Source organism: Elgaria multicarinata, chromosome 2 (assembly GCF_023053635.1).
Source record: "Elgaria multicarinata webbii isolate HBS135686 ecotype San Diego chromosome 2, rElgMul1.1.pri, whole genome shotgun sequence".
Lineage (NCBI taxonomy): Eukaryota > Metazoa > Chordata > Lepidosauria > Squamata > Anguidae > Elgaria > Elgaria multicarinata.
The window spans coordinates 154,968,650-155,040,738 of record NC_086172.1 but is presented as its reverse complement, the minus strand read 5'-3'; the positions used below and the strand labels follow the sequence as shown (position 1 = coordinate 155,040,738).

Here is a 72,089-nt window from a genome sequence, read left to right as displayed (position 1 = left end):
AAGTATTTTCGGTGGCATTTGAATGGCCAATTAAGTCCCATTCGCTTTACATAAGATGAAGCTGAAAATTGTTAGAAATGGTTTGTCGATATGGATTAACAAACCAGCTCCTGTATTTTTGGACTCTCCTTGCGGGGTGGGGGTGTCTATGGGAACTGTCATGGTGAGCGGCTGCACTTCAAAATTGACCACTACTCCACTAGATTTAGTTCTACCTTTCTGTCACAACAATCTAGTACCAGCTATACATTTGCCTCTCTGTGAACAGAGAACATTTTAATTCATAAAATAAAATTGTCTTTTGGAATAATTTTATATCCTGTTTTCAACCATGATTGACTCCCAAAGCAGTTTACAACAATGACACTCCATTGCAAAGATGTAATGTAAAACATTAAGGATCACTGATGTTTGCATGGTGTTCTCTTATGGCTATTGGCAGATGATGAGATGTAGTCCAAGTTCCAGGCTCTTCCCTCCTGAGAGAGAGGGAAGAAAAAGCTTCAGGTGGACTCAGTGGCTTAAAGATGTGTCAACCTACAGAAGCAGCCCCTCTGTTTTGGACCCAATCCTACATAAACGAGGAGAATGAGACCTCTCTGCTTTCATCAAGTTTTGCTTTGACCATGTGTTGCATTAAGGCCTATAGGAACGTTTCTGTTTCCGGAATCTTTCTGTCCTGTGAACTATTGGTCCCAGCAGCATTTTGTGACTGCCGTGCATCTGTTTGGCTCACAGAGGAGCCACACTTGAGCATGTTCCATATGTCTGTTCTTCCAGTTTCACTCACAAAGCAATAAAGAATTGGGTCAGCTATACAATTTAAGCTTGTCAATGCCGTTGCAATTCTATAGGGGATAAACATAGTGATGGCAAAACAGCAGTTACCCGGCTCAAAGATACTGCGGATAAGAAGAACACCATGATAGGGAGTGAAGCATAAAACGAAAGTGACAATGATGCTTAGCAATAGGTGATTGATTTTCTTCTTGTCACTGTTTTGGGTCGCTTGATTATGCTTCACAGCTTGGTATATTTTCTGGTAGCAGAACACCATGACAGCCAAAGGGATTGCATACCCCACCACAATCCGGTAAAAATTGAACTTAGCTTGCCATTTTTCTAGAGGGTATGTATCGTAACACAAAGTATGGCTGTCATTGATGGTGCCATTATGTGGAAATATTTCACACTCTTTTAGAATCTGATAGTTGGACATGATTTCGAAGGCCCAAACTAAGACAGAGATAAGCACGGCAAATCTTCTTGTTCGCAAATAATGAAACCTCAGTGGGTAGGCTACAGCTAAATATCTGTCAAGGGAAATGCAGGTGAGAAATCCTGAGCTGGTGTAATAATTCAGGTACTTGAGGAATGCAGAAATCTTGCAAAGTTTTTTGGGAAGTGTCCAGTTATCTCCATTCTGAGCATAATAAATCCAGAAAGGCAAGGTCAATGTGTAGAGCAGATCAGCTAAAGTTAAACTGAGGAGATAAATGCCCAGCTCGTTTTTTTTCTTCACTTGGGAGCAAGATATGTAAAGTGCTGCACAGTTTGCAGGAATGCTGATAATAATCAAAATGCTGTAGAGAACAGGAAACAAATGCCTATCTAGTTCATGATAAACCTCACATGTAGTATTAGGTTCAGAACAGTTCATTGTTTCTTTTGGAACTGGCTGATTCCAGCTGGACAGGTATGGATGTTTTTGGGTTCTTATAATATCGTTCTCACTCCAGTTGGGGTACAGTAGAGTATATCATAAGTCTTTCATCAAAAAGCAAGGCTCCATTAATTGGTTTCTTCCCCATTCCGCTGCTAGGGGGAAAAATAGAATTAGATGGTTTATTTTGCTGCTTTGATAAAGAGAAACTCAAAGCAAAAGTTCAAGTAAAGTGATGTAAATAATGAAGAATTGCATCTGCCATTTCTGATGACTTCACTTCAATCTTGCTTTCCTTGTTTTAAATGTCTTAAAGGAAGGAGGCCTAGAGCATGACGAATTAGTTGCTGGGTTTCAAAAGAATTAGGAATAGGAGAAGTCCCTAGCCAAGAAAAATCTCAAGACCAGGAGAAGAATAGTATTACGTTCCATTTAGTCTCCAACCTAGGATTCTAGGAGTCCTAGCGGCTGTCTTGACAACAGTGCATTAGCACTGCAAGCCCCCAAACCCAAAAGTTTTGTTCCTGTGGGTTTGCACCATGTGCAAATGTACAGGGGTTTATATGGCCACTGCCTGTCCCTCCCTGGCTTTTTAGTATAGCTAGAGTATAGTATAGCTAGAGTGACCAGATACAAAAGAGGGCAGTGCTCCTGCAGCTTTAACTGTTGCCATGCAGAGCGACTTACACCAAGGGCTACATGCATACAAATGACACCTGCTGAAATTCCCTTTTCAATACAACTGTTAAAGGTACAGGAGCCCTGTCCTCCTTTCCATATGGTCACCCTATCACAATAGTAGCTGAAAAGGGAGAAATCTAGCTTGAAAACAAGCTAAATACGTCCCTTTTCAGCCTCTGTAACAGTTTGCTGCTGAATTATGGTGGCAGTTTCAGAGATATAATATCTAAAGCAGGCCCGGAGGCCAAGTCTGGCCTTCCAGGGACCCCCCGCCCCCCAGAAGGCTATGCCCCCTTCCTCTGGCCTCACCGCCTTTACTCATCTACCAATCATTTGGTGGTTTCCTGGCTTTTGTGCAGTCCCCCCCACCTTCTGAAAGGTTGAAATGCCTCTCCTAAAGCTTAGTTACTAGCAGTAAGAGCTTTAAGCTAAAATATGCTGGTATTTTGGCCCTACCCATTTGGCTTTGAGCCCATTTTGGACCTTTTCTTCCCCAGACTATGGAATGGCATGCCGGAGGAGATTCGTCAGCTTAATGATCTCTCTGAGTTTAAGACAGCTGTAAAGACTAGTCTCTTCCGGCAGGCCTACCCAGATGAATTTTAAACCTAAGAATTTTAAGATGCTGTGATTGTTATTTTAATATTGTATTGGTTTTATAAGCTCTTTTAACTAATTTTATGTATTATATTTTATTTAGTGTTGTTCTTCGCCTTGATCCAGAGGGAGAGGCAGGTAATAAATAAATAAAGTTGTTGTTGTTGTTGTTGTTATTATTATTATTATTATTATCCACTGGAATGAGGCCCCCGAGAACTTCTCCAAAATGGATTTTGACCCTAGGGCTAAAAGAGGTTCTGCACCCCTGATTGAAAGAATAGAATGAGCACTGAAGCCTGAAGTGCTCTCTTCCACATGTGTGTGTGCACACTAACGACATTTAGAAAAGGCATGCTCTGAAAGGGAAAATAAAGGCAGTGCTTTTACCAGGAATAGTTGCAGTAAATAGGAACTCACAAAGCTTTACCCAGCTGATTGGAAGTTAAGGGCCCACCATTACGGTGACCAACTGCCAGGATTTCCCCAGATTTGTCAGGGGTTTTGTTCTATCCTGGGTGTCGGGGGATTATCTGTAATTTTCTATAACATCCGGGAATAACATGCTTTCCCCTTTAAGGCCGCCATTAGCGTGGTGGTGGTGGTGGTGGTGGTAAATAACACACTTTCTGGAGGCCCTGGAAAGCATGCTTTCCCGCTGCCTCTGCACCGCTCCAATTGATTCCTTAAAGCTCCTGATTGGGGCAGTGGAGCAGGGTTGGGAATTACACAATTTCTGTAGGCCCTGGAAAGCTCACTTTCCTGGATTCCAAAAGCATTTACTTAGGCTGACCATATGACCGGATTTGCCCGGATTTGTCTGGTTTTGATAGCAAATCCGGGAGGGGGAGGAGAAATTTTTTAAGATAAAAACATGAAACTTGGCACAATGGTAGCTCTTAGGAAGGGCTTTAATCATACCAAATTTGAAACAGATCCGTTCATCCATTGATTTTTTAGGAATTTTTTTAAAATTGAGGTTTTAAAAGTATTATTTTTTAAATCATCATTTTTAAAGATAAAGAGATGAAACTTTGCAACATGAAAGGATTTAGGTAGAGCTTTAGCCACACCAAATTTGAAACAGATCTGTTCATCCATTGATTTTTTAGGAATTTTTTAAAAATTGAGGTTTTAAAGTTATTATTTTTAAAATCATCATTTTTAAAGTTAAAGAGATGAAACTGTGTACCATGATAGGATTTAGATAGAGCTTTAGCCACACCAAATTTGAAACAGATCCGTTCATCCATTGATTTTTTAGGAATTTTTAAAAATTGAGGTTTTAAAATTATTTTTTAAACTGTCATTTTTAAAGATAAAGAGCTGAAAGTTGGCACCATGATAGCTTTTAGGTAGAGCTTTAGCCATACCAAATTTGAAACAGCTCTGGGGGCAGTAGCAAACCCTGTTAACAGCAGCAGCTTGCAATGAGTGAAGATACAGTCAGAAAAGATATTTGAGGGGAAGGGGAGAATGTAACACAGAGAGTATAGCAAAAGCTTCAAAGTACAGCAATACCTACAAAAGTAGGAGTGAGTGAAGTTAATTTCAGATACATTGAATCTCTCACTTGTTCTTTATTTCAGTGATTTTAACATTAAGATGTTATGTAGAACAGATTTGTCTTAAATGTGTGCTGTAAAATCAGACATGTGACCAAGGCTATGTTCAGGTGGGCACGCCCCCTTGGTGCTGGACACGCCCCCTTGTGGGCAACCATGTTGTCCTCCTTTTTGGTTTCCAAAATATGGTCACCCTAATTTACTAGGGGAGGCATTAATGGCTGTTCATCTGCCCAGAAGAAGAAGGCCAGCTTGTTCCTTCTCTCACACTCTCTGACTTTCACTGCTGATAGGTGGCCAGTGAATTAATTGAATTAACTCACTCAATTATTCATTTACTTATTTATTACATTTCTGTACTGCCCAATAGTTGAAGCTCTCTGGGAACTCAAGGCTCCAATGATGGGTCCTAGTCCAGGGATAGGCAGAAAGTTTATCTCCAGTTATGTTGGGGCTTCAGCTCCCAGCATTCCTGATCACTAGCTATGCTGGCAGAGACTTCTGGGAGTTAAAAGTCCAAAACATCTGAAGACCTAGGTCATAGCTAGACCTAAGGTTTATCTCAGGATCATCCCAGGTTCGTCCCTGCCTGAGCGCTGGATGCCCTGTGGGGTACTTAGATGAACAGGTTTGACCCCAGGACAATCCTTGGATAAACCTTAGGTCTAGCTATGACCCTACTCTCTGTCTACCCCATTCTACATCATTGATCTGCTTGTTTATTTATTGTTTTTAAAAGTCACCATTCCATCCCAAGCAATCCATGAAAATTTTTTAAAAATCCAATTTGTAATAGTCTGTGTCATTATCTGCCAAGAGGGAACCTTTTGGCTCTTCTTTTTGTATGGTGGTATTAAACACACTTCTGTAAACACACACTTTATGCAGTATGATCTTCTCATTAAAAAGCCCTCAGGAGGGTTCAGTTCAACAGTACCAACCAATGCTGGAGTTGTCTCTCTCAGTATCTTATAAGCACTGGAACTTACCTTTCATGCCTTGCGGTCCTGCTCTGTTGCTTCTCCTGAGAAGACAATGTGCTCTGATTAGAAACAGTTCTCAGACAGAAACAGGAAGTCATTGACTAAGTTTGTACTGAGAAATAACAAGGAGGAAATAACTTCACAGATATTGGTGGTGATGGGAGGAGATCATTGGTTGGTTTCCATCCAGGCTATTTTGGTCTTAAAACTTTTCTTGTTAATTCTGATTTCATAGAGAAAAGGGTTGTGTGATTCAGGGAGACTTTGCCCATCGAAGATGTCCCTAAAAATATTTCAGGGTGCAGTTAATCAGGGGAAAATAATGCACAGATTAGACTCTGCAACCTCAGTGGTGCAGTGGTAAACTATTATCATAGCCCTGATAGGCATGTTCCCAAGGAGAGTCCAAAAATACAGGGAGCCTATGTTTATCCCATGTATTTCAATAACCCTGTGGCAGATTACATCATTGCTCCGATGCTGAAAAGTAGTCTGCCCCTCCCTGAGTTCACACCCACCCACCCCAGCACCACCGAACCCCCCTCCCCCATATATTGTCATCGATCAGGCTTGGTTTGGCAACAAGGCCTGGCTCCGAGCTAAAGTAAGTACCTGACTTTTTTAGCGCAGTGCTTTGGGGCTTTGCCCCTGGATCCCTTCAGAGTGGCAGCTGTGTCATGTAGATCACCAGCCGCCACTCTGAAGCTACCCTGGGACAAAGCGCCTGTGTAGACGAGCCCAAGTTCAGTCTCAAAACTTTTTACCCCAAGAGGTGGTTGCCCAGGCAGGCTGACAAATGAAGACATCCTCTTTTTGACCACAATCCAACAACAGAAAGAGGCATGTTAAACCCCAATTGGAACGAATGGGCTTAAAACTGAATCTAATTCTATGCTAGATTGTGGGCTTTCTCTTTGCGAATTAGAGTACTGCATCTTTTAAATACCACCACAGCCCCAATAATTTGTGGCCTTGGGTGGGAGTAATTCAGTTCTGCTTTGCAGAAGTAACACAATTTCAGCTGGCATTTCACACAGTATGAAAGCAGAAGCTCTTCTCTGCTGTCTGTTTAATCATTTCCAGGCATCTGGTTTTGTAACCGAAACATAAAACCCAAGACTTGCTAAAATGCAGACTGGTTTATCAGAGTGTTCTATCAATTGCTGTTAATCGTGATAAATGAGATCTGCAACAAAATGCTGCAGCGTGGAATGCTCCTATTCAGAACATTCCATTTCATGCCTCAACCTTCTAAGTTTTTCATCCCCCCATCAAATCACTGAGTTTTCCTTGGCCACTGAGCACACAGGGTGCTCCTTGGACTCAATTTGGAATTTATTCTTAGATCCCCTCCCCCACTCCCCATTTATTTTCCATGCTTCTGCACACTTTAGGGTAGCAGTGGGCAACCCATGTTCTCTAGATCTTTTGGCCTACAATGGTGCAATGGTGGGAGTTGATGGGAGTTGTAGACACACGCACACGCACACACACACACACAGACACACACACACACACACACAACATTTGAGAACTACAAGTTCAATCGCAGCTTTTAAAGCTCAGCTAAAAACTTTTCTTTTTCCTAAAGCTTTTAAAACTTGAATTGTTCTATTATACCGCCTGTTTGGTGCACTCTCTTACCCTCCTTATTGCTTTATTATGATTTTATTAGAATGTAAGCCTATGCGGCAGGGTCTTGCTATTTATTGTTTTACTCTGTACAGCACCATGTACATTAATGGTGCTATATAAATAAATAAATAAATAAATAATAATAATAATAATAATAATAATAATAATAATTCTATATATATCTGGTGGGCCACAAGTTCCCCATGCTTACTCCTGCAATATATGGAGGTAGCTGCAGCGTAAGACTATTTGGGGGCAGGATGAGAACCAGTTGCTCAGTATCTGTTGTAAATGAGTTGAAGGAAGTAGAGCTATATTTTGATTTTGGGGAGAAAATCAATTGGTTTGTCAAGCACAATTATGAGCTCCACTAAGAAGGGGGAAAGAGGTTCTTCTATCCTATGCCTACTATTATGGTAGTTCCAATTTTTGTGTGGAAGGAACTGTTCCAGGCATCAGTAACCAGAGGTCCTATAGCTAAATCCATCCTCCTGAGGAGTATCACTGAATCCTTAATTACCAACCCAGCAGCAATGTTTTCTGGGAGTCCACTCTGAGGATTTTACTAGGAGGGTCTGACACCAGACTTTTCATCCCTTCCTTATGGGATAAAACCAGTTGCCATGATCTCACCAATACTCCATTTTGCAAACTGGTCCAGCCCAGGTTTTGTACCTAGGACTACTTTTGCTATTTCTGAATTGTAACCTGAGACATTAAGATCTGCTGTCTGTTAGCTGTCTAAAGCACAAGGGTCCTCATTTAGAGTTTTGAAAGTGTGTTGTGGGTAGGGATGTTAGACAAATCTGTCCAGGAGTGAAGCTTGACAAGCTTGGCCCCAATAGATAGGGTGACCATATGAAAAGGAGGACAGGGCTCCTGTACAGTTGCATAGAAAAGTGAATTTCAGCAGGTGTCATTTGTATATATGGAGAACCTGGGGAAATTCCCTCTTCATCACAACAGTTAAAGCTGTAGGGGCTATTTTAAAGTGACCAGATTTAAAAGAGGGCAGGGCATCTGCAGCTTTAACTGTTGTGATGAAGAAGGAATTTCACCAGGTTCTCCATATATAGAAACGACACCTGCAAAAATTCCCTTCTCATATGGTCAGCCCTGTCCTCCTTTTCATATGATAGCCTACAATAGATTATTGTTTTACAAGGTAAGGGTTGATCTTATACAAGACTTAAGTAGTAGGAGTAATTAAACACAGGAAACAAAGTCACCATTTCGTCATTTAGGTTTGCCTGGCTCATTGCTGATCATTGTCAAGATACAAAACAAACAATTGTTAGTACTAACAATGGTTGGTACTAGATTAGAAGCAATTATCTATCACGTGTTGACACAAAATCAATGTATGACTTCAGGCAATCTCATTGACCCATTTGCCTTGGTTAAAACGGAATACCCAATTTGTACATTAATTAACACCTTTCCGTTGTCTAATTATACCTACATTATGAAAATGTCTAGTGAGCACAAGGAACAACCCTACTTTAGAATAAGGACAACCTGTATCTGCACAAAACATATGATACTAGAGCCTAAATAGGATTGACAACTTTAGAAAGATAAAATGCTGGTGGGTTGGTTTGAATGTAGGAGAGGATGAAAGGGCAGAATCGAGCATGTCAAGGGAAAGTCCACGCATGGCAGGGGACGGCAGCTCGTGTGTCCCATAGCCACAGAAAACATCTAGTGGGTGGGTGTGTTCCCAACACAGTCCTACAAAGTCCCCAAATTTCCCTTCACCAACCACCAATCATTAGGTGGTTCCCAGCTTTTGTGCCCAACCATCCCACCCCACCCCGCATTTCTAAAAGGTTGAAATGCCTCTTCTAAGGCTTAGTTACTGGCAGTAAGAACATTAAGCTACAGTATGCTTTTATATCTCTATCTCTATCTCTATCTCTATATCTATCTTCATCCCACGTACCTGCTTCCCTCAGATTATCCCCATAGCGCTAAGCTTTCGTGGTGGTGGTTGTTTTTGCTACCAGGCGACAGCGATCCTTTGCATACCAGGAAGTGACTTTAATGTAAAAAAATCATAAAAATCAATGGATGGCCCAATTCAATTCAAATTTGGTATGCTTAAAGCTTTTGGTGCCAATTTTGGTGTTTTTATCTTTAAAGCTTATGCAGATGTAAGCATTTCTTTAAAATCTTGCTCCTGCGCCCCAGCGGCAGCTTGGAAGGTACGCTCAAAATGTAGGGGCTAAATACGGCGAGTCTTTTTGCTTTATTGCACAATTAAGGCAGGATGCATGGGAGTACTTCACAATCAAAGCAGATTATAAGGTGGAAAACGTCTGAGTCCTTTGCATGCAATTCTCAGTGATTGCACAGTATAACGCTGGTGTGATAAAGCCTTATATATAGGCCCCATCCCTTTTGATTTTGGTCCCACCCACCACTGGAATGTGGTCCTCAGGAGCGTCTCCAAAATAGACTCTGGCGTTTGGGCTGAAAGAGGTTCTGCCAACGCACCCGCAACCCTGATCTAGTGTGTATAGCTATTGCACCTACTTACAAGGCCCCTGTCCCTAAGCAAAGCTATCCACATGTAGGCTACCAGAGATCATCCTAACACTATCCAGACCACTGACATACTTAGAAAGGAAATGCACTTAGAAATTCTAGAATATATGGAGCCATTTTATAGGTGGGGTATACTGAGGCTGAGCCCACACCCAAGGACAATAAATGAATGTTTAGCAATGTAGATAAGAGCAGATCACTCATGAGAGTAATTCAGAGTAGGTCAAATCAGACATGTGCACATGGTCGAGGAATTAAGTGTGTAGGCCTTCGTCTATACAATGGCAGTATTGCTGCGCCCGGAGCGAGCCAGGGCACAGCCGCATTGACGCTCCTTCCCAGCGTCTGTATGGGAAGCAGCGCAGTTGCGGGTTTACAGCCACTGCTGCCGTGCCCGCCCACCTGAGGCACCTCGGAGCATCTGCTTACCTCTCTGGTAAGTGGGTGTTTTTTTGTAATGGAAACTTTTTTTATTTGTTTAGCTGTAAATGCGAAGGATTGCATTTACAGCTAAAGGGGGGGGAGGAGGGGAGATGTGATCCTTCGTATCTAAAGATTAAAAAGAAAAAAAGAAAACGGGGACAGGGAGAGGAATGGGGCAGCCAGAGCGAGCTCAGAGGTAGGAGAGCCAGCTGCCCTGTTCCTCTCCCCTCCCTTGTGCTCCTGGCAGCGGTGGCAGCTGACTCCATGCTGCCCCGTTCCTCTCTCCCCAGCTGGGGCAAGTCCCCGACTTTTTTAGTGCAGAGCTTTGGGGCCTTGCCCCTGGATCCCTTTGGAGTGGCAGCTGCGTCATGTAATTCACCTGCCGCCACTCCAAAGCTACCCCGGTAAAGCACCCATGTAGACATCCCCTAGGAGAGACCTGGCCTGCAGGAAGATGCTGGCTGGGTAAGTAGCATTATTAGCTCAAAAGGAAACAAAGTAAAGCATGCCAGGCAGCACAGCTCTTCTACCCCATTTCTTTCTTGGGTGACTGACTGCTGCAGCCACCATCTTTGCCACTGAGTGAGTGGGATAGCCAGCCTGGCTGCTTCTTGCTGCCTTTGGAGGCCCAGAACTTAAGCCATAGGTGGGTACAGTAACTGGTCCTCTCCTATTTAGCATACATGTAGGAGTGGTGCACACATATATAATACCCATCTGTGCTTCCCCTTCCTCTTCCCGATATACAATATGATCACTGTGTATGCGTGCACGATACACCGTGCAACATAATCAGTCCCAAAATAAATGTCATGAATTACATTTCTGAGATACTATCAGGTTGCATCACAGTTATTTTAATGTAGCCTTCCCCAACCTGGTGCCCTCCAGATGTTTTGAACTACATTCTCATCAGCCCTAGTCAGTATGGCCAACGGTCAGGAATGCTGAGAATTTTAGTCCAAAACATCTGGAGTGCATCAGGTTGGGGAGAGCTGAATATGACAGCAATACAGAGTATTACATTTTCTCTCTCTCAAAATACTAGAACCCGGGGTCATCCCATGAAGCTGATTGGTGGGAGATTCAGGACAAATAAAAGGAAGTACTTCTTCACACAGTGCAAAGTTAAATTATGGAACTCACTACCACAAGATGTAGTGATGGCCACCAATTTGGATGGCTTTAAAAGGGGGTTGGATAAATTCCTGGAGGCAAAGGCTATCAATGGCTACTAGCCCTGATGGTTGTGTGCTATCTCCAGTATTCGAGGCAGTAAGCCTGTGTACACCAGTTGCTGTGAAACATGGGTGGGAGGGTGCTGTTGCACCATGTCTTGTTTTGTGGGTCCTTGACCGATGGCTGGTTGGCCACGATGTGAACAGAGTGCTGTACTAGATGGTCCCTTGGTCTGATCTAGCAGGGCTCTTCTTATGTTCATCTGAGATGGAATTTCTTACAGTTATTATTCTGGAGGTGCAGGCAATACTTGTATCATTGCTGTTATTTATTTATTTGTTTATTTATTTATCATATTTCTATACCCCCATAGCTGAAGCTGTCTGGGTGATTTACAAAACATTAAAACAGAAATACAAAATTTTAAATCATAAAACACACAACAGAGTTTACACAAAGACAACGCACATCTAAAAACAACTTTGAGTAACTGCTTTAGGTCACTAACCAACTGCTAAGGAAAATGTGCAAAACTCACAAAGGAGTGCTAATGGGTTTATCAACCTGTGACATTTGAAGCACAGCAGACAGAAATCTGACTTTCCCAAGAGATTGTAACATGCATGTCAGTTGTTGGCCAATGTGTATGTTATGAGACCTTTATAGTTACTGCATGACTCATGATGATGTGCAGTTCTAAGTATTTACCTATTTATTAGCAGCTGAATGAGACTCAGCTGACTGTACATGCCTGCAATTTAAAATCATGAAGCTGTGGGTGGAGAATCAGTCTAAGGTTTTCCTGAAATTACCCCATGTCATCACTTCTCAAAATTACTCTGGCAGCATAAATAACCCTTCAGGTTCCAATATGCAACAGATGGAATGTAGTTCAATGAACAGAAGCATTCCATTAAGGCTGCACGGTGTTAAACATTTCCCATGCAAAAATAGGACACTGTAATGTATTTATATCTCTTCTGTCCACATTCCAAAGATTATTACTCATCGCTGGAGGCTCTTTTCCACACGCTGTATGCTGTAATTTTCAATAGCGTATCCTGTACAGGCTTCTGAAACAGGCCTTCTTAGTAAACTGTATGTTGTGGCACCTTAAAGACTAACAAATGGATTCTGGCATAAGCTTTAGGCACAATCATATTCATGTTTTGATCTGTTTTTTCCTGTCTTAAACATGCACAGCATTATGCCCTTAGTGGAATATATAGCCCACTTTATCAGATTTATGGAATATTGCATCTAATCAATTATTATCTATTCGTTATTTATTATGTTTCTATGCTGCCCGATAGCTGAAGCTATATTGTTAGTCTTTAAGACTCTTGCTTGTTTTTGCTGCAACAGACTAACCTTTGGAAAGAGGACTGGAGAAACTTGAGTTTAGCTTGGGGGAAAAGGGAGATATGATAGAGGTGTACAAAATGATGCATGGTGTGGAGAATGTGGATAGGGAGACATTTTTCTCCCTCTCTCATAATACTAGAGCCTGAGGTCATCCCCTGAAGCTGATTGGTGGGAGGTTCAGGATAGATAAACAGAAGTACTTCTTCACACAGCACATAATTAAATTATGGAATTCGCTACCACAAGATATGGTAATAGACACCAATTTGGATAGCTTTAAGAAGGGATGAGACAAATACTACCTGGGAAAATTTTGGAGCAGATTATAAAGAAGTCAGTTTGTAAGCAACCTTGAAAATAATCTGATCTCATTTTTTGAGATTACCAAAGGTTACCTTTGGTACCAAAGGTAACCTTCCTTGTGAACTGTGGGAATGCTGTGGACGTAATATATCTTGACTTCAGCAAAGCTTTTGACAAAGTACTCCATGATATTCTGATTAACAAACTAGCTAAAAGTGGGCTAGATGGAACAACTATTAGGTGGATACATAGTTGGCTTCAGAATCAGACTCAAAGAGTGTTTATCAACGGTACCTTTTCAAACTGGGGGGAAGTAACGAGTGGGGTACCACAGGGCTCAGTCCTGGGCCCAGTGCTCTTCAACATTTTTATTAATAATTTGGACGAGGAGGTGCAGGGAACGCTTATGAAATTTGCAGATGACACAAAATTGGGTGGGATAGCTAATACCCTGGAAGACAGAAACAAACTTCAAATTGATCTTGATAGGCTGGAGTGCTGGGCTGAAAACAACAGAATGAAATTTAATAGGGATACATGCCAAGTTCTACATTTAGGAAATAGAAACCAAATGCACAGTTACAAGATGGGGGATATGGCTCAGCAATACTACGAACGAGAAGGATCTTGGAATTGTTGTAGATCACAAGCTGAATATGAGCCAATGGTGTGATGTGGCTTTAAAAAAAGCTAATGCTATTTTGGGCTGCATTAATAGCAGTATAGCTTCCAAATCACGTGAGGTACTGGTTCCCCTTTATTTGGCCCTGGTTAGGCCTCATCTTGAGTATTGTGTCCAGCTCTGAGCACCACACTTCAAGGATGCAGACAAGCTGGAGTGTGTTCAGAGGAGGGCAACGAGGATGGGGTCTGGAAACAAAGCCCTATGAGGTGAGATAAGAGAAGATTGAGAGGAGACATAATAGCACTCTTCAAATACTTAAAAAGTTGTCATACAAATGAGGGCCAGGATCTCTTCCCGATCATCCCAGAGTGCAGGACATGGAATAATGGGCTCAAGTTACAGGAAACCAGATTCCAGATGGACATCAGGAAAAACTTCCTGACTGTTAGAGCAGTATGACAATGGAACCAATGACCTAGGAGGTTGTGGGCTCTCCCACACTAGAGGCCTTCAAGAGGCAGCTGGACAACCATCTGTCAGGTATGCTTTAAGGTGGATTCCTGCATTGACTCGATGGCCTTGTAGGCCCCTTCCAGCTATTCTATGATTCTACATTCCTGGAGGTTATCAATGGTTACATGTTACCATCAATGGTTCATGCAGTAAGCCTATATACACCAGTTGCTGGGGAGCATGGGTAGGAGGGTGCTATTGCACCTGTGTCCAGCTTGTGGGTTCCTGGTCAGCTCCTTGGCCACTGTGTGAACAGAAATGCTGGACTCCATGGACCCTTGGTCTGATCCAGCAGGGCTCTTCTTATGTTCAAATCACATCAGCCCTGAAGCTCACGGGAAAACCAGCCATTCTCTTTCAGCTTAACCAACCTTACAGAATTGTTCTGAAAACAACATTTAAAACGCACGGGGAAATATGCATGTTGCCCTAAATCAGCCTTCCCCAACGTGGTGCCCTCCTGAGTTGTGGGACCGCAACTCCCATCATTGCCCAGCCAGCTCTGTTGGTTAGAGGATTATGGGCCTTCTGGAGGGAACCACTTTGGGGAAGACTCCACTAAGCTCTTCGGAGGAAGGGCGAAGCACACAGGAAATGAGGAAAAAATAACGCTTCTTCAGCATTCTCGGCCTGCAGCGAGAACTGCGAGCCGCCAGACGCGCGGCCGCCGTCGAGGTTCCCCGTCACGTGACATCGAGGGTGATGACGCGGCAGTGAGAAGAAAAAAACACCCAGAGGCTCGACTGTCTTCGCGGTTCCCAAAGCCGCTCGCCGTTGTTGGTTTTTTCCCCTTTCCTGCAGCTTGTTCCTCGGCTTGTCAGGTGACCGTTAGTCACATGATCATGCTGGTTGATGGACAAGTGCAACCGCCGCAGCCTTTCCTTGAACTTTTTGCTATAGCAACGAGGATGAGCGCTGCGTCAGTGGCGGCTGCTCCCATTTAACCGGTTGCCTGAGGCGGCTGCGGCTGCAGCTCTTGCTTCTCCCTCTTCTTCTGGAGGCGCAGCCAGCCAGCCCCCCCCCCCCTCTGCTATTGACCCGCACGCTGCCGCCTCACCAACCCGCAAGGATGTGGCGGCTGTTGCTCTTGATGGTGTCGCTGGGCTGGAACGTGGCTTCGTCCGCCGGCGGAGCCCAGAGGAGCGGGACTTACTGGCTGGATGATGCCGTCGGGCTGGCCCGGGAGTTCGACGGCATCGGCGCTGTCAGCGGCGGCGGGGTAGGTGATCCGCGGCAACCACTTCTGGCAGGCTCCCCCAACCTGATGCCTTCTAGGTGGTTTGGACTACAACTCCCATCGGGCTCAGTCAGGATGGCGAATGGTCAGGGCGGATGAGAGTTGTAGCCCCAAGCACCGGGGGGGGGGGGCAACCAGGTTGGGAATGGCAGCCTTGCGCAATTGGTGGGTCTCTAGCCCAGGAGTTATCAGAGGTAGGCGACCTTGTGTCCTCTGGCAGTTTTGGACTGCAACTCCCATCAGCCCCAGCTGGCCAACATGGGATTGGGGAGGCTATATGCTATCTTCAGTAATAGAGGCAGTAAGGCTATGTGCACCAGTTGCTGGGGAACATGGGCAGGAGGGTACTGTTGCACTCATGTCCTGCTTATGGGTTTTCTGGTTCGACACTGTGTGAACAGAATGCTGGACTAGATAGACCCTTGGGGTTAGAGTACCTGAGAGGGAAAGCTATAAGACTTGTAAGCCTATGCGGCAGGGTTTTGCTATTTTGTTTTACTCTGTACAGCACCATGTACACTGATGGTGCTATATAAATAAATAATAATAATAATAATGAGACGTTCATATTATTCATTAATTCATTCTCTCTATATACGTAAGTGTATGAATATATTATTTATAAATAGCCTCAAGCGCTAGTCACCAGGTCGAAAGTGCTACCTTCAGTATCCGAGGCAGTAAGCCTGTGTGCACCAGTTGCTGGGGAACATGGGTGGGAGGGTGCTGGTGCACCATGTCCTGCTTTGTTTGTCCCTGGTCAACAACTGGTCGGCCACTGTGTGAACAGAGTGCTGGACTACATGGACTCTCGGTCTGATCCAGCATGGCGCTTCTTGTGTTCTTAATTGCATTTATACTTTGTTTTTCTTTGAGGCGAGGTTGTGGCAGCATGCATAACATTCCCGGAAGCAACGATATTATAGCACCTAAAGTACAAACCAAGTTATTTTGGCAGACTCTTCCATGAATTGGAGTCTGCCAGATGCAAGGAGTGGCTAGTAGGTAATTCACCTCCCAGGTAAATTCACCTTCCAGGCACTGGTCAGCTCTGGATCTCCTTTAGCTTTTGCAAATTCATTGCACCCCGTATAGTGGGGTGGTAGTACAGAAAAAGACCCGCTTTTTTCTGGTAGAACTTTTGTATTTGTAAGGAGTTTTGCCAGTCAGAAGTTCCATAGCCCTGTGAGGAGAGACTGAAAGAACGGAGCATGTTTAGCCATGAGAAGAGAAGATTGAGGGAAGACATGATAGCACTCTTCAAATACTTGAAAGGTTGTCACACAGAGGAGGGCCAGGATCTCTTCTTGAACCTCCCAGAGTGCAGGACACGGAATAATGGACTCAAGTTACAGGAATCCAGATTCCGGCTGGACATCAGAAAAAAACGTCCTGACTGTTAGAGCAGTACGGCAATGGAACCAGTTACCTAGGGAGGTCATGAGCTCTCCCACACTAGAGGCCTTCAAGAGGCAGCTGGACAGCCATCTGTCAGGGATGCTTTAAGGTGGATTCCTGCATTGAGCAGGGGGTTGGACTTAATGGCCTTATAGGCCCCTTCCAACTCTACTATTCTATGATTCTAGGTGAAACTCCTCCTCCCCTTTGCCATTCAATTTCTAGTTGTTTGACGACTGGTGAAGGCACAGGAGCCTTGCCAGGTGGGTGGTGGGAAGGAGAAGAAATAGGAACTGAGAGGTCTAGTCACTGGTGAGATGGCTGCAGGTGGGGCTGTGTACAGGTGGCTGTGAAGCACAGCAGTATTTATTTATTTATTTATTTATTAAACTTATATACCACTCCCATAGCCAGGGCTCTCTGGGCGGTTTACAGAAATTCTAAAATTGAGGTAAAAACAAGTATACAAAATTTAAAACTCTAAAACACAGAACATACACACATAAAGCATTAAAAACCGATTAAAAACTAAACATGTGGGTAATTAGGATGTGCTGCCATATGTAAACAAGCAGGGATACATAGGAGGGTTCCTGTGAGGACCTGGGCTGAAGGGTTTAGTAAGGGGAGGCTGTAGAGAAGACAAGTGGTGTAAAATGAAGCATGTGCTAGTAGGCAGGTGTGAGAAAATGGTGTATTTACAGGGGAAAACATGACGTCAATTGAGACTGGTAGAAAGGATTTTGTGAGAAAACCAGGGATGAGATAACGAAAGGTTGTTGGAGTCTTGGGAAGTCAGAGGAAGTGTAAATGTATGTGCCATAGAGATACTTCTGATTAACTGTTTGAAAACAGTATTTGTTCAGCATTTAACAGTATAAGTATGTATGAATGATCATGTGAAACCTTTCCACCCCCCAGGCTACCTCCCGGCTTTTGGTGAATTACCCAGAACCTTATCGCTCTCAGATTTTAGATTATCTTTTTAAGGTAAATATTACTTTGCTGTTCCTAAAAGATTTTTTTAAAAAACAACAACAACAACAACTAGGGAAATGCGCTAGAATTGGCCTCTACTTGCTTCTTAATGTGCTTGCAGTGAATTCTTTTACAGCCTTATATTTTTACAAAACATGTATGCTGTGCTTCAAATGTGACTACTTATCTGGTTGAAATGTTCTTTACCATTGCACATGGTGAATGTTTACATTGTTTAACTGGCAAATGAGATCTTAGAGTTCGAGCAGCTTCTTAGCCCCCACCCCAACCCCACCTTGTTAACTTGCAGGTTGGCACTGGGAAGATAACTTAAGTGATTTAGTGAACACCGAAGCAGCTTAAATGTGATCAGGTTCCATAATACATATTTCTCTTTGTGTTTTTAAGCATTACAAAAATGAACTTAACCAGAGCTTGTAAGTCTTGTTCTGCAAAACTGAGAGCCAAAGCAGATGACATGTTTATCAGTCATCATGTAATTTGCCCTTACCTAACAAACTATACTGTTTCAAAGATAAATAGGTGGTATGGGAGAGTGAGCTGGATTACAATCGTGGGGGTGGCCCCTGCTATTATGCTTGTTGAAATTGCCTCTCCCCATTTCCAGTGGCCCTATTCAGAACACACCTTAAACCACGGCTTTACCTATAGTGATTAAGTCAGAAATCCGAGCTGTGTTCAGAAGACACCTTAAACCACGGCTTTAACCACGTTGAATAAAGCTAACAGCCTTATTCACTGTGGTTAAAGCCGTGGTTTAAGGTGTCTTCTGAACACAGCCCGGATTTCTGGCTTAACCACCGTAGGTAAAGCCGTGGTTTAAGGCATCTTCTGAAAGGGGCCATTGTGTTGCTTTCCTCCAATTGCATACAGAAGAAGAGGGTAGCAGTGTACAATTCTGACTGAGGGCAAACTGTTAATCCTTCGCAAGCCATAGTCCTAATTCGGCTCACTCCGATGAGCATATATATATATATATATATATATATATATATATATATCAAGCAGTTACGGAAGGGCAAACTTTGTGACAAAAGTCACATCTAAATTGGCCCTGAAAGATTGCTTTTACTTGCTGTTTAAGAATGCTGACTACATGTCTCTGTGGTCTAGACTGCAGTGTCCGAAACACGTTTAAAGAAACAACTTTCATGTTTGGTTTCAGTTCACACACATCACGAGTTCATTCGTGTCCCTAACCTCCCCACCTGCCTCCCTTTTCCTTGAGTCTGAGCAGTAGGAGTTCCTGTAACTGTGTTGAGAACAGGCTTCAAGAGACACATTGGTTTGTCCCCAGGAGTAATTGGCCCAAGGAAGACTTTGGGACTTGAGAGAAAGCTTCATGTTGCTGATTGCAAAGTGTTGGTGTTGTGACTGCAGGACTTGGTTCGTGTTTATGGGACTAACTCAGCCTTACCTGACCTGGTGCCCTTCAGATATATTGGACTTCAGCTTCCAGAATCCCCCAGCCAGCTACCCTATGCTGGCTGGGGGATTCTGGGACTTGAAGTCCAACACATCCAGATGGATGGGGGATACTTGTTGTGGGATTCTGGGAGTTCTAATCCAACACATTTGGAGGGATGCTTGTTAGGAATTTGGGGAGTTGTAGTCAACACATCTGGAGGGGTGTTTGGGGATTCTGTAGTCAACACATCTGGAGGGCATCAGGTTGGGGAAATTCTCAGAGGGTGATGTTGAGTGGTGGTTATGACCCTGTGGAGTTCTATCTGATCTATCTGATCAATATAACTCACTAATTGTGAGTTATATTGCCGATGACACTCAAGCTCTACCTCTTTCTCTCTCTCTCCCCTCCCTGCCGCCTCATCTGGCTCTGGTTAATTCCAAAACAAGACTGACGTAATGGCGGAAAGTCTTGTGATTTGGTAGTGGGGGTGGGTGGGGCAGGATTTGGACATCCTTGATTGATTTGAAGAGCAGCCCCATGCAGAGTGTAGTACAACTGGCTTCTTTTCAAGACACAACAGCCCACAGCAGATGGGACAGACTGTAGAGGAACATGTTATGCCAGTGCTCCAGTGTCTGCACTGGCTTTTAAATTACTTTCCAGGCATAACTCAAAAGTGTTTGACACACACACACACACACCCCTTTGTAGTTTGGGCCCGGCACATCTCAAGAGACCTCATTCTCTCCTTTAATTCACCATAACTACTCAGTTGCCAAGCAGTATTCCTATGTTCTGTGTGCAAATAGCAATGCATGTAGAAATGCAGTTTGGGTGGCTGTCTGACCATTGTGGAGTGTCCATTTTTCATGTTTTGGTGACGATCCTAACTCAAGTGGTGCCTTGAAGAACCATTGCAAGATTTCCCTTTTGGGTTGACGTTTAGTGTCTGGAGTTTATAGGGCATGGGGAGAACTTGATTGTATTCCTTTAGTCATTACATTCTCCTGTGGAAAAGAAATGGGATAAAAGAGGGAATAATTGGGAAACAAAAATTAAGGGAAGACATAGGATCATCTATTTTCCCCTGATTTCAAGTGATAATTGCACTGTTGATGACATTCAATGAAGCACTGTGAATAATAAAAGATTGACAGGTTTTTCTTTCTTTCTTGAAACTGTTATCTGGGATTATTGGCAGTTCAGTATGAATTTAAAATAGTGCTTTTGCAGAGGAAATTCACGTGTAATACATAAGATTTTGTAGAATGTGACTTCTTAATGGGCCTGTTCAGACAACACACTAAGCCATGGTTAGGTTGCTAATCCTTTTGCAGTAAATGGTTAGTGAGCATGTTAAACCGTGGTTATGTAGCCATCATGGTTAGGAATGGTTCTCATGACAGGCTAAGCCATAATGTTTAGCTCAAAATGCTTAACCACCATGGCTTAATAGGATGAAATAAATTGGAGATAAAGTTAGCTTATTGCCTCTGGTGAGCAGCACCCTAATGATCCTTTTCATGGCACATGGTGTTGATGTGAATAGTTCTTCCCAGCTTGGAGAAAGAACAGCATGGCACATCTTACAGCGTGACGCTATTGTAGCAATGGCCTCCTTCCCTTCCCACTTAATCCTGAGAAGAGGCCAGATGTACAGCCAGTATATTACTGAGGTGTCCTCTTCTCTTATCAGGGTAATCACTGTTATACAATTGTATCGGTCCTTCTGGTCCTTGGCTTAGCATTATTGTTGTGACCTGTTTGGATTAAAGATAAATCACTGTGTTGCAATTGTACTGCGTTCAAAGAGCCGAGAGAAGCACATGCATCAGAGTCATGAGACTCGAGAATGCAGGCATTGAGAGAAAGGGAAGATGTTTTGTGAAGAGGTCTTCAAATCTTTTTCCCAATGCTAGAGTTGCTGGGTAACTAGTTCCCATAGTACTACAGAACTGATCTTCTGAGGGATACGACTAGTGTATTGGCTGGCAAAGTCTCAAAGGCTCTAAAACCTGACTTACCACAGTCTTTCTGTGACCTTTTCCCTCTTTTGTTCTCCTGGGTCAGAGGCATTTTGGGTTGCTTTTTCTGAGGTGATGGAATGCAGAAGATGCAAACTAATCCTATTACTCTCCCCTCTCTTGGAGTTTTCTGGTACCTCTCTTGTCTAGTTTGGCAAAGTGCTGTTCACTAGGAGAAGGTTAGATAGAAACAAATAATGTTATATGGATTAATAGCAGGTCCTAAGAACTGTGGAGGGAAATAGCAGAAAAAGATTTTTTAATATATATTTCTAACTGTGGCCTGTTGCTTTTCCTAAGCTTTGAGAAACAGAACAAGTCCACAAATGACTTAAAACATCTGTGTATTAGTTACAAAAAGTCTCACCATTTGGGTTTCTCTTTTCAGGTCTCTTATTTTGGATTGATGCCATTGACACCTTATTGCCTCTAAATGTTGTTGGACTCCAGATCCCATCAGCTCTAGCTAACATGGCCAGAGATGCTAGGAGTTGGAGTCCAACTCCTAGAAGGCCACAGGTTCCCCCATCCTGCCTTAGATTATCCTGATAGTCCTGACGAGGAGAAGAAGAAACAAATTAATGTATAGTGCTATCACCTTGCACAAATTGGGGTGATGTGGGAGAAATGTATTCGTTGTATCCAGTTGACAAAAGAACAGCTGTTCATAGTAATAGGTGAAAAGTCATTAAAAATGGTGTGATAGTAAGTTAGTTTCTATTTACATGACACTGTACGCTGTCTGCATAACAGGAATATTAATAGTTCTTCCCTTTCCCCCCCTTAAAGCCAAATTTTGGTGCTGCTTTGCAAATCCTCAAAGTGGAGATTGGAGGTGATGCGCAGACTACAGGTATGAGCTGGATTTAGCTGCAAAGGCTTGTTGCATTGTTGCAGTTATGGGTTTCTTAGCTCTAAATACTTACTGCCAAATGTGTACCTTGGCTTTGTGTGACATCCCAATTCTTCCCCTGCCTCAATGTTCTGTAAAATTAACTTTGTTGTTTGAACAAAATAGTAATATACTAAATAGTAACTGATTTCTGTAAGCGAAGTTCATGCGAACAGCTGGGGTTATAAGGTTCTTCCTTGGAAGGACACGTCAGCATTGAGCGATGTGATCACTTGACAGGGAAGCTGTCTTTCGGCATTGATGCGTCCTTCACCGCTGGATGGTTCTTGTGCCCTGACATGCAAGGTGACCATTTCGCAGCCTCGTGCTTCTGGAGTGGGTGCGGCACGTGTTCCTCCGCGCCTGCTTGCCACAGAAGCAAGAAGCTGCAGAATGGTCTCCTCACATGTCAGGGCACCAGATCCATCCACTGGTGAAGGATGTATCAGAGCCCTCGTCGCCTGTCCCTCTGTGGCTGCTGCAGCGAGAACTGGTGGGCACATCACCTCCAATGACAGGGGAGGCGATGTGCTTGTTGGAATGACGGCGCATTGATTCCATTTCCTGTCAGGAGGTGGAATCAATGTGCTGCCTCTGCCATTGCTCCGGCAACAGCTGCGGTGCCTCTCTGCATGCTGTGTTTCTCGCCCACCCCTCCGCACGCAATGGTGGCGCGCCGATAAGTTAAGCCAGAACCAGCGCCGCCATTCAGTGGGGAGGGAGGGGGAGAGAGATGACTACTCAATGGAGTGTGAATACCCTACTCCACAGAGCACAATTTCTGTGTCACCCAAGTGTGACACAGTCATTCGTGGAGTGGACTGTTCACACTCCATGGACTAAAGTGTTGTCCGAATGCACCCATAGAGATCCTATTTAGGATTACAGAGCTGAATAAGTAGGCGGGTGTGTATGCTTCATTGGTTTTCTCCTAAGGACACGTGAAACATATTTTGAGGCGAATACTACGTTTTTTAAATATGTGCTTAGAATGGAGGTAATAGATTTATGCATCAAGAATATTTAGAATTAAAAAAAAACACGTTATAGCTGTTTTTGCATGATCTGTTACTGATTTAAAAACATAGCTTTCCATTCCCAATTTAAAAACGTAGTTTCAGACTCAGCATATTTTCTAATCTGTGACTATAGATTAGACATACATTTATTTACATAAAGTGAAGGTTCTTTATACAGGTGTATGTGTACAGAGATAACTGTATTCAGTATTACTCTGGTTCTGTCCTTGATATTAACCAGTGGGCTTAAATTGATGTAAAAATAATGTTCCATTATACACATCTGCTTTTCAAATCTATTTTGAGAAATGTGTTGGGTACTATGGCAAATGTAGTATTGTTGAATTGATTTTATGTGTACGCAGCCCTGAGATCTTAATGATATAGGGCAGAATATAAATGCTTTAAATAAATAAATAGTAAGCTTTGAATTTACTGAGCTGTAGAGAGAACTTTGTTTTCCTTCTATAGATGGAACTGAACCATCTCACATGCATTATGAAGATGATGAAAATTATTTCCGGGGCTATGAATGGTGGCTGATGAAAGAAGCTAGAAAGAGGAACCCTAATATTAAATTGATTGGTAAGAACTGGAGACCTCTGATGTTTCAGCATTCTGACGCTGTAATTTAAAAATACCTCTGATTCATTTTTAACTACAGCATTCCACTACTCAGTGCAATATACAGCTCACTTTATAAATAATCATATTTTGTAATAGTGTGAATAGCTTACTTGGTGTCCATGTTGCAAGGTATTCTTGTTCTCTCTCTCTCTCTCTGTGTGTATGTGTGTGTTTAGGATTAATTAATAAAACTAAATTGTTTGGTTTCTTATCAGCTGTCACCTCAGTGATTGGCATCCTTTGTTTACTTAATTTTTATGGAGAATTAAATTGCTTTTTAATCACGTATAAAGCACCTAGATTTACTAAGTGTTAAACACAGATCAAAACCAAGATGGTTTCTGCCTGCAACACCAAAGGAAAAAGGGATGGGGAGGGAAGAGAAAAAACTATCCAGTTTGGATTATTGAGGCTTTTCAGCAAATCTGTTCCTTTAATTAAAAGGTTCTGCCTACTTGGTTCCTGCTTTTCAGTATAAAATAATCCCAAAGTGGTGTACAAAACCAATAATACAATAAAATCATATAGCACCAACTGATAAAAGACCAAAACTGGGAAGAGCAGCAACACAGAGAAGCGAGTTGACAAGATGGAGCAACACAAAATCATTCAAAAGCCTGGGTGAACAAATAGGCATTTAATTGGTGTTGAAAGCTTGTAAGACTCATTAACACTGTAAATGAGGTGGGAGTGAGTTCCACAATCACTTCTTGTTAATTGCCTCCTGTTTCTTAGGAAGCTGAACTATATCAAAATTGGGCTGTAATTGAATGACTCCTGTTGTCTTTAGTGACTGCAGCTTTAATGGCAAGTTCCCTTTGCAGCCAGCAATAGATCATTTTGAATTTTTACAATTGTGAATTATTATTATTTGCTCTGGCTGCAAAGAGGGCGCAAAGAGTCAGCAGCAAGTTGGAAGTCTTGGGCTTGGTGGGCTGAGTTGTGGGGGGCTCGGAGATGGGACTGGTTTTGAGGGTTTAGGGGGAGGTAACGCACCCTAAACCCCTAGGTCTTGGGCTACTAGACCCTGCCCCTATCTGTATTAGTGTTTGTGGCTGCCTGAATTGCACTTGCACCGGCCATTCTCAGTGGGCTTTGGGACGGGCTTGAGTGGTTGGCAGCTGTAAATGGCAGAGGCAGTGAAACCTGTTGAGTGTTTCACTGCAGAGGAACTCTGCAAGGGCTTCTGCATTACTCTGTGTAGACTAATTAAGGCATCTCTGTCTGGATCCTGTGAGTGGGGAGAGCCCTGTCTACCCTCTTCCAGCCGCTGGCCTTCCAGGGACGGAGAAAGTTAAGCATACTCTTTGGGCTACATTCTCTCTCTCCCTCTCTCTCTGACGCTGCTCTAGGCACCATGACCCAGTCCAGTCGTGGAGCGAAGGCAGCCTTGGGTGACAATTCACTGTTTGCTGCTCTTGTCCTCTGCAACCGCAGGCTGGAAAAGGCTGCAGTCCTAAGCACACTTTTTGTGGCCACTTTCTCCAAAACGGTGCCCTCCAGATGTTTTGGCCGACAACTCCCAGCATTCCTGACCATTGGCCATGCTTGCTGGCTGGGGCGATGAGAGTTGAAGTCCCAAACATCTGAAGTTCAAAACGGGCTCTGTTAAAAAAAAGAAAGGTGTTAGTCATCTCAGGACATCACCCCAATAGTAATAAGTGACGTTTTCTTGAAAAATATATAAAAATTCCAATGAATTTCTGTGCTATTAACTATTAAGAGAGCTTCGGCTATTGGGCGGTATAAAAATGTAATAAATAAATAAATAAATAAATAAATAAAATTAATAAAAGCCCTTGAATCTAAAACAAGGGATTAGGAGCGGATGATAATGGATGCTTGCTATAACGAAAAGTTTATATAATAACATTTTATTAGTAATGCCACAGATTCTTTCCCATGGTAGAGTTAGTCTAGCCAGATTCCCAGTACATCATACTGTCTTCCTCTTTCTGGATCATTGGTTGCAACAACTACTTGTCTTGTCTTCCTCTTCCTCTTTTTGTGTTTCTTTTCTCTCATGAACAGATTGCCATTTCCTGATTTTCTTTCTTTGCTCTGGCCACTTAATATGCCCTTGGGTGGAGATAGTAGTACTGAAGATGTGCACAGGTGGAGTGAAAAGGAAGCCAGGGATCAGTGCTTTTCAACCAGTGTGGCTCGTACCTCCTGACAAGTTGTAAAGTACCACTGCTTGAAGAGCACTGGTCCTGGGGCATACATTGTGGGAGAGAATGAAAAGCGGACAGTTTGTAAGAAAGTGAGGGCAGGGGGGAAAGGTGCAATAAAATTAAACTGGAGCAAGAGAAAACAGATGCCATATTCAGATGATGATATTTTAGCTTAATAAACCAAGAGATGAATAAATCTTTTTTATTTATTTATTTATTTATTTATTTATTACATTTTTATACCGCCCAATAGCCGAGGTCAATTGCCTTTTGACCTCAAAGGCAACCCATTTGCAGCGTAAACAAGCAAACAAGGAAGTCTAGCTAACCATAGTTTCCTGTTTCATCTGAACCAGAAAAGTATGGTTATCAGCTTCGGAACAAGCAGGATATTAAACAATGATTTGAGATGGTCTGATATCCTGGCTTGTTCCAAAGCTGGTAAACTATATTTTCTCAGTTGGGATGAAATGGGAAACTATGGTTAATCTGAGGCTTCCTGGTTTACTTGTAGCTTGTGTGAGGGGAGGAGCAGATGGGTTGCAAACATGGGTGGGTGGGAAAAACTTGTTCATATATTAGATTATTAAGCCAAGAAACGATTGCCTGTATGAGAGGTGGTAAGCACATGCTCCTGATTGCCTAGACAAAATTTGGAGACGGAATTGTAGGAAAAGCTAAAGGATGGGTCTGAAAGCTTTTCTCCACTCACTGCTCCTGTCTATGGTTTAAGAAATAAGCATACAGTATAATCTCACGAATCAGAAGCTGGTGGTGCCTTACTGCTGAGTAAATTATTGTAAAGTAGATCATTCAATTTCAGTAGCCCATAAATCTTATGACTTGCAGGAACCTTCTGGTTTCATTTTGAGTGATCCTAATTCAGGAATGGGGGCTGAATATTATGTTGGAAATGGTACGTTGCAGAAATGAATTCATATTTGTCAAACAAGTTTGAATCATTCTGGTTCAGTTATCTTCCCCCCCTAAATTCACGATTTGTCAGTCAAGAATTCTTGAGCTGAATAGATGACTACTTTGCTGGTCAGTCCTAAGTTCTTCAGCATTTGACAATAAATGCTTAGGATGGGTGTGTTGTATCTAGGGATTCTCTATAAAGTCTTGGCTCCATAGATCACTGGGTAAGACACTCAGCTGGTCTATTAAATCCAGACTTCCCTAATGTCCCTCAAAATAACCGGCTTCCACCAATACTGATTTGTGGAGAGAACTCCCCCTTTTATATACACTAAACATATCAAAGCCAGTTCTATCTAATATCCCAACCTAACATCCCTGGGCTGCACCTAACATCATGCAAGCAGTCTTATATTCATGCAATGGGACTTGCCCTTGTTCTCGTCCCCCCTGCACTTCATGGCCCCCACTCTCTGGAGGGACTCCCAACCCTCTGGAACAGATTTTAGTTGACATGCAGGGAGCTGCAATGGGGAGGGGGAATCCATTCTGCTGGCAGTTGGGCACCATTGGAGACAATCTACTGATCCCTTTTTTAACGTCTTTTCTTACCACCAGTCTTTTACTTATGTCTTCTCTCTCTCTTTCTGATGCATTCATTCAACTATGTACGTTCTAGTCATTAACCCTTAACTCCGGTACCTAATTCTTTTCACTGACCCTCCATCCTAACTCATCTGACTTTGTGGTCTCTAACCCATTGTCTCTTCCCACCCCCACTTTTAACTCCACCCATCATTCCATACTGGCCCTGCTGCCATTAATTCTTCCACTCATTTTTCTCTTATAATGGGGTATGCCGGCTACATCATTATGGATAGTGTAAACTATGATGCTAGGATTGCAGGGGAGCATATTTATTTAGTGAAGAAATGTATTGAATGTAAGGTGGTTGTTTTTTTGCAGGAGTATAGTGCAGTTTTAACAATAGATTGAACCATGTTATCTGCAGATGTGGGTAATGTGAGTGCTTTCTAGACATCTCCCATAACTTTGACCACTTAGCATTTGGGTACTTTTCCTTGCATTTTATGTAGCAGGCAGTACACATTTAATTAACCAAGGTAGTCATTTGTCTAAAAGTATGAGTTTAGTATATTACTCTTAATTAATTCTCCTTTGTGTGCATGTGTGTGTTTTGTTTCTCATTACAGGGTTGCCCTGGGCTTTTCCAGGATGGGTTGGGAAGGGTGAGAACTGGCCATATGATCATCCAGATGTTACTGCCTATTATATTGTCTCCTGGATTATAGGCGCTAAAAGATTTCATGATTTGGACATTGACTATGTTGGGGTTAGTAAAAGAGCTTCTCTTTAAGTCTTTGCTTTTTTTCTTTGGACATAATTTGTGTTTGAAATCTCTCTAAAGCTACTTGACATAATTGTGCTACCATTATTTTACTTTTTAGAAAAACATCCTCTTTTCTGCATTATGCATTATATCAATAGAGTGGTGTTCTCATAGAGCTGTTAAACAAGTAGTAGCATGACTTTGAGCTGTACTTAAAATGCACTTGGCCTGTGAGTAAAAAAAAGTAAAAAATACATGGTTTAGGATGAATTCAGATGAGATTCTATACTCCATTAATGCACAGGGGCTTTTCTTGATGGCTGTTGAGCTGTAGCTATTTGAAGCAACCCACAAAAGTGACTAGCATGCACATTTTTGTACTAGCCTGCTTAGAAGCTGTTTTTTAAAGCCTTTGTAAGCCTCTGTCACCAGCTCTCTCACTTGCCTGCATGGACTTCCTGATCACCTATGGTGACTAGGCAACTTCTTTAATATAAGGTGATATAAGGGCTGTATTTGGGTTGCTGTTTGTGAAGATTTATTTATTTAATTTGTACCGCACCTTTCTACCAAAAATGGCACTCAAGGTGGCTAACAATCTCTGATAAAAACAACAATAAGCAAATACATTCAAACATAATTAAAAACACAACAACAGAGTAAAACCAGCATCTAGCTTAACAGACCCGCTTACACACCAAAGGCCTGCTTGAATGAAGCGGTCTTGCCTGCCAGTGGAAGGACAGCTGAGAGGGAGTGAACCTAGCCTCCCTCAGGGGGGAGTTCTACAATCAGGGAGCAGCCATCAAGAACGCCCTCTTTTGTGTTGTCACCAAATATGCCTTTGAAGTTGGCATACTTGAAAGAAGGACGTCACCTGAAGATCTCAAGATTTATGTTTGGAGAATGCAGTAGGCAACACTGTGCCAGGCAAAAATATATAACTGGATTGTAGTATGGGGTCAGGGAATCCCTTTGCTCCTAAGCTTATAGAAAACTGCATACTTGTGACATGTTTCTGGGTGTAAGTGATCGCTCAGTTCTTCAGGAAGCCAAATTTTGTGCTGTGTTGGAAAACAGGCAAAGCCAAGGAAAAGAGGTTCCTCTCATTAAGATTGATAGATTTCCTCCTTTTGTGTTAATGGTGAAGCAGCCCCATCCTGGGTGCAACTGAGTCCTCCAGGAATGCTGGGCCAGAATATGGAAATTCACAATTTGATGATGACATGCATGGCAACTGGTACTAATTGTTACAGCCTGAGGAGAGAGCTTACTCTTATTGTCAGTATCCAGCACTTCATTGTCCCCCCCTTTACTAAAACCTCAAGATCCACTAACCAAAAGCTGGTGCAAAAGACATACACTTAAAATTAAAGAATTCTGAGCCCAGGAAGGGTTCAAAATTCTGTTTGGAAAGGCGGGTGAGTATTCAGTCCTGATACTCAAAACAATTCAAGCACACAGTCTTTCCACATAAAACCCCACTCCTGTATTTCCCAATCTTCCTTCATCTCAGCAGTATAATTTGAAGTGGCGGGGAAGACATCAACTTGTTGCTGCTATTATTAAATAATTGGCAGTCTAAAATTCTTTCTGATCTGCTGCAGATCACACAGGCATCTGCCAATAGATCCAGATCTACCTTCTGCCCACCCTTGCTTTAGACAGCAGGAGAAGTCAACAGTGTTCTTCCCATCTTCTCATAGTGAATGCCACTCTCTGATTTTACTATTTAATCCCCGGTTTTATTGTACAAAAAGTTGTTCAGCTTTTGGGTAGTTCATGTATTTTATCTTCGTTTGTATGTTTTATGCTTGTTTATGTATTTTGTCATCTTCATCACTCGCTGGGGCCTTTTGCACTTCAGTTCTAGTGTCTGGAAATGGATTTGCAAGTGACCTTCCAGATCCCTGAATCGGTCTTAAAAATGAATGCTTTGTTACTTCTGCTTAAGCAAGTTCATAACACTTCTAAATTTGTGTTCTTTTTCTTTTCTTTTTAAAGATCTGGAACGAACGATCTTTTAGCAGCAAATATATCAAGGTAGGTTAACTGATGACATTTGCTTACTTCGTAAAATATGGTTGTGGCATGCGTTACATCTAGCTAAAGTTTTTAGCAGAGTGGGGCAATAGGCATACTTCACTGCAGCTAAACCACTCAGGAGGAGCTGCATGGCTTCGTGTGTGCTAAAACTATGCTTGCATTTGTAGACTCCATACTGATTCATATTGGCATGTTGTGTTTTTTTTACTGCTGTGTAAACATTTCAAGTTATCTTTATCAACTGTGTTTTGTGTCACTACATGGAGAATGAATGCAAAGTAAAATGAGACACATTTTTCTGACATTGGAGTTCATATATGATTAATTGAGATGTTTCTTGTACTTACTCACGGGAGTGGGTTACAAAATATCAAGGGTGGGGGCAACTTGTGGCCTGACCAGAGATTTTGGGCTGCAATTTCCATCAGCCCTGGGCAGCATAGCCAATGGTGAGGGATCATGAGAGTGGTAGGCCAAATCTTCTGTTTAGAGTTTATGGCCTGATGCAGTCAACAGTCCCAGACCAAAATTTATTTATTTTTTATTTATTGTATTTTTATACCGCCCAATAGCCGAAGCTCCCTGGGCGGTTCACAAAAATTAAAACCTTTCAAAGTATAAAACCAACAGTATAATAACATGATATAAAATACAATATAAAAGCACAACCAGGGTAAAATCAGCAGCAGTGCAAAAATACAAATTTAAAATACAAATTTAAAACAGCAAAGTTAAAATTAAATTTATAGACTGTTAAAATGCTGAGAGAATTAAGAGCAACTGAAAGAATATAGTGTAGATGCCAGGCGAATCTCCTTAGGGAGCTCATTCCACAGCTGGGGTGCCACAGCAGAGAAGGCCCTCCTCCTGGTAGCCACCTGACACTTCCTTTGGCAGGGGCTCACGGAGAAGGACCCCTGAGGATGACCTTAGGGTCTGGGCAGGTATATATGGGAGGAGGTGTTCCTTCAATAAAACCTGATTTCTTTAAAGCACAATTTCCCATAATCTTTGAACCAGGAAATTGTGGCAAGACCCTTGTTTCCTTACCTGGTTTATAGGAAGCCTATAAACCACATTATCACCAGACTGTTGTTTAAGAAACTAGAAAATCTTCACAGAAGTCTGGCATCTGAGGAGAGGAGGGAAGGACAGGGGCAAGGAGTGGATCTGTGGCCACATGTTTTGTTCCTGATCCAATAGCAACCAGGATTGTTGTGTCTAAATCGAGCCACTATCAGTATGGTCCAGGGGACATATGTTGACTACTTAGCTAGAATTAGCATTTTATGCAATTTGGTTACATTGGTAGAGATAAATTTGGAAGTTAACTTCTCTAATGGCATATAAACAAGATTCTTACATTTTATTTTCCTACAATACAGCACAGAAGCTATTATATTTAGTTCATAATATTTATATGTCACTTCCCCACTGTCATTTCTCAATTGTAATTTTAGCTGTTATCATGATTTGGCTTTTCTGAAGGGTACAACATATACTTTAATACTGAATCTGTTGTTAGACATGGTTTGATGATATACCAATCAGTTTCGCAGAATCTGTGCACTTAAAAACAATTGAGCTAGTGTTACATTTGTGCACTGGAGCTAATGCTTGGTCTTAGTTGCTTAAAAGCACAATCTTATGCACGTTTAGAAAGAAAAAAAGGTCCTAAAACTCCCAGCATTCCCTAGCAGGATGTTTTTCTGTCTAAACATGCATAGGCTGATTGTGCCTAAAATGCATTTGATAGTGCATTTTTCGAAGAAGCTGGTGTTTATTGACTAAGAACACCTTGGTGTGCAGGGCCAATCGAAATGAGCTCCAGTGCTGCTGTTGTAATGCAATGCTACACAATATGTAAACTCTGGCCTCAGCTAGACCTAGCGGTCTAGTGGGACGGAGGGGTGAAGTTCTCACGATATTTTTATCGCGAGATCTCCCCCTCTGTTTACACGTGGCGCACGACGACATCGGAGGGCGTGGACGTTGTGGCTGCCATTTTTTATATTAAAGAGGAAGAGGGCACAAACGCTTGTGCACAGAAAGGTAGGTATTTTTTTTTTAAAAAAATTAAACTTAATTTCCCCCCACCCCACCCCCGATGGGCTCAGAGTTCCTGAGGAGCTCTGCACCCCATGCGCGGGTCCCAGCCCCTTGCGAGGAACCGGGACAAACTGCGATGCCCACCCACACGTTCCGCGGTCTCAGGATCATCCCGAGACCGTGGAAAAAGCAGGCTCAAAGGCGAGGGTGAGATCCCAGGGCAAGGGAGGGATCATCTCTCCCTGATCCCGGGATCCCCTGTGCGTCATGTGGACGCACAGGGACAATCCTGGGGATCGCCCCAGGATTTTGTCCCATCTAGCTAAGGCCTCAGTGTATGAATGTGTGTGTGTGTAAAGATCTTAGAGCAATGAAGGCAAGAGGCAGCTGCGTATTCTCACTGCTCTTGCATTTGCCAAAATTAAGTCCCATTGAATTCAGTGGGACTTGCTCCTAGTTAAGTATATAGGATTCTTTATAGTTACAAAGTTATCCTCTTTTTTAAAAATAAAAAATAAAAAATTGTGAAATGAACTTTATTTACGTAGAGGTTTTAGGTGTTATTAATGTGCTTTGTTCAGTTTAGAAACATTGGCCGGATCGACACTACTGCTTTAATGCGCTTTAAAGCGCTTTATAACAGTTTTGACAATTTAATTAATTAATTAATTTTATTTATTTCATTTCTATACCGCCCAATAGCTGAAGCTCTCTGGGCGGTTCACAACTGTGTATGGAGTGTGTCCCAGGTCCCAATAGTTGTCAAAACTGTTACAAAGCGCTTTAAAGCAGTAATGTAGATCCTGCCATTGACACAATTCTTGGAAGGTCTTATCTGTAGGAGGCAGATCATTTGACTGCCTAGTCAGTATGTTAGTGTGGTTTATTTTCTACAAATAACTTTTACATTACATAGAATGGAAGTTTGGAAGATCATTAATTTTCTGGAAGTACTGTGCTGTTTGCAGTTTCATTTGATCAAGTTCTGTATGAAATCAAGCTAATCAATATTGACTACTGTATCATTAAAAAAAAGTAGTAAGTTTCAGGCTGCAATCCTATCCATGTTCATTTGGAAGTAAGCCCCATTGAACTCAATGGGACTTGCTTCTGAGTAGGCATGGATAGGATTGCACTGTTAAAGAATGTTATGAGTTCTAAATCTCTTAATACACTTCTGAGTCCCAAGTTCTAATGCTTAACAATCAGAGCTGCCAAGGTTTTTAAAATTTCCAGTGTTTCTGCTCTTCAGTTAATAATTTTTCAATTATTTTATGGAGAGTTCTTAAATGATTTAAATCACTGATTAAATGACTTAGACTTGCTGGGGATGGTGGAGTTCCTGATCTGCCCATCACTCAGCTTCTAAAATCATACATCACATGGCTCAGGTGAGGTTGGTGTTGATGGCACCTGAGCACCCGTTGGCCCTAATGCAACACATAATAACTAGTCTTTTGAAATTAGTGAGTCATTTGTGGAACAACATTAAGGAAAGTTTCCCTGCCTGGTTGCAGTGGGTACTCTATTCACAAACCTGTTCTGTCCCAAATGAATTGAGGTTTAATTGTGGTTAACTGGTGGCTAGGGGGAACCTTTTAAGGCACTCGCTTTATTAAGTTGCAGATTGCAGTTCTGAGCTGTGGTTTCACACAATAGATTCTGGTTACAGGAACTGGTAAGACCTGCATAGCTGGGAAGCAAAACAAAATCCTTGGGGAATTAGGAGCCTTGGAGCACCATTTGCAGCAGTAGTTACTAAATGGATCCTTTTGGGGCCTTCCACGCATATCCAGCTCCACCAATCCCCAGTCTCCATGCACCCAGCCCCACAGGCCCCGGTCCACACACGGATGCGACGTAGCACTTCTGGAGAAAAACCCTGGAACAAGCATAAATGCTTGTTTCTGGAAGGGGCAATGACCTGCCTTTCCAGAAACATGCATTTTTTTCTTGTTTTGGTGCTTGCCTCTGGAAGCACTACATTGTGGCTGTGTGTGGGGCTGGATATGTGTGGCCTGGTGGGGCTAGATATGTGTGGATGGGCCAGCAAGGCTGGCTGTGCGTGCAAGGCCCCAGTTGGATCAAACCATGAAAGTCATACTTCAGTCTTACGGACTGACATAATTCATGTGCCTCTTAGAACCACCCCCTCTGCCTGGCTGCAAACTGGCACAGTTTAGCAGCTTTGTAGCACAAACCTATGCATGTCTATTCAGAGGTGTAAGGCATTCTGAATTCAATGGGGTTTAGTCCCAGGTAAGTAGACACAGGAGGGATGGGCAAGGTTGGGAGATCCGGGGGGGCATTTTTGCTTCCTGGACCTCCCCATGCCCCCCCCCCCCTCCTGCTCCCCTCAACTGGCAACCATAGTGGCTACAACATTTACAAAAGGATTTGTTTGTGAGCTAACTTTGATTCCTTTGGGGCTCTGTAGTGGCAACAGACATCATTTCTCCCCCCTCCTCTTTTCTTTTTTTACTGAATTTAGGGGTGGTGGGGGCTGCACTTGGGCTACATGTTGCCTACCATGGTATAGAGGATTCCCATTGAAAACCATGGAGGTTATTTATTTATTTTATTTATTTACAATATTTATATACTGCTCCCCATTCAAGGATTTCGGAGTGGTGAACAAATAGAATAAAAGAATAAAAACAGAATAAAAAACACGTTAAAAGACATTTTTAAAAGACTCAATGCCTGGGATCTTAGCTTTTAAAACATTTTATTTGGGAAGCAGATTGCCTTGCCCTCACCCTTTTAATTTGCTCTGTTACGATAATCTCGTGCCTCGCAGATGTTGAAAGCTGTACTTTAAGTAATATTATCTGTTCTTTAAGTAATATTATCTGTTACCAAGGTGCTTCGCAAAACTTTGGACAGAGTGGGGTTAAAGGACATTGGCATCATTGCTGCGGATGGCGAGTGGGACATTACAAGAGAAATGCTAGCCGATCCCTATCTTAACGATGCAATTGAGATAGTAGGGTAAGTCATGGGAGCATAGGGGAGCAGGGTTAAGCTTGGCCGTTCTGCATTTTACACTTCACAATAAAATCCTTGCATGGGGCTACATTGCCACTCTTGCCAGTTCTGATTCTGCAGTAGTCTAATGATACTAGTGCAGCTGATTTTGATACTTGCATACTTTTGTCATCTTCTACACCTGAGCTGTGTTTTGAGGGGGGTGTCTTTCACAGGGCATGTCTACACTAGGGAGAGAAGGGGAGAGGATCTTGCAATATGCTGAAAAGTAACCTGTTCTGGCAGTCCTTGAGAGAGGGAGAGAGAGAGAGCGCTACCCATTTTTGGCTCTGGCGTTGCCCGCTGGTGACTTGAGCCCGTTCACCCATTAGGGAGTGCAGCCTTTGACAGGCAAATTGTTGACCATCCTTGCCTCAGGGGACCCTGAGAATTGAAGAGCTAAGTATCTCTAACTGAGGGGGTCTCAGTACCTTTACCATACTTCAGTTCCCAGTATTTTTGGAAGCCATGACAGTTAGTGATATAAAATCTGGTTTGTAGATATGCCCATAAACGTAGGGTGCTTACTTTTAAAGTATCATCTGCTGTGATGATGCAGGCCCTCATCTGTGGCCTGTTGGGTGAATGGACATGCAAAAGTGGGTCTTTTTGGTGGAGGCGTGACTTTGGAGTACCCTTTTGGTGGAGGCGTGACTGTGGAAAGGATATTTGGTGTCACCTCTGGCTTTCTCCTAACTTCAAGCTGAAAAGCAATTTCTTAACAAGCATTTAATATTTAAAATTTTATTGCTACCGTTTTTTAAAATTGTATTTTAAGTTGCTATTTATTAGTTTATTTGTGGAAGCATCTTTAATCCATGTCTTTTTCTTTGTTATATATGTTTTTGTTGTATACCTCTTGGTGGTTAAGCTGCTCGGAGTACCTACTGGCAGAAGAGTGGGGTATAAATTACTTCTGCTTTGTAGAGAATGCACGCGTCACTTGAAGATGACAATTTAGACACAATTTTCTTGCCTTTCCTACGTAGAAATGCAGACCGTTTCGTGTGTCCCTTTAAAAGAAAATTTATATTAAAATCTGATATTACTGAAAAACGTTATCTGATATACATGTGTAGGTTCCATTATTATGTCTTTATTCTTTCAATTTTCCTTAGGTTAGTGATATTTGCTAAATGTATGAAATAAGTCTATGGAAATGACATTTTTTTTAAAAATGGAAAAGCCAGGTTCATTTATAGGTATTACTATGCAACATAGTAGGGTTTTCTAAATCTAATTCAATGCTAGGGGAACGTACCACCATTTCCAAGATGAGAATGCACAAAATCTGTTTTGTGGAAGGTGATGAAATGCTAACGGAAAACTTCTACTTTTAGCCTAAAAACAGGAGTGTGAACTGTTTTAGAACTGAATTAGAAGAAATTTTTAAGATCCTCCTGTTTATTTATTAAAATATTTGTATCCCACCCTATATCACTGTACTCTCAAGGCACCATCCAGGTAAAATCAGAACAGTATAAACATAAATAATTTACATAGCTAAAAACATGTTAAATTGTTAACAAATTAAAACCAACAGAAGATTTTTAAATGCAATAAAAACAATTAAAACTATGTGTGACCATGGAGAATTTAGCCTTTAGAGGCTTTGATAAAGAGCCATGTTTTAACAAGGGGGAGGGTATTCCACAACCGGGGTGCCGCAGCAGAGAAAGCCCTCTCCCATGCTCCCCACCATAATGTCTCGTGTTGGTTGGACTCAGACGAGAGCTCTTCCAACAGATCTCAAATCTCGGGCAGGCATATATAGGGAGAGACGCTCCCTCAAGTACTGAGGTCCCAAGCCATTTAGGGCTTTAAAAGTCATTGCCAACACCTTGAATTCCGACCAGAAGTGTGTAGAAATGCAATTCTTTTAAGACCGGTGTTATATAGTCTTTATAGAATGTTCTGGTTTGCTGTCTAGCTGCGATATTTTGCGCTAGCTGTGTGTTTCCCCAGATTCATCTTTGATTTTCTATCTTTTGAAAGTTTTGTGCAAATATATCTCCTCTCTCATCCCACACTATCGCCCCGCTCGTGCTCTTCGCTCCTCTGATGCCATGTTTCTCGCCTGCCCAAGGGTCTCTACTTCCCTTGCTCGGCTTTGTCCATTTTCTTCTGCTGCCCCTTATGCCTGGAACGCTCTTCCAGAACATTTGAGAACTACAAGTTCAACCGCAGCTTTTAAAGCTCAGCTAAAAACTTTTCTTTTTCCTAAAGCTTTTAAATCTTGATTTTGTTCTGACTTTATACTGTTAGTTGAACCTACCCAGTGCCTGTTTACCCTACCCTGTTTACCCTACCCTGTGCCTGTTTGCATTCTCTTCCCCTCCTTATTGTTTTATTATGATTTTATTAGAATGTAAGCCTATGCGGCAGGGTCTTGCTATTTACTGTTTTACTCTGTACAGCACCATGTACATTGATGGTGCTATATAAATAAACAAATAAATAAATAATAATAATAATATAATTCCATTGGATCTGGTGCTACAGAAATGGTTATGTATGTCTACGTTTATTTAGTAATTCCATTTCCGTATCATACTTAGGCCTTAAGGTCTTCCTTAATGACTTGCCAATTTTGTTGTGCTCTGCAACACACCTGATTTGCTGAACTGGTCCATCCTCTGTCAACAGGTTCTACACCGTCCTGTTCCATAGTGTTGTCTAATGATAGTTAATTGTCCCAGCGCCAATGAACTTCCTGATTAAATTAAAAGCAATTCAGCTAGCAATTGTCATTGACCTAATTATGGGTTCATCCAATAGAATTATTAATCCTTCTAATAACAAATCCATACACAAATGTCCTTATTTGTTGGATAAATGGCTTTTCAAAATGATCAAATATTATAGAATTACTTTTTATTATTATTTAAAAATGGGTTTAACCAGGCATTGGGGACATCTTCAAAGAACAACCCAAAACTGTATACTTCAGGGTGATATTGAAGATTACAACATATATGAGATATATATCTTTCTTTTTTGCACATTGTCTACTGGGGCTCAGAGCAACCACTTAGTACCATTTAAAAGCCAGACTAATGCTAAATTCTCCTAACATTAGTTGTTGTTGGACAGGCTGTAAATTACAGCATGTTCATATTAGGTAAATGATTTTATAATTGGTTGTTTTTGACCACTTCTTAAAATGACAAGCGTACTTGATAGGATCATAGAATCATAGAATAGTAGAGCTGGAAGGGGCCTATAAGGTCATCGAGTCTAACCCCCTGCTCAATGCAAGAATCCACCTTAAAGTATACCTGACAGATGACTGTCCAGCTGCCTCTTCAATGCCTCTAGTGTGGGAGAGCCCACAACCTTCCTTGGTAATTGGTTCCATTGTCAACTGCTTTAACAGTCAGGAAGTTTTTCGTGATGACCAGCTTGAACCTGGATCTTTGCACTTAATTAAAAATGCTTCAGGTTTTACAGTGTCTTGCCTGTGATTTGTTTTAGATGGGGATAGATTATGAAAGATTTAGTCAGAGGCTATTTTCATCTTCATTTCATAATATTCTTGTCTTGAAAGGAACCTCTCGTGCAAGCACTGAGTCATTACTGACTCTTGGAGGGACGCCAGCTTTCGCTGACGTTTTCTTGGCAGGCCTTATAGCGGGGTGGTTTGCCATTGCCTTCCCCGGCCGTGATTACCTTTTCCCCAGCTAACTGGGTACTCATTTTACTGACCTCGGGAGGATGGAAGGCTGAGTCGACCCGAGCCGGCTGCCTGAAACCAGCTTCCGCTGGGATCGAACTCAGGCTGTGGGGAGAGTTTCGGCTGCAGAAACTGCTGCTTTACCTATGTTTTAAATGTATGTTTGTCAGGCTCAAAATAAATGTGACTGGAATTCCTGATCATATTTTTTTTTCTTTTACAAGAGGCAGATATGGGGAGCCCTGATCCAGATTTAGACCATGGTTAAAGAAGTAGGGTGTTTAAGTCTTTGCCATTTTCCCACTGAAAATCTCCCCTCGCCCAAGCTATTTGCTCTAATTGGAAAAACGTTATGGGCACACAGGCCTTACTAGTGTTGATTACTGATGGGTGAACTTACCCTGAGGAAATAAATTCACCCATGTAGACTTGGTTGAGGGTTCTCTTTCACAGCAAACTCTTGTTCCATGACAACAAGCTTTTGCACATGAGCATCACTGAATCAGATTTTGGAAGCTGTGGTTTGGAATCATGTAGTGCCTCCTTGGAGTCAGCTGTGGTGGAGGCAACGATGAGGGAATCCGTTAAGGAATCTGTAGGATGACTAAAAATTAACGGGGTGGGGTGCTGCTGAATCCTTTTCACAGAGCATGAATGGTGGCATGGAAGAATGCAGCATGCAGTTAGGCAAGGATAGGGTTAATCCAACCAGTGCAACACATGCACAGAAATTACAGTGTTTAGATAGTCCTCCACATGCTCAGAAGCTTGTGATCAATTTCAAACTTATTAGCGAATTTGGAAACCACCCTTCCAGGCTTGTTAAGAAGGCGAGCATTACAAACGGGAAAGGTTCATCCAGCAGTCAGAATAATTACGAAACTTGGCAGCATCACTAGTGTTGATAGGTTATGTTTCCAACTGAAGAGGGAAGCTCTGTATCCTTGTTGACCAATAGTGGCTTCTCCCCACCCCCAGATATTCAATGCAGAGGGGCAGAGGATGTGCTGCTTTCATCAACTCTGTTAGTTAAGGTTCAGGTTGGTAATGACTACAGTAGGTGCACGTTGACTCACTGGCTGGCTAGGCTGGAAATGGGTGTACTTGGGGTGTGAAAGAAAGGGGAAATATGTAGCTGTCATAGTATGAATATGTCTGGGAAAGTTGTAGTGCTGCCCATCATCATAGTTCCTGTTGTTGTCCTTTTAATTTTATGAAAATCCTTCTAGAGCAGGGGTGGACAAATTCAGGGGTTCCAGGGGTCACTTTCAACACCCCTGTATGGGCCACTCTTCTGGTGATGTCCTGTCAAAGCTGGTGGCCTTGGCAAAACAACAACTCCTGTGGTTGTTTGCCGCCAGTGGCAAACAGCTACAGAGCTTAGAAAGGACAAGTTTATCTTGAAAACAGACTGCCAGCTTTTTGTTTTTGTTTTGCCCTCATCAAATTCAGCATAGCAGTGGCGGTAGAAGAAGGTAGGGCCGCATGCACACAGGGGATGGCGTGTGGCCCACCCCTGTTCTAGGGGTTATCCCTTGCTCGGCTTTGTCGCCCCGCTCGTGCTCTTCGCTCCTCTGATGCCATGTTTCTCGCCTGCCCAAGGGTCTCTACTTCCCTTGCTCGGCTTTGTCCATTTTCTTCTGCTGCCCCTTATGCCTGGAACGCTCTTCCAGAACATTTGAGAACTACAAGTTCAACCGCAGCTTTTAAAGCTCAGCTAAAAACTTTTCTTTTTCCTAAAGCTTTTAAATCTTGATTTTGTTCTGACTTTATACTGTTAGTTTTACCCTACCCTGTGCCTGTTTACTCTACCCTGTGCCTGTTTGCATTCTCTTCCCCTCCTTATTGTTTTATGATGATTTTATTAGAATGTAAGCCTATGCGGCAGGGTCTTGCTATTTACTGTTTTACTCTGTACAGCACCATGTACATTGATGGTGCTACATAAAATAATAATAATAATAATAATAATAATAATAATAATAATAATCTGATAGCCTTCTGGAGGCTAGGATCTGCCTCCATTCTTTATTGTACATTCTTAGTATTGACTTCATGACTAAATGTTTGTCTGGCACATAAAGGTGCATCATTTGTCCCAATCCATTTGGGACGTGCTGATAAAACCATGGGTCTATCTCGTTTAAGATTGCCTACACTATCTAGCTGCTCTCCAGGAACTTATGCTTATAAAGTCTGTGCTCTAGAACTGAGCTATGGCCCCTCTCTGAAACTGGGCAGAGTTTGTTAGAATTTGTGGTGCAATTGGGCTGTAAGTCACTCTGCACTCCATGCCCTTCCGCTGCTGCCAGTGGAATTTGTTGGATATTGCACTGCCCTTCCTTCTTCCTTAGAGAAGCCTTGTACTAAAAGACTGGGATGGGAAACAATTCCATGGTGTGTCCACATTTAGATCTGAGATACTACATCATGCTTGAGGGTAGGGAAATTGATAAACAACAACAAGTTCCCCTCGTCATACATACCCTCCCTCCAAACTGTCCAAAGGCCCCTCGGAATTGGACAATAATGTGGGGAAAGGATAGCTTCTTTCATTTCCTACTTCAATGAAGTTGCCTTGGGAGCAACCTCTTATTGCCCTTGCAAAGAGATATGCAGGGTTGGAGGGGGGGAATGGGGGGGGGGGAGAACCAAAAAATTCAAGAAAAAAAGCACACCCGGCCAAATTTTGCAAGCGTGGGGAAAAGTGTGTGTGTCTGTGTGTGTGTGTGTTTTAAATGTTTCCCCCATTTTTCCTGGTTAATTTTCAGTCCCTTTAAAAAAAGATTGTTAACTAAATACTGATTTCTTATTTCTCCTCAAGTTGCTTTCCTGGCGTTCCTGCCTGCCAAGGACTGTGACCCTGTACAGGTGATATGCTAAGCCACATTGGTTAAGCATGTTGAGCTAAACTTTATGGCTTAGTGTGTCGTGTGAACCATTCCTAACCATGGGGGCTACATATCCATAGTTTAAACACACTCACTAACCATTTCTTTCAAAAGGGTTTGCGGACTAACCATGGTTTAGCATGTCATCTGAACAGGCCCTCCTTGTCTTTGCTGCAACAGATTGTTGCAGCTATTTTTCTGGAATCGGCCCGGTCTCTTTCTTCCCCCCTTGTATATGTCTACTTCGGCATGTTCCTTTGCATCTCTTGCTCTTGGGAACTTTGTCCAATTGTACCATTAGAAATCAGGCAGGTAACTAAAGGTAGTGGCACTTCGTCACTCTTTAATCTGCTTTAAATCTGTTCACTCAGGCCATAGCTAGACCTAAGGTTTATCCCAGGATCATCCCAGGTTCATCCCTGCCTGAGCGCTGGATGCCCTGTGTGGCACTCAGATGAACAGGTTTGACCCCAGGACAATCCTGGGATAAACCTTAGGTCTAGCTACGGCCTCAGTCTCTTTGGCTTTGCCCTATACTTGTCTGTGGGTTTCGTAACCTTACATTGGCACTGATGCCTTGCAGGGGAGGAAGTGGTCTTGGCACAGCATAACAAAGCTGTGACTTGGACGCCCTCCTCCACTAAAGGAACACAAGCCTGTCTAATATCTCTGCAAAACTCTGCTTAAAGTAACGTCAGCGCAAGTCCTCAATCCAGCCTTCCCCAATCTGATGTCCCTCCAGATGTGCTGTGCTGCACTACAGCTCCCACCAACTCCAGTCAGCATGCTATCTTGGGACAATAGGAATTGTACTTTGGGACATCTGGTCAGGTTGGGGACGCCTGCCTCAAACTCACATTTTGTATGTGGCTAATATCATAACATAAGAAGGGCCCTGCTGGATCAGACCAAGAGCCCATCTAGTCCAGCACTCTGTTCGCACAGTGGCCAACCAGCTGGCCAGGACAGTTGCATTGACAGATAGTTGACTTTTTGGTTGTTGCTTTTTCTTTTCTTTTTTTTAACCTATACTATGAATGTGAGTGAATGAAGCCAGGATGCTTTTTCCCATCTCCCAAGGCCTGATCTGTGCAGACTCTGAAAAAAGCCAATTAAGTGGCTAGATTGTAGCTGCGTACTTTCCAGACTTCAGCTCCTCTGTACTGAAAGAAGCACAGCAACCGTTATTTATTTATTCTTTTACAAATGGAGGGGAAATGCAACTTTTTCATCTCTTTATTTTCCAAGCTTTTAAGATATACTCTGGATAAGCAAGAGCTTCAGCGAGTGAGGATCGTAGCCAGCGATAACATCTGGGAGCCCATTTCGTTCTTCATGTTGCTTGACCCTGAGCTCCGTGAAGTGGTCGATATTATTGGGTAGGGCATCTCTTCAAACCCAATCCTTTCCCCCATCATTCTTTATGAAAACTTTTGGTACATCCTAGAAATGAACGACTTTTGAAATGTGTTCTTTTCCGGAATAGGAAGAGGGCAGTTACAAAAATTTGTCCCAGTGCCTCTTTATAGCTTTCGAAAAAGCTAAATATGTGCAGATGTGCATAATTGGACCCTGAGAGCCTTTCCCTCTAGAGAAACATAGGAAGCTGCCTTTCACTGAGCCCTTGGTCCATGTAGCCCAGTATTGTCGACACTGACGGGCAGCGGCTCTCCAGGGTTTTAGGCAGGAGTTTCTCCGGCCCTACCTGGAGATGCTGGGGATTGAACCTGGGACCTTCTGCGTTTCAAAGCAACTGGGATGGGTGGGTGTTTAAAGCTTTTCCTGCCCCCAAATTGTGCCTCCCCCATGCTGCTTTCCCCTCTGTGAGGTTCCAAACATGCTTGCAAGACTGAATATGTGTTTGGTACTCCTGCAGGGAGGCAGAAGCAGGGGTAGGCATTTGGAGCAGAAAAGAGAGTGGATTGAGCCCACTCGCCCTCCGGCCATTTCTCTGTTCGAAATCGCCTCCTTCCAAAGCAGTTTCTGTCCCCATCCCTTCCCAGACAGTGCTTGTGTAGGAAGGCCAGTCCACAGCCTGGTTACATATCTTTGTATTTCAAGTGTGGTTAATTCAGAGTTCTAGAACAGCCTTCCCTAACTTGGCACCGTTCCAGATGTTGTGGACTACAACTCCCATTATCCCCAACCAGCATGGGCAAAGGTCAGTCATGACGGTAGCCCCAAATGTCTAGAGGGAACAAAGTTTAGGCGAGGCTGTTCTAGGTAGTAATCTGGTTCAGAGAATGGTGGGGAGTGCAGTAGTGTTGTAGTGGCTAAGGTGTTAGACTGGGAATCAGGAGATTCGGGTTCTAGTCCCCACTTGGCCATGGAAACCCATTGGGTGACTTTGGGCCAGTCAAGGCTCTCAGCCCAACTTACCTCACAGGGTTGTTGTTGTGAGGATAAAATGGAGAGGAGGAGGATTGTGTATGTTGCCTTGGGTTCCTTGGAAGAAAAAAAGCGGGATATAAATGCAATAATAAATAAAAATAAATAATAAATGAAATTTGTTGCCATATAAAGTTTAGCTTGATCAGCCTAGGGTGCTGACCATGGACTGGAGGCAAGACTTGGCTGTTCACTGGCTAAAAGTTGTCTTGTCTATCTCTTTAAAAGCTTTACGTAGTGCTGATCCCCAACCATTTCGTTTGACAAAACTTGTCCAGTTTCTCTCTTAGGGCACAATCCGATGCATATCTAGATAGAACAAATTCCTACAACTCCCAGCATTCCCTAGCCAGCCAGGACTTTTTTTCCTGTCTAAACATGTACACGAATATGCCTTTAAGATAGGAATCTTTGGTCTGTCTGTGGGTTACAGAAGGGCTTCCTGTTACACTGAGAAGACCGCCCTAGCAGACACTTTAGTATATAGCTCAGACTTTAGATTAGAAGATAGCGGATTTTTAGAGGTATATTTCCTTCGCAGCTCTGTGTTTCAAAAGCAACTTGGCATGCAACACACGGTAAGGCTGCTGTTGAGCGGCTTTAGTCATTCAGTTGTTTTGCGTTTTGATTAGGAATAACGTAATCTACATCACCTACTCTATATCATCTAAATAACTGTTTTAACTGCTTTTATTGCTTTTAAATTATATATTTAACTTGGATCATGGTTTAATTTGTTTTTAACTGTGTATATTTATTGTTTTTTACTGTATGTTTTTATCTGTACGCCGCTCTGAGATCTTAATGATATATGGCGGGACATAAATGTTTTAAATAAATAAATAAATAAATAACCGCTGAGAGCTACTGTAGCAGCAAAGAGACTGACTGTGAATTAGGATGTGTCTAATTTAAATCCTGTCTCTCCTCTGAATTTGCTAGGAAGTCAAAGCGGAAGCTGAAACTAAGAAAGAGAGAGGCTTGTCCACTGCAGTATGGGGATATGGGGATAATGATAATACCGACCTCCTTAGAGTGTTTTTGCAATGATTACCAAGATAATGTATGTGAAGCACCTTAGAATGTTCAGAGTGCCATGTCAATGCTAAGCACTGGCATCAGTTTTCCCTATTCAAATGTGTGGGGTGTAAATGGCAGCCTTTGACAGTGTTCATAAGTCCATGAAATGTGCTTGGGTCCTCTGGGTCATGGGTTGACTGTGTGCTGCATTCAAACAGGTTGATATAAACCAAGGGTGGGGAACCTCAGGCCCGGGGGCCAAATCTGGCCCTCTGGTGCTCTGAAGATGGCCATGCCCTTTCCCCCTGTTCCCATTCCCATTCCCCCAACCATTGATCATTGGGTGGCTTCCTGGCTTTTGTGCTTCTTCCTGGCACTAAGAGCTCTAAGCTAAAATAGGCTGGTATTTTTTGTATTTTTGACCCCCCCCCAGCCCAGCCCTTTTGCCTTCAGCCCTGGCATGTGGCCCCCAAAAGTTTCTCCAAAATTGAATTTCACTGAAAGAACTTTCCGCATCCCTTAAGTAAACAAGTGAGAAAAGCTCTAACACCAATGGATATTCATTTATTTATTAAACTCTTTCCAGAGGTCCTTTGAGCAGGAGACCTTCTTTAGGGGAAAAAGGGCTAACAAGAATTACCACTGCAAAAAAGGTGTGATCCTCTGCAGTTCTCTGAAAAAGTTTAATCTTAATTGAGTAAAGTGTATTCAGAGTGCTTGCTTGGAATTAAAAGGCCTCCTCCTCCTCCTCCTCCCTCTCTCTCTCTCTCTCTCTCTCTCTCTCTCTCTCTCTCCCTCTCTGCCATTATGCAGGGCTCACTACCCAGGCACGACAACAGTACCTTCTGCCTTGTTAACCAAGAAGAAACTCTGGTCTTCAGAGGACTACAGTACTTTCAACGATGAATTGGGTGCAGGATGCTGGGCTCGAATCCTGAACCAAAATTTCGTGAATGGGAACATGACTGCGTATGTCTTGGCATGCTTGGTGATATAGATGTGTATATATATATCTACTACTGTGACATGCATCTTGTCTAATAAAGATTTATCTAATTTCCTATTGGGTTAGTATTTCTATCTTCTGCCATGCCAGCCATAGCCTGGCAGGGTTGGAGGAAGAAGGAAGGATTTTGCCTCTTGTTCCTCCTCCTCCTCCTCCTCCTCCTCCTCCTCCAAATAAAAAAGTCAGACCCCTGAGCTCATCTAGCTCACTTCCTGGCATGGATAGGCAACAGAGAGGCCATAGGAAACCTGTGAATACTGCCTTCTGCATTCCCCTTCAGCCCCACTGACCATAATCCCCGACCAACCATAATCCCCGCCCCCCGCCTTTGGACCTCTATGGGGTTGCCCAAGGTTGCTGTTTTGAACTTGGAAAGTACCCGGGGCCTCTGGAAGAGAATCTGAAACATCCTATGGTCCCTGGGATACCCTAAGCTATCTCGGCCCCTGACTCAGGAAAACAATCAGATCAGCTTTTACTTTTCCTCCCGCTGCCAGCTGTGGGATGGACTGATTTTTCCTCTGTCCATGGACAGAGGAAAAATAGTGGAAGTTGTGCTTCCCATTGCATGTCTGCCATGTCTGCTTTTGCCAGTATTGGGCTGTTCTTTAAATCCCTGTAGGTTTAAAACTTGTATTTCTGGACAACCAGATTAGATTTTCTCCCAAATGGGAATGGCTGCAAGCAGAGGATATTTTTGCTCTGATATGCCTGTAGCCATGACACTTAAGAAACACCCTCGTTATGATTCGATTGATCTTACTTTTGCTACAGCATTTCTTTGCGTAACTCTGATTTTTTCTCTCTCTCTCTCCCCCTCTCCCCACTCCCCTCCTCAGCACTATTGCTTGGAATTTAGTGGCCAGTTACTATGAAGATTTGCCCTTCGGCCGGTGCGGTTTGATGACAGCCCAAGAACCATGGAGTGGGCATTACACTGTGAATTCTCCCATCTGGATCACTGGTACATTTCTGAAATTGGGACATAACTTTTTCAATTGTGGCTTTTCTTATTTTATTTATTTATTTATTTATTACATTTTTATACCGCCCAATAGCCAAAGCTCTCTAGGCGGTTCACAAAAAATTAAAACCATAAAAAGCATAATGAAACAACCAACAATCTAAAAACACAAATACAAAATACAATATAAAAAGCACAACCAGGATAAAACCACACAGCAGAAATTGATATAGGTTAAAATATGGAATTAAAACAGCAAAATTTAAATTTAAGTTAAATTAGGTGTTAAAATACTGAGAAAATAAAAAGGACTTCAGCTGGCGACGGAAGGAGTACAGTGTAGGTGCCAGGCGGACCTCTCTGGGGAGCTCATTCCACAGCCGGGGTGCCACATCAGAGAAAGCCCTCCTCTTAGTAGCCACCTGCCTCACTTCCTTTGGCAGGGGCTCACGGAGAAGGACCCCTGTGGATGATCTTAAGGGCCGGGCAGGTACATATGGGAGGAGGCGTTCCTTCAAATAACCTAGCCCCAAGCCGTTTAGAGCTTTGAATGTTAGTACCAGTTATTAAATGCATTTTCATTCACTGCTTATCAATATTTTGCTGCTTATGATATAATAGCTTAAGCTTATTGAACATCCATTCTTTGTAATAGGAATGCCCATCCTTTATGCATGGTGAGACAGAAAATTGGATTGTACCCTTAGTTACTTGTTAAGAATTGGAACCTGATTTGTTTCAAGCTGAAGCTTGCATGATCAGTGCAGCCTTCTAGATCCGCGACTGATTAAAAAAATGACCCAGTTTTCCTTGAGAAACTCTTGCTATTTAAAGATTTGAAACTTTTTGTCCTCTCAAGGTTGAGAAAGTATACTCTCTCATTCCCAGTGGCTGATTTCTGGCTGAGCCAATTGTGAAGAAATTGATATACTTTTAGCGCATAATCCTATGCATGTTTAGACAGAAAAAAGTCCTACAATTCCCAGCAAATTCCTAGCCAAATGTCTTCAAAATATTCCAAAAGCAAACGCAGGGGGAAGAAAAGCATCCAATGAAGAGAAAAGAAGGGAGAAACGAATTCTCAGGGAGCTGAACTTTTTATTGTAGGTTGTAAAGCCTGTTTTGGCCTGTACGCATTTTGGCCTGGACCTGTTCAAGGCCTTCTTCAGGGGGTTGTAGGAAGATGTCTGCGAAGATCTTCTTATCAACAGAATGTCTTTCTCTGACTGTTTCTCTCAGGCAACTGATTATAGGATTGCAGCCTTTGTATGGGAATATACACTGATGCATCCTGAGGGATTTTGCATCTTTCTTTTTCCAGTGTTGCTCTTTTCTGCTTCCTTCTGTCTTGGCCCAGCCCTGCCCTCACAAAGAACTCAGGAGGAAATAAAAATGGATGTCCATGATAGATAGGTCAAATCAGACTGGAACAGTTTATTTTCATAAGGTGAACATGAAATGTCTATGTTTGGGTACAGCAGGTGTAGGCACTGTGCGGCCCTCCAGATGTTTTGGCCTATAAATCCCATCAGCTCTTGCCAGCCTATGGCGAGGGATGATGGGAGTTGGAGGCCAAAAGATATGGAGGGTTACAAATTACCCATATGAAGTGTAACTATTCATATTTGAGGAATGGTCAGATAGATTCTTCATTTGGATAGAGAAAAGCCTCCTTTAACACAATGTGTCTTGCAGAGGGATTAATTCACTTTACAGATTAACTGTATGGCTGACATACTTATATCCTGATTATTTAAGGTCAGCCTAATTGTTGTTTAAGAGAAACTTAATCTTTGCTTTTTTTATTTAAAAAAAAAAATGATTTCATTTTAAAAACAAAACAAAAACAAAACTTTTCCCCCTTTTTTGGGACATAGCACACACAACCCAGTTCACACAACCAGGCTGGCACTACTTGAAGGTAGATGGGCATCTGGAAGCAGGCGGCAGCTATGTGGCTCTTACTGATGGACAAGGCAATCTTACGATCATCATTGAAACAATGGTAATGTTCTTTGTCAAACCAACCTAATTCAGAACTGATTTATAGCCTCAATAGCTGTGGTTGTGTAATAACATGAGCATTTTGGAACTACATGCTTATGATTACTTCTATAGCAGTTGATTCAGTGCGGCTTTTTGCACAACACGTTAACCCACACACAGGCCTTAGCTAGACCTAAGGTTTATCCTGGGATCATCCCAGGGTCGTCCCTGCCTTCTCTCGGAATCCCCTGTGTGTTCATTTACATGAACAGGGATGACCCCAGGATGATCCCGGGACAAACCTTAGGTCTAGCTAAGGCCTCAGTGGTTGAGTGTGGATTGTTCGTTGAACCCTGGATTAGCATGTTGTCTGAATGCAGACAGTGTGGCTTCTTAACAATATAGTGTGGCTTATTTTTCTTTTGAACCAGCCACCTTGAGAACCCACAGTTTGTGTTTGGGTTGTTCAGGATGGTTAACAAGCCACCCTGTCTGCATTCAGACAACATGATAACAACCCTGCAGAAAATGTGCTACATTCAGACAGCACACTAACCCATGGTCCAACAAACAACCCACGTTTCAAAACAACCCACACTCAGCCATTGAGTATGGGTTAGCATTTTGTGTGAACAGCTCACTGGGAAGGGCATCAGTTTAAAAGTCTTTGCATTTTAAGCATGTCTGGCATTGTCACAGACACTGAACTGTGACCTTAGACAAGCTGCTGTTTCCTAGTGTCAGCTGCTGTGTCTGCACTATGGGAATAAGTTAGACTGACCTACTTTACAGTGTTCCTGGGAATAATTCGGAAAAGAATTGAAAACAAAACTGGCAATATCAGAATGCCTTTATATAAATCTGTGGTGCAACCATACTTGGAGTACAGCGTACAGTTCTGGTTACAAACGATACTGTGGAGTTGGAGAAAGTGCAGGAATTACGATGCTATCTTGAATGGAGATGTTCCCTACTGTGCATTTTCAGACTCACAGCCACTCCAAGTGCATCAGGCCACCGCTATTGCCCTTCTCTGTGTCGCCCCAGAAAGCCTCTTTCCACCTCAAAGGATCCTTCGTAAGTAAATGGCAGTCCCTTCCTTTTGTACCTCTCTCATTTGTGTACTGTTACCATACTGTGCACACTAGGAAAGACAATCAAAATGGTATTATGCAATGGTTTGTGCTTGTATGTGCATATGTAAGGATTTTATTGATCTGGTTTTATGAAGGTCTATTTAGCTAGGCACCCCAGATAAGTAAAACGTGGGTAGATTTACAGTCCATCATGTTTGGTTTCAGTGTGTGTGGGTAGAATTCAAAACAAATATCTGCCAAGTCTGTTTTTAGACTCTCCCTCCTTTGACAATTGTCAAATGTAGCCACAGCTAAGAAAACAGGAAGCGAAAAAGGGGTGACGTGCTCTTTTATATGAAAGAAGGGGTGCTGCTGACTTGAAGGGGGGCACCTCCAATGGTTGGGTGAAGACTTGAAACTCTATGGACCATGTGAGTCAGTGGGAGATCTTGGGCACTTTCCCATACCTGTCGAACTGTTCAAGATCACCCTCTTACCCTGGTGATCTCCAAGATTTAAAGGGTTGCCCCTACCCTTGGGGATCCCCTCCTTCTAGTGCACCCATCCCCAAGTCAGCACCAGCAGTTTTTCATAGAAAAGTGCACGCTGCCCTGTTTTCCACTCCCAGTCACATTAACAGCTTCTAGTTTGACAACCGGAAGCACTTGCTGCGTCTGGGTAGCAACAACAACAACAACACAGACCTGAAAATCTGCTGCTGGGGTCTCAGGCAAGTGGGTATTCTTAGCAAAGCAACCCCAGGGGTCCAAGCAACCTTTTGAACCCTAGTAATAACCCTGGTAATAGGGTGATCTACATCACATTTCCCTATATGTCAACTGCCAAAGGCTGCCTAATCTGCCTCTATACAGTCTAGCCTTGCCTGTTTCCTTGTATGGTTGACAGCTCAAACATACAATAGTCCAGCCTCCTCCTTCTCCTTCTCCTTATTCTTCTTTCACAGAGGTCCAGCCAAGGCAAGCCCCTGTATTTTGGATAGCAGCAGTTGCGCAACTGTGAATAACTGTTAAATAAGGGTGTTTGTGCATATTCCACGGGGCTGGGAAAATGCTAAAATAAAATCCCAACCCCCATTTTTGTTCAATAAATAAATAAAAATAAAACTCCAACAGCGATCAGGATCATACTCAGAATGGGGATGGGGGACTTGGTGGCAGACAGGATGAGTTCTGCCAAGTCCCCTTGGATGCCGGTTAGAGCTGGCTGGAGGTCTGAGGAGAAAGGAGGGTGGAACAACTCTTGACAACCCTGATAGTCTGTTGGATGACAAACCACGCATTGTGTATTGTTCCAAAACAATCTTCAGTGTGTAGCCTGTCACCCACGATGCCTTGGCGTCTCATGTGAGTGCGCCCATTGACTAAAACAGTCATCTCATGCTGTGCTAGATGCTACTGAGGGGACAAATTGGTAGTTATTGACATTCTTGACACATAAATTTTGGGGCTGTTATAAGGCAAATCTAATGTATGTTTTTCTCTCTCTCTCCTCAGAGCAAACTGAAATCTCTTCAGATGTGGTATTCTAAGCTTGAATTTACATCTGCCAACACTACTTTGTTTGAGTCCCTTGGGCCAAAAAATGTGAGGGTACCTTAATTTATAGGGCAAGCATTTGTCACTGCAGAATGGACTTGCGTTGTCTGCTGTGTGTGGGAAGCATTAGATGTGTACAAGTAAAGAGTGGTTCACTTCCCTGCGTGTTACTTTGTGTAGAACTGTACCTATAGTAAGGGAAAGAGGAAGCAGTTCTGTTCAATGCGTGCCAGGAGATGTACCCAGAACTGGAGAGTTTTCACCTCAGTCATGTCATTGAAGAGGAGATGGAATGTTTGCGGTTTTAGTGTGGCATCTGAAATGGGACAGAGACATGCAAGTCTCAGTTCTGCCCCCATCTTCACTGTCATATCTGAAGCTGTGCTTGGTGCTTTTGTGGTCAGGTGGCACTTTTGGTGCCTCATACTTTTATGAACAGCTGCAGTGGTGCTTCTGTATATTTAACATTTGGGGAGTAACCTACCTTTAACAAAACACATGATGGATACACAAAGTATATATCAGGCAAATGCTGCAATTCTCAGCAGTTTTTAAACTTCAGTAGTCCTATCAATAAACATCGCCCCAACATAATCAGATATTGCCAAATGCTGCCCCCCGTTTACTATATAACTAAGTCACTGATGTCTCATGACTGACATGTAATGCATCTTTAAACTTGTTTAATAAATTGTAGTTTAGCAGTGAACTGTTGGGTCTAGAGGTGTAGCTTAAGCTTAGTAAACCTGCTTTGAATATTGGATTGGATCCAGACTTTAAACATTTCATTTATTTATAAATCAGTTATAAATGAATCACTTAAAATGACTCATTTAAATTAAAGAATTTTAAAAATCTGATTTCTGTTTTAAACTTTAAAAGCAATTAAAAACCCTTAGAACATCACCACCAGCAGAATTAAAGTCAGGAGAGAATCTTAAAAGCAGAGTGTGGAAGTAATGTACTAAAAAGATGAATGGAACCATTTTTTTTAACACCCCACCTAAAACAGAACAAAAGAAGAGGTCAGCCCAACTTACTCTGAGAGAGAGAAAGCTGCACAGGTTTATTATTTATTTATTATAAATAAATTTTAAAAATGTTAAAAAAATAAAAGTGGGGTGCTGCCACAGAGAAGGCCCTATCCCATATTCCCACCAGCTTAACCACTCATAGTGCTGGAATGTTCAGACGGGCATCCAAAACAGATCTAAAATTACTGGCAGATGGCAGTCTTTCAGACCCTTGCCATATTTAGAGTAGTCTCATTGGAATCAATGGGGCAAGTAAGCCATGACTAAAGTACCATTGGTTTCAGTAGTCTGCTATAAGCATGCTGGCTCGGGCATGATGGGAATTGTAGGACTTTTTCTCCCTCTTCTAAGCATGTTTGGGATTGTGCCGTAAGTCTGGATCCAACCCATTAGTCCGAAGCAGGATTCCTGTGTTGCTTTGTCAATCCATGGTGTGCTCCCAAGATGAAAGATTTCTCCGTATTTGCTGGCTCTAGTGAATTGTTCACTCACCCTCTTTCTATGCAGGTCAGTGAAGGGGTCTTGACACTAAATCTGGGTCTGGATGAGGTCTATACACTGACAACCCTGACAACAGGCCATAAAAAACCTTTCCCAGATCCGCCACCATCCCAATCTTTTCCGTCCAATTACAAAGATGATTTCAATATCCGTAAGTCAGTACTTGAAGCCATTTGTGGGGGAATTCCTTAAATTGAGAGTATTGCCTAGTGGTCTTGGGCTTTGTCTAGGACAGGGCATTTATCAATAGCATTAATTCTCATGCAGACATGATAAAGGACGATCGGAAACCTACGGCAGTAAACATGATTGACCTGAAATGGACAATCCATGCCCAACGGCTGCTGAATTTCTTTCTGCAGACTTCCAGCTTTGGAAAATACTTTTCTGATCTGACGAAGTCACAAACAGGGATCTTTATCCACCAGAGCCTTTACAGTCACCTGAAAATTAGAAATGAGGATTCTCAAAGGACTTCAGTTGACTTTTCCGGGGGGACTTTCTGGTGTGGCCCTCAGCTTGATGACTGATAAAACACACACAGAGTTAAGACAAGTGTTGTGAAGCTTTGGGACCCACCCACCCCAACCTGAAAAAAATGGAGAAAACCCACATTTTTAATGTTTTTTCCCCTTGAATCCCTCCCCCTGGGAATTTTGGGAAATTGGGTGAAACTGTTCCTGCCCTGTTCTCTCCCCTGCCAAACCTTTCACATGTTTAGTTTAAGACAATCTGTTGCCAAATTGGGAGAGAGCTGCAAACCAGTTTTGCAGTAGATCTGGGGCTGTGGCATGCAGTCACTTGGAAACTGTGTTCTTGTGGGGTTGAGAGAAGATACCGTTTCTGTGTAGCGGAGACATCTGTGGATGTGAGGCACTGAAATAATGAATTTTCTGTTCTCCAAATAGGCGGCCCACCGTTCAGCGAGGCGCCAAACTTTGCCGATCAAACCGGTGTGTTTGAGTATTTTGTAAACACTTCTGCTCCAGAGGAGCACGTCTTTACTCTCCGACAGGTTGTCACTCAGAGGCCGATAACCTGGGTTGCTGATGCAGACAACACCCTCACCGTTCTAGGCAACTATAAGTGGTATGTAATGGAGTGCAGTGCAATGCATTGAATTTACAGTTTCAAGCGACGTTTGCCATGGAATCTGATAATAGCAATGAGCTAGTTAATTACAGTATGCAACTCTCAACATACCTGAATGCAAATGGGAATTCTTTGCTGTTCAATTATAGGTCCCCCCCCCCATGTTCTTGTGCCCACATAAACCCAAGCGCTACATACTGACAAATTCAATGTGATCCAAGACTGCCACCTGCTGCCCACTTCTATGGAAAGAGTAGCTGATGAAAGCAATACATTGGATAAAGAGAACTGAACATGAGTCATTTTACTTAGAGAAAACGGCCCTGGGCTATGTTTTTGGAAATGAGTACGTTACAGGAATGTAGCTTTTTATTTACTCAACAGGATCAAATCTCTTTTATCTGTGAGTGTTGCAAGCTTGTAAATAAACTTGCTATGGCTGCTCATCCTGTCACATGGCAATTAATTTAATTTATTTTAAAAGTATGTGTGTTGTAAAAAATATTTTCTGGGCGGCTTACAATCAAATACAGTAGGGCAGGGGTTACAGCCTCACAGTTGTAGGACATTCCCCCCCTGTCTAAACATGCATAGGACTGCACCCTTAACATATCTTGGGATTATTATTATTATTTTTATTTATTTATTTATTTGTATCCCGCGAAGAATGTAGTTATGTTGGCCAGATATTGATAGTCAGTATAATGATCCAGCTGGGCAGTATGCTTGATTTCTGGAATAGACAATAGCATGTGTTACTCACATCATGGTTTTTCTCCTGTGCTTTTTATTTCTCTTTGTTAAGAAATAGCATCTGTGTGTATGGGGGAAAGGTGATGGCACAGCAGGGGAGAGGTTTGATCTTTTCTCCCTTTGCTATTTTCTGTTGAGAAACACATATAGCCTGCAGTAAGTGTAATCTTTGCAGGGTGGGGTGGGGAATAGCAAATTGGTGGGGTGTTTTCAGTGGAAAACTACCCCCTAAGGGTTGACCCTGCCCCAGTGCCCCACAGTCATGATCCAGATCACGTTCTTCCTCTTCCCATCCCCCCCTCACACTCATGGGGTCAATTTTTAAAAGTAAAAACAAGCCTGAGAGAGACCATGACTGCATTAACATATCATATATTAGGGCCTTAACAGTCGAAGATGCATACACGTAGAAGAAGTCTTACACACAGAGAGAGACAAAATCACTTCTGTCAACATTTGACCCTTCTTTCTCCCGGTATTGATAACTGCATTGTCTTTTGCAGGGTAAACCTAACAATAACGTGCGACGTTTATATAGAATCGGATAAAGGAGGTGCGTTTGTTGCAGGGAGAGTTAACAAAGCTGGGACATACGTCAGAGAGGCCAGAGGCGTTTTCTTCTGGGTGTTTCCTGACGGCACATATCGAGTCACTGGTGATCTCCGTGAGTGATGTTTAAATCTGTTTGACATGCCTATTCGATAGCTGCAGTTGGCACTTCCTCCTGAGCTAATGCAGGGCGGCATTCTTAGGTGCTTGATGCGTGGGCTGTCAATCCATTATGCAATCTTTTTAATGACTAGTGTTGCTATATCGTAGATCAGGAACAGGTTTCTCTTTGGGTTTTCCCTCCAGCTTGGTTTCAAGCCAAGATGCTTTTGCTAGGTTATCCGATGGTAATTATTACTGGCTCAGAGGCCATCAAAGCCAAGTCAACCTAGAACTGTTCTGAGTGGTTCATTATTTGTAATCTCAAGCATCCAAGTGTAAAGGGAAGACTAACATTTAAAATAGCAGGTCACTTTTTCCTTGGCCGAAAGAACTTCCCATAAGGTTTAGATTCCAGGGTCTATAAGAGCATTCAGCCTAGATGAATCCATCAAGCTCAGTTTTGCTTCTGTTCTCAATTTTTCAAGTTCTGTCTTTTTCCTGCATTGGGCTTTGAAAAAATTCTTTGGATTTTTGAAAAAAATAATGCATTTCTTGAGTGTATGCATTTTTAAAAAATAATTTTCCAGTGATTGATTTATTTATTTATTACATTTATATACTGCCCCATAGCCGAAGCTCTCTGGGCGGTTTACAAAAGCTAAAAAACAATGAATGTTAAAAACAAATATACAAAAATTTGGTAAAGCCTAAGTAAGCAAGGGAAGAATATGTGGTTATTTCAAGTACTCATACTTTGGCAGAGTTTACAATAAACTTTAGAGGCCAGGGGAATGATCCAAAGGCTTCCCAGAAAAAGGTGAGTTTTGCGGAGGGGCTCAAAAGAAATAAAGGAGGTGGAGGCATAAGTGGCAGTAAGGCAGAATGGCTGGAATCGTTTAAAGGATCAGGAGAGCTTTGGATGGCAGAGGGTCATAGAGTTGAACAAGCGAAGGTCCCAGAGAGGCAAGGTTGGGCAAAGTCATGGGGGAAACCACAATATGTTCTTTGAAGGGTTGATGATGACAATGATGATGATGATGATAAATAATAAGCAGGGTATGCCAAATGTTTCTGTTCTTTCAGTTTAATTTTAATAACATGAAATTATATACACAAACACATACACAAACCTATGCATGTTTAGACAGAAAAAAGGCCTACAACTCCCAGTATGTCCCAGGCAACTGTCTGCCTGCTTGCCTAAACTTGCATAGGATCATGTCCTTAAAAATCAATACAAGACTATTACAATTGCAGTGTCATGTAAATGTGGAAAAGCAAGTCAATTAATGAGACCATGCCAGATAATCAATATTTAAAACAATAAATTTTCATGAATATGAAGTATTATTTGGTTTACACATTCATTTGAACAAGCAGGCATCATAATGGTTTTTTTCTACACCCGGGTCCTGGGTCTTAGGTGAAGTAATAATTCCTGTATATGGGTCCAACCAAGATTTAACTAAGTTATGTCTTATTTATTTCAGTAGGTCTACTGTAAGTCAGTAAGTCCAGTAACTCAAGGGTAGGCAAATCGGTATCCTACAGAAGTTTTGGACTACAACTACCATAACCTCTGACTATTGCCCATGTTGGCTGGGCCTGATGGAAGTAACTTAATGTCCAAAACATCTGAAAGGTACCAAGTAGCCTAACCCTGCTATAACTCCAAGTAAAATAGTTATTGTTATAGTAGTTACATCTCCAGGTAAACTGTAAGATTGAGCGGCGTCCTGAACTTTATTATTCCGATATAACATTCACTATCTTCCTGTCTTCCTTCCCTAACTCCTACTGTATTAGCTGGTTTTTCCCATGCTCTTGATTGGCATTCACTGATGGAAGGAAGATTTATTTTTCCCCTATTTATAATTTATGGCCATTTGACCTGCTGTTCATAAATGAACTATCAGTTCTAAATCCTCAGATAGAACTTTATATTTAACAAGACAGAATGGAATAACTAACTGGATCGAAAGGTAAATCATATCCTCTTATGCTTTTAAAGTTGTTCACGATAGAGTTCCAGGATCAGATAATTTCAGGGCATGTCCAAAATACAGATAATGTTTTAAAGTATGTTTTGTTTGCAGTTGGTGAAGATGTCTTGATGAAAGGGCTGTCTGGAGTGCGGCCTAAAGCATGGCATACGCTCACCCTGATTCTTACGGTAAGCACTGACACTGAAGTAAATTTAATTTTGAAAGTCAGCAAGAGATGACACTTGAACTCTTCAGAATTCTAAGATATTTATAGTCCTCAGGAACTCCCTCTGGATTGTCTTGTCAGCTGCGTTAGCTTCTGCTTCTTTGATTTCATCCTGATATAAATTATACTGGAACAAAAGGTAGGGTTTGTGTGGGACCATTCACAGAATCAGAAATCTTTTCGAATCCATAGAATTCTTTTCTGCCATTTGAAGTCCTTCAAAAGGCAAGTATGGCGAAACAAGGCATTCCAACTTCTGTAACTGGATGCAAACTTTGCCACTTGATGCTTTCACATGACAACTTACCACGGCTGAACTAACACTGGTTTTAATGTTTCAGGTTACGGAATAGTTTTGTGGCCCTCGTGCTTGACAAGTGCGTCTAGTGCATTCTTATCGGGCCTTGTTATGTTGACAGTCTCTCCTTACTTTTGGCAGGGCTCCAATGCTTCCGGCATGCTAAATGGCTACCCTCTCTGGGAGAATGTCACCGTATACTATCCAGGGAACGGCTGGGCAGCTATTGGGACGCACTCGTTTCAACTGACCCAGTTTGACAACTTTCACGTTCAGGCCAGCTGAGGCTTCTGTCACACTTGGTCAAGTCAATTCTTTTCTCCTTTGAACTAGAGCCAATTCAAACCTTGGATATTTTAATTATTTGTAAATGACATTGGAAGGGAAGTTTTCTTTCTTTCTCGTTGCTTTTAAGAAAGCATTCAACTTTCTTCTAAAGTGTAAATATATCTGTATCTTCCTAATTAGGAAATTCTCAGAATCCACTTTTATCTCCTGGGTAGAAAGCATTAGTTCCACAAAGTCCTTTTCTCTTTCTTTGCAAGCCTAGCCTTTTAATTGTTGGAAACCGAAATGGCCCAGCATTAATTTAAGAAATGTTCAACAGAGATTTCACCAAACTGCCATTTTCAAAATTTCCTGTAGCAATGAAGTCCACTCCTTTCACTAAGATTTATCTTTCAATCAGATAATATATGTATATGGCTATTATGAAATGCTGTAATTTTAAAGGTATTTTGCCTCTTTTGTATTCTATCTGAAGTGATGGAATAAAGGGCTCCACGGATTTAAATGCCTTCTCCCAGGAAATGAGAGCCTTCTAATGTCTTAATCCAGCCATCTACTTTTAATGAATAAGAAACTAGCTGATGACTGGCTTATGAAGTGCCTTATTTTAAACTACCTCTGCTGTTGAAAGTGCCTGCCCCTTATTCTAAGGTTGATAACGCCACAACTTGCCTTGTTTTGTTTTAGCTTTTCCTCTGCTTGTCTTGGTAAAAGGAAGGAGATAAGGTCTTTAAAGGGTTGCTGATGAAAATTCACGGCCAGCTCACACATGAAGGTGCCCCCCCCCAAAAAAAAAAATCACTTTGAGAGCATTTGAGGTTGCCAGGTTTACAGCTCACACGTTTGTGTGAACATTCCTCTCCATGTGGGTGTCTGAGCTTTCATGATGTTGGTGATAATGGGTTGGAGCCAACCCTCAACACAAGCAACCTCTGCTCGTGCAATGGGACTTCTTTGTTATCTCAGTCTCCTTCAGCCCCCTGTGCCCTAAATCTGCTTTGAAGGGTCTCTCAACCCTCTAAACAGATTTGGGGGCACACAGGGGGAGGGGAGATCCAATCCAACAGTGGTTCCCTTATGCAAGATGAACGAGGGCATTGAATATGGCCCACTATCTGCAAGGTGGACCTGGTTCATACAAATAGCTCCTCCATGTGAGTCTGGTTACAGAACAAGAGGTGGCCTCCTGCATTTCCACTGAAACGCAATATGAACTGACCTTAACATATAGAAGGTTTGGCATTGACTGCTGATCTGCTTACAGGTGTGGGCAAACTCAAGCAATCTATTTTGTTTGTTACTCACAACTTTGAGGTCTATCAGCTGGAGCCAGGAGCAAAATGTTGAAGGGAAGAACCAAATACCACTATGATGGCTCAGGGGGTAGAGCTCGTTGCCTACTGCTGTCTCAGGAGGAATACACTAACCTGCCTATACAAGTTCAAACCAATATCTGAGTTACTACAGATGAAGGATTCTAGTGATAAAACCGACGAACAGAACTGCACAAAAGCCTTGTCAAAGGCAGCCATTATTTTCTAAGGCAAGAAACACTGAAGCCAAGAGATAAACACTTGACACAAGACAAGCCATGTCAGACAGGTTTGTGTTGGTGTTTTTTTTTATAAAAAAAACCTTGCTGTTTTGTTAAGCTGTTGGCCATCAGAAGCTCTTGCCAATCTATTGTAAATCACTCAGAGATCTACCAGTAGGTCCTGGTCCCTTTATCTTCACAAATCCTCTCATGTTCTTTCCTCTTCTTAAGTTGCTAAGTTACGAAATGCAGGGTTCTTTGAAATAAGTGGCCAACTTGCCATACACTCTGCAGAAAGCTACACTGTTAGTTCAACTGTATGCTGACCGAGTTGATTGTTCTAGAAAATGTCCCCATTAAGAGCCCCCACCCCCTGTTTCCATTTGAAGTAGATTTCTGAGACAGACTGCCGGTTCAGACTATCATTATCATGGCTTGATTGGCCAAGCTATATACGAGCCTTTTGCTTGTGGTCGAAGCCTCTTCACTGTTGAACCAGGAAGCCTCATAGTTCCCATTTCATCCAAATTGTGGTTATTAGCTTTGGAACAGGCCAGGATACTAAATCAACTTCAAACCAGGGATTGATATGCCAACTTGTTCTGAAGCAGGTAATCATAGCTTACTGTTTCAGATGAAATGGGAAACTATGTTTAAAAGAAAGTTTCCTGGTTTAAACATGACAAGGTGTGTCTGTGTGTGTGTGTGTGTGCAGGTAAAAGATTAGTACATGTCTTAGCATAATAAGCTGCAATAGGATTGTCTGAATGCAACCGCTATTAAATATGCTTTCAATTTGGCTAATTGAAGCTACCTTATAGAGATCAGTATTTTGAGGCTCTGTCCTGCTTGTGTGCGAGCAGGTACATAAAAATTAAACACATCCTTTTAAGGAAACAATGTTTATCAGGGTGTATTGCATACTAAAACTTTAGAAGCTAAATAAACGGGGAACCTTCTGATGGATATTCACATGTGTCTTACATGAAATTGGATGCCTTCTGCTAGTTCTGATATTGTCCAAACTTGCAGGTCAGATCAGATTCCAAAATGGAAATTGAGTTGTTTATTACAACATTTCATTCTTGGTAGCTTGTAGATGTAAGGACATGATTTATCTGTTCCAAAGAATTAATTTTTTAAAATCCCTTTTGCACTGGATTAACAGATGGTTCTATTTTTGCACTGTGTACTAAAGGTTAGCATAATCAAGAGTTCAGTTTCATGTTAATTTATGAAATAGTTTATTTAGAGCTGCTGTATTGTGAGTGTGTTCAACGGGTTAATGTTTGCTTTCCTAATTCTTAACAAGCTGCCTTGATGTTTCTGTAATAGACAAATGTATGCAACTGCCAAACGTAATGTTTCAAACTGAAAAATAAACGCTGCTTAAAACCTTTATCTGTGCAGAATACTACTTTTTTTAAAAAACAACAACCCCGAACTACCTCTTTATGAGGCATCCGAGATGCACTTTCTTCTATGATTTCAGACCCAAGCAGTGCAATGCTTTCTTTGTCTACTCAAAAGTAGGTAGGTGTGTTACTTAAACTACTGCTATGTGTCCTTGATCACACATGTATGCAAATATACATCTATATACATGTTCTCAGTAGGCATGGAAATGCTAGGATCATGGCACAGACGGGTAGATCGTACACTGTGGTTGGGGAAGTGGCGAAATTAGAGTAAGAACTGGCAGAGCGTAAGTGTAAAGTGTTTCTAAGGAGTCGCCTTTCTTGCTATAAACTTGTCCAGGTGTTAAGATCTGTAGGATATGGCCCTTTGAGGGTGCCATTGCCTTCAGAGGCCTCTTCGCCATGTTTGAAAGGGCTTTGTCATGTATTGCTCCCAAACTATAATGTGTAATTTAGTAATTTAATATTTTTACCATTTTAATGTTCTTTTGCTGTTTTATGGCCTTTTAGCAGATAACGTGGTACATAAATTTTAATAAAGAAAGAATGCATGTATTATTTTACCACAACTTTGCCTTGTATATTCTTATTCCTGTCTGCATCGTGAATTGGATAGAGTTATGGACTTGGTTTGGGTTCAGAGATCCCCACTTAGCTCTGAATCTCACTGGGTGATCTTGGGCCAGTCACTCTCAGCCTAATCTACTTTGTAAGGTTATTTGGATAAACTAGAATCAATTTCCATTTAAGCCACCCTGAGCTCCTTGGAAGAAATGTGATAAGTTGTAGTCAATATACAGAGATGGCAGTCTCACATTTCGTAAGTGTGTTGAGTTCCACACAGAGTGCCTCCTTAGGGAAAGAAATATGGTGCCAATATTTAAATTTTCCAGAGACTTGTAATTGGCCATTAACACAACAGCCCAAATGGTTCAGCAACATTGGAAGCAGATTTCATGTTGAACATTGAAATATGGAGCGAGATTATATTACAACGTTTGGGTGTGCCAGAAGGGGAGGGAAGAGAAAGGATAAATCCTGTGAAACATTACTTACGCTCCACTTGCAACAGATGTGTGTGGAGGGTTGAAATCTTTATTCACTCTCCATTACATTAGTAGACATTATGCATTATTCTCTGTCAAGTGTGGCAGCAAAATAGGAAATGGGAAAGTTCTACTTAAATTGTGGATGTGAAAAAAATTAACTGATTATGAATTTTGGGGTGCGGGTGAAAGATATTGAAGCAGTGGAATGGGGGAGGTGCATGATGGTAATTAAGAAAACTATTCAAGCAGCTAGATTCATTGATCACAGTTAGAACCTCCGCCTTTGGATGCATGTACAATCAGTGCATGGAGGGGAGAAGGGATTATGCCCATGGTCCATGCTCCTCCCCAAGTAACAAGATAATTTCTTGGGAATACATTCTTAAGCAATTGGTTTCTGCCCACCCCTACCTATGTGTTGGCCTTAATGGTAGAGTGGCCACATTGCCTAAAAAGAGGATGCTGGTTCATATAATATTTACATGTGCTAATCTATATGTATAGACACATATTTACAAATATAATTTAAATAGAAATACGGCACACATCATAGTAGGGAAGACTGTGACCAGGTGACCTCAGGGCTAGCTCACTCTGCTGTCCAGGAGCTAACTGTTGATAGACAACTCCAGGGTTCCTCTCCTCATACTAGCATACATGTGTAGATCTCCTCCATGCAACGGGAGATCCTGATAAGTCCTCTTTCCATGGTCACTCAATGTATATCCTGTGGGGTGTGCGGCTTGCACGTTAGCAGCAGTGGGCTGGGGCCGGAAGGTCTGACCCAGCTTTACATGTGAAGGGTTTTGTTTGAACATCCCTATCTTTTATGCTGCAAATACTGAATTACCAAGATATTATTTCTGTTTGCTATGCTTTGGAATGAGTTTATGAGTGAACAGTTCAGAAAGAACAAGAACGAAAGAAAAGAGTTGGTTTACAATCTGGCCAATCCTTTTGAGGGAAAGAACTGATAAATATCAAAATAAAAATGGCTACCTCTGGAATCTGACTAAATTGGCTGCAACATTTTCTTGTCCTAAAAACCTCCCTTTCTCAACGAGAAATTCGCAGCAGAGCATTCAGCATGAGACCAAATTCACTGCTACGTTCTTGTTTAGCCTGACTGACATCTGAGGCCCAAATTAGGCATGACAGGAGACAGGTGCAGTGCATCCAAATGGTTTTTGGTTTTACTTTAGTGCAGTGGAGGGTGGGGGAAGGGAATGACTGAATTTGTTGGAGGATTAAATGTGTGTGTGTTTAACAAGCCATTTTCCAGACCAAATTCACTCCTGAGATGCTTTTCTCCCCACATAGGGGAAAAAAAATACATGCAGTACAGTAAAACTTTTTAAAAAACCTCATAGGAAATGCACTTATTTCCTGCTTCGCATCTACTTTGGGCTGTAAGCTCCACAGCCAGGTTCAAACTTCTTCCTGGTCCTTGGAATGGCAGCTGGACAACCATCTGTCAGGGATGCTTTAAGGTGGATTCCTGCATTGAGCAGAGGGTTGGAGTCGATGGCCTTATGGGCCCCCTCCAACTCTACTATTTTATGAATCTATGAGTGGGGTGAGGCTGGGGAAATATGCCAAAGCTACCCCACATCATGTTTCTGAGGGTCAGCCCGCCCACATGCAGGGCACCTGGTCTAAGACAATTTGATGACTACGGTGAAGATGGTGCCCCCCTTCCACGTACAGATGCTGGCTGCACCAGCGCTTGAATTGTGGTGATGGAATAGTTCACTGTCCCCCAGCATCTGCCACCTGAGGGAGTTGTGTGACTCTGCTTAATGGCAGGGTTGATCTTGCCCACGTACCATATCGCGTGATGTTAAAACTGTATTACCAATTGCATTGAAGAATACGTTACAGGCTGCAATCCCTTACTCAGTCTTTTCAAAATGAAAATGACCATATGAAACCAAGTGCATTTACATACAAAATAAAAAAAATAGCCATTTTGTAGGTTTTACGACGGTAACACTGTGAACCTGTCTGAGACTTGCTCTCGCATTGCACTGCACGCAGAGTCTACATCCTGGGGACTTACATGAACTTCAGCTATTAATAGGGCTGTCGGTCCCCAAAGAATCAAGCACGTTGAGGTATCAATCACCAGGTTCTTCTTTATCCCCTTCCACATCTAGCTTCTGTGTATTATCTCTGCTGTTTTGCCATCGCAATCTTTCACAAGCCCCTAGACTAGCATGTTTGACTGAGCTCCGTCCAGCAAAGGGTGCTGCGTTTTGTTTTTCATTACAAAGATGGATTGCAGCAATTCTCTGCTGTCCAGCCTCCCTGATGAGGCCTTTCAGCATCCACAGATGCTCCTGCTGCAGGGTACTTAGTCTTATTAGGTTGTCTCAAAAGCAAACTACTTTCAAGAAGTTCCCAGGCGTCACGTGAAGCAACATGTCTTTTAGCAATGGATTTCATTTAATGTCACGAATTCACTTGGCATGTCCAGACCGGATAGATTTCCTTTTAACCCATATGGCTGCTGTGGCTAGCAAGCGATTTTTAGAGACTCTGTCAAGATTGGTGGGTATTCTATTCTGTACTAAAGGAAATCCAACAGTGAAACACAGATGTGAAATTATATACAGCTCAAATTTTTTCTCAAGAGGCCAGGCACAGAGTTTGATTCAGCCAAACTCAAATCCTTTGAAATGTCATTGATTGCAATGCAACAGTGAAAAGAAGTACTTGATTTCCATCACAAAGACTTCAGTGTGTGTTTGACTCTTTAACATGGAAAACTATTGGAAGTAAAGTTGCTTAGCTTTGGCTGGATTGGACCCACAGGATTGGGTCCTGAAATACAGGACTATTCTGCCTCAAGGAAACGCATGTACTTTTTAAACACAACACCTCACCCCATGATGTACACAACCCCCTTTTCTCAAATTGCAGTCCATATCTTGTGTAAAGGCTCAGATCTCCTGCTTTTTTGCCTGATGAAGAGTTCTGGGGAATTCAAAAGCTTGCATGATTTTGTGGAATTTTGGTTGGTCCTAATAAACGTATTGCCCAACTGTGGATTTTGGGGTGTGTGTTTTTCTCTTGGACCAACATAGCTATCTTTGCTTAAGAATGTTATTGACTCTTTAAACAAGAACAGAACAGCTATATGAAACAGATATAAGAAACTCAAAACCTCATCCAGTTCCAACTAGTGACTAAATCAGACTTCCCCCAACCTGGTACCCTCCAGATGTGTTGGTTAACAATTCATATCATCCTCAGCCATCACCAGGTTGGGGATGGGTGGGCTAAACCATAAAATGACACCCTCTTCCATGTATCAGTGTGGTTAATAAAGAAATAATAACTGTCAAATTGTGAAGGCTAATATGGTAACCTGCTTTCTACAAGGCAAAAGATTGCCATTCTCCTAGATCAAACCTATTTCCACCTCTTCTGAAAGGGGCAAATTTGTCTCATTTCTGGGTTTCAATCAGCTGCTGGCCAAGCCACTACTCCATGCCACCATATTCATTCATTTTATTACAATAATGCAAGGCATGTAAAAATAATTTAAAAGTATTATAGTAACAATACAGTTTTATAGAATTCCTTCAACCATATTAATTTTCAACAGACACGTTTAATGTGGTGGTGTGAAGAAACTGCTTTTGTGAGGTAAAAGTTTTATAGGTTCAACTCTTACGTTTTGTTTCAAAGACCAAAGACGAAGGGGTTAAGCGTAAAAGGGGGAAAATCTATGCCCTTTACTAGAGGCTTATGACTGAGGAGTGTGACATCATAAATATGGTGTGCTGGTGAAGTACCTGTTGAGAGGGGAAGATGAGGCCAAGGTGGATCAAAACTGGTGCCATCGGATTGGAGGATAGCAGAACATTCTGCAGATGCCGATTAGTCCTGAGTTTAAACAGAGGTGGTGTGATGGAGCTGATTGGCTGGAGGGTTCTGATTGGAGCCAACGTAAGGAGCAGTTGAGAGGCATCTGGGGAAATTTCTTTGGGGAGCTTTTGTCAGGAGGTAGTTTGAGGGAGTTCATTTGAGAGCATCACCAGGGAAAAGTGGCAATGGAAGGGTGTCTTCAAGAGAGGCTGAGGAAGCCACGCTGGACGTGGACAAGACAGAAGAAGGCCAGCAAGTGTGGAGAGGAAGATTCCAAAAGCAGCCTTCAGGAAGCGCCAAGCGATGGGTAACAGTTTGCGGAGATCTGAAGAGAGAACAGCTGCTGGACCAGATATAAGACTCCAAGGAAAAGTCTGCTAAACCACCACTAGACTATCAAGCCCTCATTGGCAGCCTATGTATTAACTGGGGTGGAACTTGTTAAGTATATGAAAAGAAATACTTGCTTAGTCATTAAAATTGTGTGTGTATGGCTATCTCAGGGTTAAACAGAGAAAGTATATCTGTGGGCAATTACCTTGAGATAGAGGCTGTTCTGGGAACCTTGCCAAGATTCTAAGTTAGCCTCATCACAGCTGTATGTAATGTAGATAAGAATTGTGTAAGATGTGTATATAGTTTCTCACTTGTGTAAAATGGAACTGATCACTGCTAACTGATCACTGCTCTATGATCACTGCTCTCTGTGTATGCCTCAGTGTGCTGATCTGAACTGATCTGAATTGAACTGCACAGAAGCCTGAAGGAAATAAACCAGCTCTGCTGTGTAAGACCTGCGTGATGTGTGTTTGTTTCTGAGCACAAACAGAGTTCCAGAGAGAGAAAAGTTCTGGCACAATAACCCAACAGAGGTTATGGGCCCAGCCCAGTCCAGTCCAGGAAGCCTACGCCAGCCTAACCCAGGCAGAAGAACCAGAACTTGGTGGGAACGGTGCAGTATCAGAACCAGAACCAGGAGTCTGCTAAAACAGAAAACTGTTGATGAAGGAAGACATCAAGCTAAAGCCAGTGCTGCAAAGTGAGGAAAAATCTCAGTCGGCTGACTCTGAGGAGGACTCTGAGCAGGAGGACGGTGAGATACAAATTCCTAAAGCAGAGGAAATGGCAGGAGCTAATATGTCTGGTTTGCATCAATTGTTAGAAAAGCTGAATGACTCTAACTATGCATTATGGTCTTACAAAATGCAAATGTATCTGATTCAGGCTGAACTGTGGTATGTAGTCACAGAGGATCCACCAGATAGAGCAGATCCACAGAATGCTAAATGGTTTAAGGACGATGCAAAAGCAATGGCAGTTATTGCATTAGCTGTGGAAGACTCTCAAATTTCCTTCATTCAGTTTTTGAATACATCAAAAGAGTGCTGGAATGCGCTACAAGCTGTATATCAAAGAGAAACAGCGGGCAGTAAAATAATTCTAACCCGGAAACTGTATGGAATGAAGCTAAAACCAGGGGAGTCTATGTCAAACCATTTGAAAAGCATGAGAGAAATCTTCAATCAACTCAGGGCACGAGGGATGGCGTTTACAACTATACACCAAGTCTATGTGATTTTGTCAAGTCTTGATTCATCATACGACGCGGTTGTCACCATGATGGAAAGTCAAGAGGAGAAAAATTTAACCCTCGAGTATGTAGCTGGAAAACTACTGGAAACCTATGAAAGAAGACAAGCTTCAAAACAACAGAGCCTTAAACTTCCTGTGGCTGAATTTCAACAAAGCCATAAATCTTCTGACGTGGTGGCTGCATTAAAGGCAAGGAAATGCTTTAACTGTGGTTCCACAGGACACTTAAGGCGGGATTGCAACAACAAGAAGAAAAAGCAGTCAACAGCAAAGTGGAGAGAAGAAAACAACATGAATGAAGCTGAATCAAAAAAGAAGTGTCTTCAAGCAAGAGTCAAAGAGACAATGAATCCTTGGTTTTTGGACTCTGGGGCTTCAATAAGTATGGCAAAAGACAAACTTTCATTTGTAACCTTGGAAACTTCTACTTCAGAGCAAAAGTGTGTTATCCTTGCAAATGGAACAAAAATCCAGATATGTGGTGTGGGTAATGTATATTTTGATTGTCTGGGAGTTGAACTACAAAGTGTTTTATATGTACCAGAATTGGAAACAAACCTTCTAAGTGTGTTTCAGTTAACAGAAATGGGGTATGAGGTTTGTTTTACTGAAGAAAATTGTACTATAAAACAGGGAAACAAGGTGTGTGTGCAGGGAATAATGAAAGATTCTTTGTATGTGATTAATACTTGTACAGAAAATGAAGTTGTAGCCAGCAAAGTCACAACAAAAACAATAGCCAATTGCAAACCACACCAAGAGTGTATCCATTTAACTCATAAAAGGTTTGGTCATGCTAACTATAAAACAATTTCTAAGATTCCAGAATTGTGTGAAGGGGTGAAAATCAAACCATGTTCTAACTATGTAGAATGTAATGTATGCAGTGAAACCAAGTGTCATAAGTCAAACATTCCAAAACATAGTGAGAGAACAACAAAAAGAATTTTTGAATTAATTCATGCAGATCTTGCAGGTCCTTTTGAGACAAGTCAAGGAGGAAACAGATTTTTCTTGTCTATTGTTGATGATTACAGTAGATTTGGATTTGTGTATGTGTTAAAACAGAAGAGTGAAACTTTTGGAAAGTTTAAAGCCTTTGTTAAGTGGAGTAAAAATAGATTTAAAGAACCTATAGCTAATCTAAGAACGGACCGGGGAGGTGAATTTCTTAGCAACCAATTTAAAAAATTCCTCAGTGATGAGGGTATACAACATGACCTTACTGCTCCATATTCACCATTTCAAAATGGAGTTGCAGAAAGGAAAAACAGAACCTTGCAGAACATGTTAAGAGCTCTATTGAAAGAGTCAGGATTGTCTAATCTGTTCTGGGCAGAAGCTTTGTCCACCTCAAATTATTTGTTAAACAGGCTTTACCACTCTGTACATGAAAAAACTCCATATGAAATGTTTTACAAAAGAAAACCTAGAGTGTCACATATAAGGGTTTTTGGGAGTAAATGTTTTGCTCATATTCAGAAAGAAAACAGACCAGGAAAGCTAGCTCAAAGAGGTTTGGAATGTAAACTGTTGGGATATGATACACAAACAAAAGGCTATCGTTTGTGGTCTCCATATCACAAAAGTGTAATTGTAAGCAGAGATGTAGTTTTTCATGAACAAATGCAGGAAACAAAACAGTATGTAAGTTTGCCTGTAGAACAGAAAGCTGTAGAAACAGAAGAAATTCCTGAACAATCTCAGCAAGAGAGGGAGGGGGAAGAAACTGTAGAGGAGGAAACTATGCCTGTAACTATGCCAAGACGATCAGAAAGGGAACGCAAAGCTCCAATTCGTTACTCAGATGAATACCAAAGCAAACAGGTTTCTCATAGAGCTTTACTAATAGCCTATGAACCTACTTCATTTGAGGAAATTCAGGAAATGGAACCTACAGAAGCTCAGGGCTGGCATGAAGCAATGTCAGAGGAAATCAGAGCAATGGAAAAAAATGAAACGTGGGAGCTAGTACCTTTACCTGAAGGTCGTAAAGCCATTACCTGTAAATGGGTATTCAAAGTAAAACAAAATGAGAAAGGACAGGTGGAACGTTCAATGGTAAAACACAAAGAGATGTTTTAAAGCTGGGTCTCAGATTGTAACACAATTTAAACAACATGCGCAAGAGGAGGACTGTTAAGTATATGAAAAGAAATACTTGCTTAGTCATTAAAATTGTGTGTGTATGGCTATCTCAGGGTTAAACAGAGAAAGTATATCTGTGGGCAATTACCTTGAGATAGAGGCTGTTCTGGGAACCTTGCCAAGATTCTAAGTTAGCCTCATCACAGCTGTATGTAATGTAGATAAGAATTGTGTAAGATGTGTATATAGTTTCTCACTTGTGTAAAATGGAACTGATCACTGCTAACTGATCACTGCTCTATGATCACTGCTCTCTGTGTATGCCTCAGTGTGCTGATCTGAACTGATCTGAATTGAACTGCACAGAAGCCTGAAGGAAATAAACCAGCTCTGCTGTGTAAGACCTGCGTGATGTGTGTTTGTTTCTGAGCACAAACAGAGTTCCAGAGAGAGAAAAGTTCTGGCACAATAACCCAACAGAACTCAATAGGGAAATTCATCTTAGTTTGATTAGGGTTTGGGACTGTAGCTTCTATAACCTGATTGGTGGAACAAAATAGAAACCTTGTTCTTAAAGTAACAGCAATCATAAATAACAATTCTTGTTGTATTCCTTTTAAATAAATCTTTGTTTACTTGTATGTCTGAGCTGTTTGTCTCATGCCTAATGGCCAGCTTCCTTCGGTTAAAAGGCTATATTAAATAATGGGGTATAGTTTCTTTTATAGTGGCAGTGGAAATGAATGATGGGATAAACCTACAGGAGGTATCTCCATTTTGTTAGTTGCAGTGGGATTGCCCAGTAGTGAGGGGTGATTTTCTATAGGCTGTATCCAGATTTTACCTCATTGAGAAGGGAAATAATTGCAGCAGAATTACAGGGGGTAAGTCACATTATGGTCCCATTTCCTTGTGCAAAATAGCTCATATAGCCACACCTTGAACCTTTCCTAGAAATTCATAAGCAAGCAAACTATTGTGGTGCAGCAGTAAGTGTACTGAGTGGCTTAATTGTGGGAGAGTAGGTTCTGCTTAGCTATGAAACTCACTGGGTGGCCACGACCAAGTCACTATTTATTCATTAGCCCTCCATAGCTTTGGTATACCTGTGGAAGGTTTATGCACAGAGTTTCAGTTGGGTCCCACTCCCCGCTGTATGCATAAAACACAGTTATGAGGGTTGTTTATTTATTACATTTATATCCCGCCTTTCCACCAGAAATGGTGCTCAAGGTGGCTGAACAAAGAGAAGGGCAGCAGTTGCTAAATAACAAGAAGAAATGAGATAAACCAGTGGTCTTCAACTGATGGGTCATGACCCAAAAGTGGGTCATAAGATCAGTCCAGATGAGTCATGGCAAAGCTGTTGCTGCCATGTTGGGCAATTGAGAAAGTGGGTCCTATGTGGACCAGTTGAAGACCAGTGCTATAAAACACCCAACTGTTATATATAACAATTCCACATGAGCATTTTATTATACCATAAGATAAAATCCACTGTGCGTAGTAAAGCACAATAAGCCTATTAAAAATGGGAAGGATACAATGAAACCTGGACTGAACTTTAAAAATGCACAGAAGGAGATACATTCTAAGAATACACAGGGATGGGCATCCAGTAGTGTACTTATTTATTATTATTTATTTATTTAGAATATTTATATACCACTCCTCATTGAAATTTTTGTGGAGCGGTGTACAAGGTAAAATGAAAATAAAAACAGAATAAAACAGTTAAAACAAAATTTAAAAAGAAGCAAAAAACAATAACACAGAAATCCAAGGCTGCATGTTAAAGAAAGGCTTCTTGGAATAAAGATGTTTTCAGGAGGCGCCGAAAGGAGTTCAAGGTGGTCATTCTTCCTTCACTTGTGGATCTTCATCAGAAGTTATCA

General features: G+C 42.0%; 2 protein-coding genes across 3 annotated transcripts; one reads left to right on the top strand and one right to left on the bottom strand.

The window, feature by feature from the left end:
- Positions 1-558: 558 nt before the first annotated feature.
- Positions 559-1,660, bottom strand: GPR65 (G protein-coupled receptor 65). Its single transcript, XM_063147625.1, has one exon. It carries the CDS (start codon positions 1,658-1,660, stop codon positions 644-646), a length of 1,017 nt encoding a protein of 338 aa, XP_063003695.1. The 3' UTR covers positions 559-643.
- Positions 1,661-15,187: 13,527 nt separating this feature from the next.
- On the top strand, positions 15,188-61,572 carry GALC (galactosylceramidase). Of its 2 annotated transcripts, none has more exons than XM_063117943.1 (17): positions 15,188-15,298; positions 17,636-17,704; positions 21,938-22,001; positions 23,531-23,644; positions 27,993-28,132; positions 30,134-30,172; positions 43,064-43,194; positions 46,037-46,192; positions 47,069-47,193; positions 49,071-49,198; positions 50,167-50,256; positions 51,770-51,859; positions 53,353-53,497; positions 54,255-54,435; positions 55,695-55,855; positions 57,939-58,015; positions 58,493-61,572. In XM_063117943.1, the coding sequence occupies exons 4-17, from the start codon at positions 23,551-23,553 to the stop codon at positions 58,634-58,636; spliced, it is 1,701 nt and encodes a 566-aa protein (XP_062974013.1). In that variant the 5' UTR covers positions 15,188-15,298; positions 17,636-17,704; positions 21,938-22,001; positions 23,531-23,550; the 3' UTR covers positions 58,637-61,572. The 2 variants fall into 2 exon arrangements, with proteins under 2 accessions (XP_062974013.1, XP_062974014.1); XM_063117944.1 differs by lacking the exon at positions 43,064-43,194 and adding an exon at positions 35,088-35,215 and having other exon boundaries at positions 15,201-15,298.
- Positions 61,573-72,089: the final 10,517 nt, after the last annotated feature.

Bases quoted from the DNA above. Each gene is read 5' to 3' on its own strand.
- GPR65 (XM_063147625.1), bottom strand. From the start codon at position 1,660: ATGAACTGTTCTGAACCTAATACTACATGTGAGGTTTATCATGAACTA.
- GALC (XM_063117943.1), top strand. From the start codon at position 23,551: ATGCATTATGAAGATGATGAAAATTATTTCCGGGGCTATGAATGGTGG. The intron at 47,194-49,070 runs GTACATTTCTGA...TTTGGGACATAG, and splicing joins TTCTCCCATCTGGATCACTG to CACACACAACCCAGTTCACA. The intron at 53,498-54,254 runs GTAAGTCAGTAC...TTCTCCAAATAG, and splicing joins CAAAGATGATTTCAATATCC to GCGGCCCACCGTTCAGCGAG.